The sequence below is a fragment of the Ambystoma mexicanum genome, chromosome 13, assembly GCF_040938575.1.
Source record: "Ambystoma mexicanum isolate Mex_15411 chromosome 13, UKY_AmexF1_1, whole genome shotgun sequence".
Taxonomy (NCBI): Eukaryota; Metazoa; Chordata; class Amphibia; order Caudata; family Ambystomatidae; genus Ambystoma; species Ambystoma mexicanum.
In genome coordinates this window covers 623,432,138-623,504,226 of record NC_090938.1, presented here as the reverse complement: position 1 = coordinate 623,504,226, position 72,089 = coordinate 623,432,138, and the positions used below count along the sequence as shown (strand labels likewise).

At 45.1% G+C, this 72,089-nt stretch overlaps 1 protein-coding gene across 2 annotated transcripts; it reads right to left on the bottom strand.

Annotated features, from left to right (window-relative positions):
- Positions 1-34,723: 34,723 nt before the first annotated feature.
- LOC138521583 (keratin, type I cytoskeletal 13-like) lies at positions 34,724-64,799 on the bottom strand. Of its 2 annotated transcripts, none has more exons than XM_069634525.1 (8): positions 64,194-64,799; positions 56,430-56,506; positions 52,179-52,335; positions 48,620-48,781; positions 48,384-48,509; positions 43,691-43,911; positions 39,626-39,675; positions 34,724-35,614 (listed from the first exon to the last, which is right to left on the bottom strand). In XM_069634525.1, exons 1-8 carry the CDS (start codon positions 64,704-64,706, stop codon positions 35,499-35,501), a joined length of 1,422 nt encoding a protein of 473 aa, XP_069490626.1. In that variant the 5' UTR covers positions 64,707-64,799; the 3' UTR covers positions 34,724-35,498. The 2 variants fall into 2 exon arrangements, with proteins under 2 accessions (XP_069490626.1, XP_069490627.1); XM_069634526.1 differs by having other exon boundaries at positions 39,641-39,675; positions 64,194-64,798.
- Between the last annotated feature and the right edge of the window lie 7,290 nt (positions 64,800-72,089).

The following is a 72,089-nucleotide window of genomic DNA, read 5'->3' as shown; positions in this document are numbered from 1 at the left end:
CTGCCGTGAGTATTTTACTTCCTGATTGAGCATGGACAAGGGTCTATAGGACCTGCACTCCATGGCTGGCTTGCCTGGTTTCAGAAGTGGGATGATCACTGCCTCACGGAGGGACGGTGGCAATTCCCCCTGCTCGTAGGCTTCATTAGACATGGCAAGCATCGGCTGGAGTAGCTTCTGCTTGTATGTCTTGTAAAACTCGCTAGGCAACCAGATGTTGGATCACCACTTGCAGCTCGTCCGAGGTAACAGGGGCATCCAGATCTGCACGTTCTAGGTCATCCAGGGTGGGCAGCCCTATATCATCTATCGTTCCCAGTATGTCTTGGTTCATATCCTCCCCTGTGTCCTCATATAGTTGTCTATAATACTTGAGGAATTCCTCGTTTACCCCCTCCTGGGTGTTACGGGTTCGGCCTTCCGCATCCCTGATCTCTCTAACCACTGAGCGGGGGGTCTCGCTCTCATACAGCCAGGCCAGCAATCTACCTGGCTTATCCCCCCTGCATGTAGTCTCTCTGTGTATTTCTTGTATTTTAATTTGCATAATCTATCCCAGAGTCCACTGCAGGTTAACTGTAAGTCTTTTATCTTGGCACTGTTCTCCCGGGTTGTCTCCTCATTTTGCAGGAGACCCTCCAGCTCTCTTTCCGATTCCTGAAGTTCCCGTTCAATGCCCCCTTGGAACTCTTTAGATTTCGATATAGCGACCCCCTGCACCACCACTTTAAATGCCTCCCATACTGTACCCACAGAGCGTACACTGCCCGTGTTAGTTAAAATATATTCCTCGATGGCCTCCCTCAGGTCCTCTCGAAACCCTGCGTCTTGTAACGCCTCAGTTCTGAGTCTCCATGTCAGGATGCATGCCCTGGGGGGTTTATATCGCCACTCTACGACCAGAGGCGAGTGATCAAATAATACCAGAGCCTTATATTCCGCTCCCATCATTTCTGCCAATATCTCGGATGCTAAAAACACATAGTCTAGCCTCATGTGCAAGTCATGTGGTGCTACGTAGTGCGAGTATTGTCTATCCAATGGATGCAGCTTCCTCCAGACATCCACTAGGCCTAGGTCTTCCAACATTGTCCCCAGCGCTTTAGCCGCTAGCGCTGGCTTCCCTGACTTGTCATCTGACCTGTCTATTCTAGGATTCAGGGTACAATTAAAGTCCCCTCCCCACACTATCGCGCCACCCGCCAGGGAGCTAATCTTACTGTATAGGGACCTAAAGTAGGCCGCTGTATCATGGTTAGGGGCGTACAAATTGATGATGTGCACCTCTCTGTTCTCCAGGAGTCCCCTTACCACCACCATTCTGCCCTCTGGGTCTATTGTTAAACTGAGCACCTGGAACGGCACGTGTGGTGCCACCCATGTGACCACCCCTCTTGCATATGTCGAATACGTGGCCCCCATAACACTACCCCTCCATTTTCTCCTGACCACCCCCAGCTTCTCCTCAGTGAGGTGGGTCTCTTGTTGCAAGGCTATATCAATACGCATCCATTTTAGATACAGCATCACTTTGTTGCATTTTAAATAACTGTTTAGGCCCCGCACATTCCATGTCACCACTCTAAGATTACCCGATGCCATCTAATCGGTGTGCTCCCAGTCCACTCCTCCCTCCGATGCTTCCCGTGATGGCCTGTTTACCGACTCTTACCCTTCCCAGCCCCAACAATCCCCCCCCTGTACCCCAACTCCACCCCAATGCACACAACCCAACCCCTCCTCCCACCCTACCCTACCCCAACAAATGCCCAGCTCCATCCCTGGATCTCAGGCCCACCCGTGTCTGGTGCTATCTGGCATCCAAGGACTAGGACCCCGCAGGGTATCACCGATCTAACAGTGACCTAACTAGGTATACTACTTATGGGTTCAAGGGATGCCTCATAGGTGCTCCCACTTATCTGTTTAGGGTTGTTGCGCCCAGCGAATCCCACCAGTTAATCTTGCCGCACACTCCCCACAAGCTTAATTGAACTCTATATTCAAGTCCCAATGTCCTAGCCATGTCCCAGAGGAGGACACAGCTACGTGCGACTTATCTCCTGCAGCCCCCATCTGGATATCCGGTTCCTGAGGGCGGCCTTGCATATCCAGCCATTCCATCTCATCTTTCGATGTCTCGAAGAACAGGGATTTGTTCTTGTAGAAAACTTTCAACTTGGCTGGGTAAAGTAACATATAACGATGGCCTGCTTCTTTTAATCTTCTTTTCACCGACCCAAATGCTGTGATTTTTGACGACCCCTTTTCGATCGTTGCTCCCTTCCGAAAAAATCTGAGTATCTTCTCCCGGTCTCGATAGTTCCGAATTTTTGCGATCAGCGGTCGCGGGGGTTTCCCGGGGGCGGTCTTCTTGTCAAGGCCCTGTGCTCCCTTTCAACCGCGAACCCCTGAGTCAGCACCCCACCAGTTATCTCCTGCAGGAGCATGGTTTCCACATATTCTGTTGGGTTGGGCCCCTCCATTCCTTCCGGCAAACCGACTATTCGTATATTGTTACGTCTGGCCCGCCCTTCCACCTCCTCCGCTCTGTCCTCCAGGTTGCCCACCCGCTGCACAAGGGCATGTAGCTCCGACCCATGTGCGGCGCACGCCACAGTATTCGGGGCCATCTCCTTCGCCAAGTTCCCGGTGCGCTCCGCGATCATTCGCAAGTCCAGTCTCAGCAGGTTCACTTCCTCTTGGACTGCACCGATCTTGAGGTCCAGGCCCACCTTCAATTCGTCCATTGCCTGGCCCAGTTTAGTCTCCGAGGCCACTTTCAAGTCTGCAATTGCTGCTAGCACTTCCTGGATCGTGCCAGGTGCCTCCGCCTCTGCCGTGGGGGTCTCCTTGTGTGATTAGGTATGTCTAATTTCTATCCCTCTATTGTGGGAGATGAGGAAGCGGTTCGCTATTCCCTTGTCATCTATTGTGAGATTGGTCTGTGAGAAAAACAGTGAGAAAAAAGAATCCCTCGGGAATCAAGGGTTAAGATCTGTAGAGCAAGACAAAGTGCAGGGTGCAGGACAGGTAATGTTGACACTTGTATACCGAAACTCTATGGCGTGATGTCCAAGGAATGATGATAAGAACGCATTTAATTTCTTCTGCCAAAAAGAGAAGCTAGGTATTTTGTCAGTATGTGGGGGGCTGCCACAAGCTTTTAAGTGACATTGGTGTTTCGTCTTCTAGCTTCCAGAGAAAGGGCGACCAGACGTCCAGGTTTTGCCGGGACCGTCCTCGTGTTGTGCCATTGGTCTTGGTGTCCAGAGACTTTTTAAAGTTTTGAAACCCTGTCCCGGGATTTGGGGATGGCTGACATTTGTCCCGGTTTTTACCAGTAACGTTCGAACAAATGTCGAAATCATGTCGAAATCATGCCAGGCACCTTCATGCTTGGGTTTCGCTAGTGTTTCATGCATTCCTCCTTCCTGAATGGCTTTTCACCTCCAATGAGAGCTGTTAGGTTTCAATAAACACGTACTTGTGCGGAAAAGGCCCAGGACATATAAGTAGGGCTACCGTTTCATTGGCGTCTTATGTTTGTTGTAGTCCTGCTTTTGTGTTTATGTCGGTCGAAACTATAGTCCTACTTCTATGTCGGAGGCCCGTCCTGTTTTTTTAGTTTTAAAATCATGTTACCCTAACAGAGACTGTCATATGGAGCACATACACATACACAAACATTGATATTGTACCCAAGCTCTCAGTTTCTCGATAGACTTGTAGAAGTGGCTGTAGGCCCGTTGAGTGATGGTGCCGGCTCCAGATGCCAGATTCTTGTCGGACCACGTGTGGATCTTGAGCTCCAGCTTGGTGTTGGACTCCTCCAGGGACTGCACCTTGTCTAGATAGGCTTTGCAAGGTCTGCTTTTCTCCTCTGCCAAGCATAGAGGACTGCTTATCAGTTCCCTCACAGAAACGACCACCAAACCCTCCACAAAAGCCACCCACATAGTAGCTCACATTGGAGGAGGTCCCTAAACTAACCACGTAGCTGCTAGAAAATTCATCATATCTTTTATGAGGAATTGCGATACGTTCCTGTACAGACACCAGAAATGAAGGGTATCCCGGGCCTGGAGAAGGTAAAATTCATGCTAACAATAAGAAAAGATTAACAGTGAAAGTACATGCGCTGAGAGAGCTTGTTTGAGAAACGTAGAGTGCAGCTTTCATTGTCTAGAAAAGCCTCTTTTATGCCCTTAGCATGGGTGTTGCCAGTGGAAAATGTTGTACCCTGTGGCAGCCCTTCCGCACTGTCGATGAAGAGGACGTCGAAACACGTCCTTCATTATCCTTCCAGTAATTTCCTGGAAATCCATGACATTTGCTGTGGGCTACTGTTATGACACTTAGCTCAGCTTTCACTTGTCTGCACCTTAGAATAGATCAGAACATGCCACACCTCCTCTCACTCTTGCTCTTTAACTGTAGAACTGTGTGCGCCTGAGTAGCCCTGAACAAACGTATTTCCTAAACACTTGACTCACCTGAAGTTGTAGTGCTTCCACGTGGTTGGACTTCTGAAAAACGGTTTAAGAAGTTCAGCTGAGGTTGAACTCATGAGCTATAAATGGACACTCGGGGCATCATTACCAGTTTGCCGGTAACCCACCAGTAGTACTAGTGGGTTACTGGCAAACTTGTCTTACCGTTACTGGCACCCGATATACTGGTATTATGAGGATATTACTGGTGCTGGCCATAGCGGTACATTCCCATTCCTTGGAGTCCTATAGGACTCCATGGAATGGGTTTGTCCTTATCACTGGCACTGCTAGTACCATTGCTGGTGATAGGGGCAATTCTTTGCCGGTAGGGACCTGAACTCCCTGCAGGTCAGGCCTGCCAGTAGTTCACTGCCCCTACCAGCAAACTTGGAGTCTGCCGGTCTGGTAAAAATGGCGTATCCAGTATTACCAGTATTTGTTTCAGCATTTGTACTGGACCGGCACCCTCTTAATGAGGACCTAGCTGTAAGATCTTGTTTTCAGTCTTAGGTAGCTTCCAAGAGGCAGGAGTCTCTTCTGGAGTCAGGCTTAGGCAACTTGAGGAAAGGTTACTAAACGAGTGTGAAGAAGTATAGGAGAGGTAGTGATTGACTTGGGAGAGGGAATTAAAGAGAGTAACAGCAGGTTGGGTAACCGTGAGAAACACAAATGCATGTGACTTCGATTTTGAGTGACACTTATAGAAATATGGAGAAAATACCATTGAGGTTGGAGGCAGGAGGAGGTACCAGGGACACACATATCACGAGAAAAAAATGGTGTGACCAGCTTGTCCTTCCCACTTTGGTTAGGAGGAGCAGAGAATCCCTGATGACAACTTTCGCAAAACTCACACTCACATTTTTTAGGAGGGCACAAGTAGCAGAGATGCAGAAAGTGGGAGATTGCACCAGTCAGTATCAATCTCTTGAAGTGAGTGAGCAAGGCATGTGCTATTGGGTGGCACTTGAGAGGAGGAGTAGGAGTAGCAGAGAATTACTAAGTGTAGAATATGTGAGACTCACACAAATGTCATTTTTGAGGGAAGCAAGTACCATAGGTCTGGGTAGGTAGACGAACCATCAGTTATTGTCCATAAATTGAAGTGAGTAAACAAGACCCATGCCATAAGGTGGTACTTCGGGGGAGGAGCATAGAATCTCTGAGGGCAGCGTAGGAGAGACTCACGCTCACTTGAATTTTGAGGGAGAAAGTCTCAGCGATTGAGGGAGGCAGAGATTCACCAGTAAGTGTTGATCTTTTGAAATGAGTGAATGAGACACATGTCATTGGTTGACACTAGGGAGGAGCAATAGGTGGAGTAGAGATTCCCTGAGGTCAGCTTGTGGAAGACTTTAATTGGTGTAATTTCTGGGGGAGTAAGTAGCAGTGAGCCAGGGAGGCAGGAGAAACACCAATGTGTGTCTGTTTCTTGAGGTAAGCAGAGGAGTCATGTGCCATGAAGCAACACTTGGTAGAAGCAGTAGAAGGAACAGAGTATTCCTGAGGGCTGAGGGCGACTTGTGCAAGACTCATGCTAGTGTAATCTTTGATGAAGAAAGCAGCAGAGATTCAGGGAGGCGAGATATACACCAGTTGGTGTCTGGCTCTTGTAATGAGCAAATGTGTTGTGCGCGCTCAGAAGACGCTTGGCAGTAGAAGGAGGAGTAGAAGGAGGAGCCGAGAATTCCTGTGGGCAGCTTGTGCGGAACGCATGTTCGTGTGAGTTTTGAGGGAGAAAGTATCTGAGATTCAAGAGGAGGGAGATACCATGAAGTGAGTGACTCCACATTTGACCACACTACTGGAGCACACTAAACACGCAGAGACAGAGGCAATGTGCTATTCGTGGTACATTCAAATCTGTAGCATCACTTGATATGAGCACTGGTAATGCCATAATTGCACCTGGTCAATTAAAAGTGTCATCACAGCCACGTTTCACACCCCTGCCAGCGTTCATTCTGAAATACATGCACCAGTACAAGGACATGCATGGGTATTGTACCATGGTGATGATTGTCGACCAGCTCATCCTCTATACCAGGGTGTGAAGGATTGTCATCTGGCAAGGGTGTAGAAGCCCTGGATTTTATTTCGTACAATGAAGCAGGTAACCCATCTCAGAAGGGTGGTCTACTGATCATACCGCCATTTCAGAAAGCTCTGTGAGAAAAGCTTATCTATGCCCTGCTGAATCAGTCTCAATGAATTCCAGCTCCTGCTCTGCTGTGGCACAGAGCAGTTTGATAGGTTGCAAGTGCACTGTTTGACAGCTGCTGTGACAGAAAAGTCATTGCAGACAGACGTTGCATTTAAATCTACATCTTTTAAGCCAAAACCAATAACTATTAGACTGGTGGTGGGGTATTCTCTAACAAGAGCCATACCTGGGTTTTGGTATGGTGGCTGATAGTGCACCAAAAAAGTGATGGGTGGAAGGTTTTGAATTAATCTGAACCACTGGCATTCCTCTGGGCAATCTTCCACACCACAGTTTTCTAGCCCATCTCCGCCAATGCAAAAGGGGTCCAGCCATATGTAAATCAGTCAGGTACTGCCACTAATGGGAGCAGCCCTGCCCAAACTGCTAAGCCAGGTTCCCTCTGCACAGAAACACAAGCAACCCCAGAAATGTTTCGGTCTTCTTGGGCCTCCTCAGTGAGGCGAAACTTGGTTACCTATGGCACAGTGAGCAAGGGTCCCGTGTCTGGACACACCCTCTCTCACATAGGGAGATAAACTGAAACCAAAAAAGTGATGGGTGGAAAGTTTTGAATTAATCTGAACCACTGGCATTGCTCTGGGCAACTTTCCACACCACTGTTTTTTAGCCCGTCTGCATCATTACAAAAGGGGGCCAGCCATATGCAAATAAGTCAGGTACTGCCACTAATGGGTGCAGCCCTGCCCGAACTGCTAGGCCAGGTCCCCTCTGCATGGAAACACAAGCAAACCCAGACATGTTTCTGCCTTGTTGGGTCTCCTAAGTGTAGTGCAACTTGGTTCCCTATGGCGCAGCGAGCAAGGGACCCACATCTGGGCACACTTTCTCTCACATAGGGAGACAAACTGAATCCAAAAAAGTAATGGGTGGAACGTTTTGAATTAATCTGAACCACTGGCATTGCTCTGGGCAACCTTCCACACCACCGAGTTTTAGCCCATCTGCGCCATTGCAAAAGGGGTCCAGCCATATGCAAATCAGTCAGTTATTGCCACTTATGTGAGCAGCCCTGCCCGAACTGGTAGGCCAGGTCCCCTCTGCATGGAAACACAAGCAACCCCAGACATAGGGAGACAAACTGTAAACAAAACAGTGATGGTGAGATAAAGACTCTGGTTGAGACTCAAACCCAGCATATAGGCTGGTAGAGAGAAACTCCCCAAACCCCCCTTACTTATGCATATTAAGTAGCTTTGGGATTTTACCCAAAGCTACTTGAGCAAGGGTGGAACTCTTGCTCACTGTTCTTAGAGAGGCACAGCTTCACTTCACTGACGAGGCCCAACCAGGCTGAAACACGTGTCTGGGGTTGCTGTTGGTGCTATTGTTCAGAAGAGAATTGCCTGGCATTTCGGTGCTGGACTGCCCTTGGGCAGGACAAACAGACCCAGGGGCAATCTAATTACCCCTACCAGTACTTCCACAATATGATGGTTGGTACTGGTTCTGTTCATAATTTAAGACTAGTAAAGTCAATGGTGACTTTACATGCCCTGGGAGACAGTAGTCAGTCCCAGGGTATGGAGTCTATGTTTGGGGGTCACTATGACACCCCTGTGTTACTGCACTGAGGGTGCTGTGTAACACACTTACCAAAGAACACATGAAACCCTATGGAGTAAAAGACCCCATAGCCCATAAAACACATTACAAAGTCAAAGGATATCTCAAATCATGTCTAAGAGTGGGAGAAAAAGAGTCTCACTCTTAGCAGGAGAAAAAAATAAACCCCAAAATTCCAGCAAAGCTGCGGGGGGACTCACTAGGTTTGGGAAATCAGCCTTAACAGAGAATTCTCCCTAACAGGCAGGAAAAAGACTGATATGTAGTGGACATTTCTCTTCTGTGAATGAATGGTCAGCTAAAGACTCTGGTTGAGACTCAAACCCGGGACATAGGCCGGTAGAGAGAAACTACCAGAACCCCCCTTACTTATGCATACTAAGTAGCTTTGGGTTTTCACCCTACATTACTAGGGTATTCCAGACGTGGAACCCTTGCTCACTGTTCTTAGAGAGGCACAGCTCCACCTCACTGACGAGGCCCAACCAGGCTGAAACACTTGTCTGGGGTTGCTGATGGTGCTATTGTCCAGAAGAGAAGTGCCTGGCATTTCGGTGCTGGACTGCTGCGGGGCAGGACAAAGATTGATATCTAGTGGAAATGTCTCTTCTGTGAAAGGATGGTGAGCTAAAGACTCTGGTTCAGACTCAAACCCAGGCTATAGGCTGGTAGAGATAAACTTTCAGAACCACCCTTACTTAGGCTGATAGTTCACACAATGATTAAAGCCACATCTGATTTGTATCATAGACATGTCAACCCTTCAAGCCCAGGCCAGCTATGGGCAGTCTTTGTAGATTCTAGTCAGACTGCCTGCCTCTGCTCAGCCAGCACGACAATGGGCAGGAAGATTGTTTCTCATCTGATCTTTTGTGAGTTTGAGTAACACCTTTTCAGCCCAGGAAACTCCCAACGGCAGCTCTGCTGTGAACCAGACTTCAAAGAACACACCCACAACAAAAGGGCCATGCCCACATTAGTGTGTTGGATCCTTTGCAGGCTTACAAATGGGGCAGAGTAAAGACAGGTAGAACAAGAGCGCTGGAGGAAGGGTTCTTCCATCTAGGATTTCTGTGCGCCTCTCTTTCCTTCCTGCTTCCTACACTTCCTGCAGAGCAAAGCACTTTGGGTCTGATGCAAGAACGCGTGTCACTTATTACCTTAAGCAGGCCTGCTTTTACCAATCTGGGTTGCCCTTTTGCCTTGAGAAGGAAGAGGTTTCCCACTCCTTCGATGATTCATTTTGGACTTTCAAGAAGAATACAATAAAGACTGTGGAACCCTCTGTGATAGCAGTCCTTTCCAAAGCACTCTGCTGGAGGTGAATACAGGTGTTCCAAAGCAAGTGAAAGCTCTTTTCCCTATCCATCCCCAGGGAACATTGGGGTGCTCTGCTGTCTGATCAGGATCTGCACTTGCTTCCAGCTGCACTGCTACCCAGACTACTCACTGGAGGTGAAGTACTCCTGCAGGTGCCAGCTGGCCTCCCAAGACTGGGAGTGAAGACGAAAAGGACCTAGCTTGTCTCAGTGAGCCTGGATTATGACTCTCAGTATCCAGAGTCATAGAGCAGCTATCATCCTGTTTGCACAGCTTCAAACTGCATTAGAGCGGCATGCAATGCTCCTCCCTCAGACCAACGCAGCAGCCCTGTTCACACACTTTTGTATTGCATTCAAACCACATTCGATACCCTTCACACCGATACAGGGCCCTGTTCGCACATCTTTGAACAGCATTCGAATTTCTGTTGACACCCTTCAAAGTGACACAGGACCCGGAGTGCTGCTTCAGTACTCAGCTTGCATATTTGTACGCTTTCCCTACCTGTTATCCGTACCCAAAATATCGCCATACATATGGTCGTCAGTCTCGTCATAGGCGATATATTTGGGGGGGATCATTTGTGGGAGCGGGGTTGGGAGTGTGTCCCCCGCACAATTACAAATTATGCAAGGGTTGCAAGGGTGTCCGCCGCAGGGTCCATGGCTCAATATCACTGCAAAAATATGCGAATATATTTGTATCGCAATATTTGTGAGGGGATATTAACACATGGAACCATTTGAACTGCTGCTTGCAAGCTTCAAAGCGGTTCCAACTGAAAGGACAGAACATAGCAGCTTGGTTTAACGCTGCTGAACCACCCAAGAACCAGAATAAGATACTGTCGAGAAGCCCTGTGCCAGTTGTCCACTTTTGGGGCCCCAGTTACTGATAAGTCACCCATTTGCCACTTTTCCTACCAAGACATAACCTTTAAAGTGAAATAGTTGCAATTTCTTACATTGCATCCCTGCTACAGGAACTAGTAGGTTTGTTACATCTGCATTAATCATTTTCTGTGTTCTCTCCACAGGGGGGTGTTTTTATTTTTAGCATTTTTCGAGTACAGTTGTATTACATATTGGTGTGTCTACTTAAAGCATGTATCGTTGTTTAGTATCTTGAATAGACATTCCTTGATTTGGGACTGTTGTTTTATTGTTGTTTGTGTTGCTTCTGTTATCACATCCACACCTTTCTTAAGAGCATAGCATGCTCTTAGCGCACGTTACCACACATGGGGAAGGTGGTATATCTCTTGAATGTGCCTGTTTCACCTTTATGATTGGGCTCACTGATTGTTTGTAGTAGTGTGGGCCAAGTAGGTGGTTTACTCACTACTCACCCTTGTAGTCCTGCAGAGCAATAGTCAGTTCCTCACAGATAGCTCACTTCAAGGTGTTGAATTGTAGTGATTTTCACTGTATGGTGTTAGTCTAATGTAAAACAACGATGGATACCAGTTATTGAACTGAACATACCTAACGTACTAAATTTCGATGTGTACCCAGTGGAGAAATTGGGTCAGATTTCCCCTGATCCAGACTCATGCAAACATTGTCTTCCAGATCTGGTGAATACAAATTACAATGACCAAGCTGCCATGAAAAACTGCATCTGCAGTAACCAAACGTTCCCAGTGCTCAGAGACTAACTTCATATCTCTGAGACCTCTACTCCTTTTTATATTTAAGGTAATTAAAGTATGATTTATTGTAGACGTCGGTTATGAGTCTGTGAATATTGGGCAAATGGGAAGGGTGCATACATTTACATGCTGTATAAAATAATGACTACAAGCACGTGATCATATCATTCATTTTCTTTCACTGTGTTTCTTTAGGTCTTGATTGTACAGCTGTAAAACCTTGAACTTGAGAAGACTGTTTTAGATTCACATTACTTTGAATACCTGTAATTGTAGGCTTTCATTCAGGAATACGAGCTCAAAGTTTCAATCATTCTCATTTCAATCAGCTTATATATTGCACGCTTGGTTGCTCATGTGATTTGGAAATAATTCAAGCCATCTTGCTAAAACAAAGTGTGACTATTACACTGTGTTTTTGTACACTTCTGACAAGCCTATCACTTCCCTGCCATGAATCTACTGCTGGCGCCACCCACTTTTCCCGGCATTTTCCCTCACCCCCTCAGAGAAAGCGGGCAAACAGAACACTTTTTATTATGTCCTGCACCTTCTGGTTCAAATATAGCCAAGAACCACCAACAAACACCTGGTTTTTCAGACAAACTACACATTCGAAAAAAGGCTATATCAATTATGAACATTACTTTTCACAAACCTATACCAACACTTCAACTAATATAAAGTTAAACTGCACAGTTTATATTGTAATAAACATGTCAATTATATGATGCCCATGTACAGCATTTTAATGCACTGGTTTTCTTCAACAGCCTGATTTGCCTTGCATCTTCTCGTCTCTGCTACCTTTACTGGTTATAGGACGTGGATCACGAAAATAAACTCTGTTTTCCATGCTCAGCTGACTTATTGCACACAAATGGTGTGGGTGTTATAAACGATGACACAATTCGATAATTCCAAATAAGGTTGCTGAGCGAAGACATTAGGTTATGAATGTAGACATGTCCATGTGTTCGGCCTTTGTCAGAGCTGCCGGGTGCTGTGGAATGGACACTGGAGTCCAGATTCACCAAATCAAGTCCCAAAAAAAGTGCAGAGGATGCGCCTTTTGTATTTGCACTTGTTTGAGAAATGCGCAGGTTTCCCTATTCTCAGAGATGGTGCGCGCATTGCCGTGCAGATAAACAGCAGTGCAAAAGGTGCATTGTCCAACCACCTGGCATACATTAGTGGTGGGAGCGTGCTCTTGACGATAATGCAGTGCAGCCCAGAACCCACGTTCTGCCACAGTGCAATGTTAAGGAGAAAAAAAGGCTATTGCTGCTCAGGGAATAGACATCTGTTCCAATCCGGTGCAGGGTGATGCCTTTGTTTACAGGGCACCTTAAAGAGCATCCTGATTTGGATACGGGACTCAGTTTAAAGAGCGCAGAAGCACACAGCGCAGAAGCACACACGGGGAAGAAGTGGCATTTGAATGCACGCATCCATGATGTGCATATTACCATGGCCTTTGTATGCCTGGCACATCTATTTTTTGCGTGTAATTGATGAGATGTGCAAGCCCATCCAGGGGTGGCATCAGGACTTTAAATATTTTGCAGGTGAAATGGGCCCGAGCCTCAGAGGATCCACCAAATAAATGTCCCCATGCTGGCAGTCCTGGTACATGATTAGGGCTTCCTAGACTAAACATTAGGTTTAATCTGAAACTGGCTAGAGAATAAGGACTATGCTACCAAGATCCAATTTGTAAACTCGTTAACAATTGAATTTTTCCAAACGTGTTTGTTTTCTGCGCTTTCTCTCTCTTTCCTTCTCTTTGAATCAAGCATAAAGAACCAATCATGACCGTATTTAAATATGTTATGTTATATTGAATGCATGTATTAACTCTTTTGCATTGACATGTCTGCAAGATTATTGATTTAGTTAGAAGATGTGTTTTCACTTTTTGTAAAATAAATTATGATGCCTGATTAATTCAGGCTTTCTATAAAAAAGCAAACTAACTTGTGAGTTGCATATGATTTTGTGAACTAATCAGTTCAACTTTGGAGTCTGTCTATCCCCTACTCTGATTGGTGTATCCGGCAGAAGGGTGTCATTAAATGCACCAGCCATCACCAAACCAAAAAAAAACAAAAAAAAACAATAAGAATCTGTTTCTTTACTTCAATCTTTCCTGTGGGGGCACCCTTTCTTTGTATTTTCCCATGTTAGCAGTCAGCAGTCCTCCTTTGCTGGCACCATCAGGATGTCACCTCCCTCTGGCCTCTGTGATATCCAGCAGCGTTGGTATCACCTTGTGGACTTTTACCCCGGTTTCGTCTGCATTAGCTTCCTGCTGACAAAGAGTGATTAGTAGCTTTTCAGAGGACATTTAATGATTCAGATACCAGCTTGCTGCCTGTCCCATGAAAATCTGTGGCTATTAACCCCACTGCTGTATTTCTTTGTCGCTATAATAATTTGTGCATTCCATTGATGCCTCATACTGTTTTTCCCCTGATCTAGGCAACGGGGCCTCCAACATCTTGTTGCAATGGGGAAATGTGTGCAGGCCAAAGATATTGGCAGCAAAGCTGTCTGAGACCTCCCCAATCACTCTTGTTTCACAGAACATCATGAGCTGCTCGGGTCCCTGTAGGCGACCCGTCTGGGACAGCTGCTTTTGGTGACGCCTTCTGTTGGACAGATAGCGTGTCGGACACTGGTAAGTAGATGGGAGAAATCATGATATCAATCTCGGCCTCTCTCCATCTCCATAGTGCTATGGGAGCCAGTAGGGGAGTTTCATCAGCGTGGATCCTTGCTGAGATCCAGCACTTTAAGTGGGCCTGGGCTTGCTGGGCCGAGCCCTGGCAGGCTCAGAAGTATGGTTTTGAGGAGGTACCCTGCCAGGGCTTACTAATGTCCCCTGGCACTCCCAGCCGCTAGAGGACAAGGCTTTTTTCTAAAGCCTGAATCTCTCGCTCATGTGTGAGAGCTTCAGGTTTCAGAAAAAATGCTTAATGGTGGCGACAGCACCTGCAAAGCATCCCTTTAATCAAGAAATCCCTGTGGGCTTGTGACACCATGATAGAAGAAAAGGTAAGGCTGCTGAAAGTCAAGGCCTTTTTTGTTTGAAAGCCTGAAGCTCCAGGTCATTCATGGGAGCTTCCGGCTTTAGGAAAACAAGCAGTGGTTCCCAGCGGCCTCACCTTTTAAGCCTTAATGGTACTGATGCCCCTTGCCAGACATCCCTGTAGCTAAAAGATGCAACGATCAGCCGAGGGTGAGTGCTGCATCTGCGCCAGGCATCTCTTTAGGGAATAAATGAGGGTGCTGATCTCTATAAAGGGCTGCCTGGCTTGGGTGCCAGTAGCCCATTAAGCTGGGGCTCATCAAGGTGGTGTGCGAGCCGGCAGACGAACCCCTGCCATTAGGCTACGCCCCCTTGATGAGCACAGCTCATTTTCCCATGCCACTCAAGGCACTGGTGAGACGCCAGCGTTTGGTGGCCTTTGGTGTCACATTTCAAGGATGAATGCATTCTGGACCCCTGGTCTGGTGGCAACAATTGAGCACCAAGGACATTTCGGTGGCGTCTGCCCGGAAGTGGATTGTTCTAACAGGCTAACCCTGGTGCACCCGACCCCTTACCATGAGGCAACCACCCTACAGGCGGAACCACATCAGTTCCATTCCAGCGAGAAGCCCGGCAGACTTCTCTGTACCACCCATGCCCACATTACGTCGTTTCTTTAAACCGTAAGGTTTGGAAGAGTGACCCTTTCAAACTCGAGATAAACAAAGACCTTAAGAACTGAAACAAATCTGCTATGGTTTAAGAAAAAACTGAAAACCCTGTTATTCAAATAATGCACTACTAAATCCAACACTTGAACCACACACACATACTTGTTGTCCAGTCACTATGTCCCTGTCTATATGGAACGCGCTCTGATGCCTGCGGGCTGCAGCACTATACAAATAAATAAATAAATAAATAGCTAGATAAATAAATAAATAAAGAGTTAAATGGATTCGATGTTCAGTAGGAATAATGATATGATAGGTTATTTAAAATGTGCTTAACACCCGGAGGTTTCTAAGCACGGACCGGGGATCGGACCAGTGTCGTTTTGCTTCTAAGGCGAGCACGTTGCCCCTGAGCTATCCTACCGAGATAAAACAATATATTTAACCTAGGACTCATAACCCGCACTACCCCTCCTATAGCCGCACATGTTGAAGGTACTATAGCTTGGATCTGAAACTGTGCCAAGAGCCTTAGTCACCTTTCTAGGTGAGTTTTGCAAGTGAAGAAATGTATTATGGAAGTCAAAAAGCTCCAATGCTAAAGCGTTTGGCAATAAATGACGGCTGTGATCAAAGCGCTAGCGGTCACTCGTAAAGTGAGAAAGCAGGAGGAATTAATTGCCTTCCGTTTCCTGTATAAGATCAACAACAAAGACTTGGTGAGTTTGTTGATGAGCGAAAAATATGCAATATTTGGAAATACTGCGTGTTCTATCTAGCGCGCCACCACATTCCTAGTTCCACATCTGCAACTCTGCAATGTCGCCTGCTTTCGTGTGGAGGTGGACATTTCCACAGGAAAGCATTCATGGGTGCGATATTAGTGGTCGCGGTCATCTATGGCAGTCCAGAATAGGGAGTAACTGAGGGGGCTTCATGCCTACCGCAGGCAGCAACAGTAATTCCATTATGTGGGGGGAAATGCTGCCACATGCGTGGTAAAGCCCAGAGACGCAAATTCCCTGGATTGCTGCTGTGTTTAAAACATGATTATCAGGTCTGGAGGCTCTGAAGCATTGCGAAACATTCTGAGGGTATTGTTGCTTTCCTTGAGAGTCTCACAGCGTCCCTCCCTCCAGTGGAAGGCCCCCACTCTCTTTTCGTAAGATTATTGCCTTTTTCTGGACTCTAAAACGTTAAAAAAATCATTTTATGAAAACCCTCTGTATAGCATTAACATTTGTTCATATACGCGTGTCCATCACATAGGTTACACACCTTGCCAGGTGCACAGGCTCTGACCAGTCTTGCTCATGTCAAAGTAATGGATGTTTCAAAATTGTGGGTCAAAGGTCAAGAGATGAACTGCAAATACAGCATACCACCCTGAGGGGACTTCAGAATCCTCCAGGGGCCTATTAACAGGGGAATGGTGGCAAGTTTAGACTACTACTACTCCCCCTGAGCCGCATCAGCTCCCAAGAGAAGCATCAGCAGAGGCAGCCCAGACAAGCACGTGCAGGTACCTGGACAGCAGGCCTTAGGGTGATGGAGCAGTGACGGGAAAGGCTGGTCTCCCTGCCCCGGCACTCTGAACAAACTGGCTTCTAATTGGATGACCATTATCTTCTGCATCGACTACAGATGCCACAAAACTCTGCCGCCAGAGATGCCGCTTTGACTCCTTTACTTGCTCATATAGCGAGCGGAATTTAAGGCACTCTGCATTGTACACACCGTGCTTTGCACGGCGTTGGCCCGGAGTACCTGCAAGAACAAATCTGTCATTAGATTCCATCTCGCTCGCTTCCTTAGTCTGAGACATTTTTAATCCACGTCCCTCAGTTTAACCGGACTAGACTTGGTGGCTGCAGTCCAAAACACGAGAAGATGTGATTGATCATCAGAGCAGCTGCTGTTTCTGCCTTGCAATTTGGGTCTGGGAGCCATTCCACCCATTCCACCCAAGGCTGTACCTTCTCTGTGGCGGCTGCCAGGCTATGGAATAATCTACCTATGCCCTTGCGTGCTGGTGAGCACCATCTATCTTTTTGGTGGGTGCTGAAAAGTTTGTTGTTCTAGTCTGTTTTGTTCTCGGGTGTCTTGACCTTTTCTCCTTTTTCAGTTTACCGCCAAGATGCCCTTGTTGGTGGTAGTTGTTCTGTATAAATAGACCTAAAAAAATAACATGCATGGTTACACTAAGACGATTTATGTTATGGTACTAGGTTTTCCCCTGCCATTTGCACATCCTCTTAGCGCTTTGAATCCACAAGAAAGAAGGGCGGTGGTGTGCGTGGATTAAAGGGAGCAGGGTAAAGTTGCCATTCGATGTGTTGTGCATGGCAGTTAGGGAGGTGACATTGCACACAGGCAGGTGAACGAGCGCTGTTTACAGGGTTTGGGCGCACGTTTTTGTTCCCTATGTAAAAGCTGGGATCAGGGATAATGCATGCCCATTGGCCTGATGCCACACGCAGAGCTCACGCAATCGGGATCCCTGAGCAGGTTCGGACTGGCCTATAGGGCAACAGGGCAATGGCCGAACCAAAAATGCAAATTGCTACTGTGGGCCAGTTTGATGAGATACTTCACTATGAGGCTAGTAGTTTTGCCCAATAAATATTCCTTAAATTGCACAATTGCATCTAATGTTATCAAAAAACACTCCCTTGGGTACTATTCAAACTGTCACAAAAGGAATGAATTGCCCTTTGCAACTGTGGTCCACTTTTTCATTGATGTCCGAGACAATTTTACGCCCCGGTCCGACACTGACCCTGAGATGTTCCAAAGGCTTGTGCATGGTGTTGTTGGCAGAAATCTCAGACGCTTCCCACCACAGTTTGCTGGATGCAATGCTCGTGTGTTCCATCACTCGTGGCAGGCTGCCTAGTCGAAAGGCACTGACTGTCTCTTGCTAAGGACGAGTATGCTCATCCTGTTTGCATAGACTTCATTAAAGCTCAGCAGTTAAGGGGTGAAAATGGCACCTAGGAATCCAAATGGGAGAGTTGCTGGACCCACCCAATCCAACAGTCCACACTGGAACTATGTCCATGCTTAGTAATCGACCCTACCCCCGCATACAGAAGGAGGGCAACACTGCAGTTCTGCCCCTTAGATTACAGCCAGGAACACATTGGGCTTCATTCCGAGTACGGCGCTAACCAATGGCGCTATTAACGCCTTGGTTGACGCCGTACCCGGACCGGCAGCGCCTTGGTGGATGGCGGAATTACCGCCCCATTCCAAGGTTGGCGGGGCGGTAATTCCCCATTCACCAAGGCTTTTCCCCATTCCCAAATGAGCCCCCATAGGGCTCAATGGGAATGGGGAAGATGCAAATAACGGTGACCGTTCATTATGGTCACCGTTATTGGCTTGGAGGCCCCTTTGCGCCCTCGACTTTAACACCTGCTCAAAGCAGGCGTTAAGGGCGAGTGCGCAGAGGGAACTCGGAGTATGGCGGTAAGGGAATACCGCCACTGGTCTCGTTACCGGTGGCCGCTATCCCTTACCGCCATACTCGGAATGAGGCCCATTGTGCTGTAGCTTTCAGCAAAAATATAGGAGTCTGGGATGTGACATCACTTAACACCTGACCTTTCAGTGACATCACAGGAAGTGAAATTGCCTGATTTCTGTGTAGATGATAGGCCAGGATATGTTGTGTTAAAAATATATATATACGTGTGGCTACGGCATGTTTACAAAGAAGGATTGAAAGCAGCCAACCACGCCTAGCTATAAAAACAAAAGGCCTAGGTTTGAAAATAGTGGCATGTAAGAATACTAGACGTTTTACCACTTTCCCAAATTTCGGGTTTCAGATGGTAAATCCACCTCCACAAAAAGATGACATGTTGCGGTGATCTCAGTCTTTAATGACCACATGCAGTAATATGCAATCCTCCCTCCCCAGCCCTATGAGACTCCAAAAGGGCTTGCAAAGTAGCCCATCTGCGTTGCAAGCAGCAAGGTTTCTCCTGCTCTATGTGAGATGGCATTCTGCCTTTCCCTACTTCAAGGCGATGGAACCGCATGTACTGCTTTAAGGAGCAATCTAGCAATGATGCCAGAATGTCTGCCTAGTGGGACCTTGCCCTTAAATCTGCCCTAGTAGGGATAAGGCTAGCCTGTATCCTGATGGTTTTTCAGGATATCACTCATTAATATTAATGAGGACACATTTGCATACATTTAGAATCAGTGTCTGCAAATGTATCTCATGAATATTAATGTGGGGTATCCAGAAAACCCTGGCCTAGGCAGACCCAGTGGCTGGATCATTGGTAGATTTAGTTACGTAAACAGGAGCTGGCTCTTTACCCACTGTTTCACGGATTAGATCAATTGGCAGGCCTACTATTCATTTACTTGTAGATGTATTTTATTGTAGAAGTTTTGTAAAGTGCTGCATGGCACCTTGCGGTCACTTCAGGGCACCAGATGATTCAAGGAAAGAAGACTGCTTATACTTAGTTAGATTCAACCTGAATGTGGTGAATGTGGGGGCGGCCCACTCTCCAGTATTGCTCACGTGATGACCTGTGTTGAGGATTTTAGTGGAAGGCCAGTGTAAACATTTCAGTTTTTAGACGTTTCCTGAACCTCAGATAATCGCTTCAGCCATTAGTGGGGCATTGAGGGCTTTGGAGGGTCCAGGCCCTTGAACTCCCAAGGATCCGCTTACCTGTGTGATTGACTTGATAGTTTGTCGATGAATCCTCCTTCCCTTCCACTTTCCCTAGAGGTTGTTGTTATGACCCCTATCCTTCCTCTATCTATTTATGCATCCCTACCACCTATTCGCAGTAGTTGTCCCTCTCCATGTCCTTTTCTTCTTCTCTCGATAGATGTTTCTCCTGCACCCCGACTCCTCCCTTTGTTTCCTTGTCTCTTCTCTGTCTCTTTTCCTTACCGTGTCCTTAGTTGTTTCATCGTCTCCTCGGTCTGTATAATTCTCCTCCCCTTCCACATTTTCTCCTTCGCTCTGGCCTCTCCCTATGCTCTCCTATGCCACTCTCTCCACTCATATCACTTCATTTTCTCCAGCAGTCTCCTAATCCTTTCACTCTCATTCCAGCCAGCTCTCCTTTTGCACTCTGCTTGGGAATGTGACGGATCCCAGTGTGCCCCTGATCGGCAGAGGCTTGGCAGCTGTGCACATATCAGGAGTGCACCTTCTGATTGGCCAGCCCTGAACACATGACAACTTCCCTATGTGTATACACTTGTGTAGCTGCCTGTGTTGCAGCTCCATTGACCAAGAGGATGTAATGGCTACACTCCCTCTTGGAGTCAACCTTCCCTCACTTCATGGCCGCTTAACTCCAGGCTGGCGCCACCCATGTATACCACTGGTGAATTCCTCTCTACATCTTCTCCCTTGCTTTAAGAGCAAGGCAAGTAGTTCCCCTATAGCAGCCTGATTTTCACTGCAGATGCATCTCACCAACTGAGTCTGAAATTACTGCGCATTTAGCTTGTGAACATATATAAGGCCTGTAATGCCGAGCATGGGGACTGGGGTTTACGGGGGTGTCCCCCGCTGCCCTTGTTCGGCATTATGAGCTCCGGCGGTTGCATGGTTGTCCCGGCCTTCATGCCATTAGAAGTGAAGACAAAAAAGAAAAAAGGGACCCTGCGGGGTCAGCTCCGACCCACGTTAGTGGGAGGGAACTGATATCGCAGGGGTACAGGATAATGATAATGATTATGATGTTATTTATATAGCGCCTTTATCCAAAGCGCGTCTTCATCCAAAGCGTGCCAGCGGCACACATAGCAGTGTGTGCCACCCAAAAAGGTAGGTGGGGGATAGTAGGGGAATGCGGGATGGCAGAAAGCGATCTACGCGATCACTGTACAACGGGATTTTGCAATTCGATCTTTTCAGATTCGCAATTTCCCGATGCGCAGTGATCACGTAGAGGCCTTCCTTCAGGATACTCTCCAAAGACACCTTGGGGTCTTGTGTGGCCCAGGTTTCCACTGAAGTCGCTGGCCCTGCACATAAATAAACACCCACAGGTTATTTAAAGGAACCTGATGCATATGAAGCCATGCTTGTGAGGAGAGAGAGAAATGTTGGGAGAGTCTTCAGCAACAGCAGGATTGGGAGAGTCCGCTGAGAGATAATTACCAGAAAACAGTGCTATGTGAAGGGAGTGGAACATGAACAGCAGTGAGATGTTGGATCTCTGTACTGTCCAAAGTATCCCAAACCTTGAATAGAAGCAATTCTTATCCTGTGTCTTGATTACTCTCAACAAAGCTTCCTTGGCCAGTTTAGGTCATATAGGGGTTACTGCAATCGTCTCTTTCTCTTTCTCTGTCTTGGCTTCAAGGTTTACCACCATCACATTCTGCTCTTCCCCCACACACTTTCTCTCTCTGCGAGTCACAGGATTAGTGGCTTCTCCTGCATTTCTTTCTCTGCCAGTCTTGGGCTTAGGGTATCCCATGCCCCTCTTTCATCTCCCATACTTAGATATGAGTTTCCTGTGCCCTTTTTTTCTCTTCATGGTTTGTGCTTGAGCTTCTGATCCAGAAATTGGTTCACAGGTATTCTCACAGGCTGCGGGCTGTCACCTTTGAACTTCATGGTATCCGGAGCTTCCTCCCCAGGAGTGTTAATAGAATTGAGGAGCCACAACAGACCTTCCCCTTCCCAGAGCCCTGCAAATGCTTCTCTGGTCATCAATATTCTGATGGTCTCCTCTCCTGGACGCCTCTCTATTCAAGTACTGGCCTTCCTCATTGCTTGGCCATATTTTCCTCCTCTCATCTTGGGTCCTCCCCTTCACATCAGTGGTTTTTCCTATTCCCTTGGGTATGCCATGTTAGCCTCTTTGAACATTCCTCTGATGTCTGTCTCCTATGTCTTCCTGTTCCTCTCTAACCTCCTCTTTGTCTCCCTTTACCACCTCCTGTTGTTCCCTACCCACCGCCTTAGCTCCTTTTACCACCATCTCCTAATCATCACCGACCTGCTTCTCAGTTCTTTCTGCCACTTCTATCTTTTTTTGTTTTTTAATAACTTTTGTGTACAGCAAGTACTATAAGCAATATAATAACGGTGCACACAACTAATAGGTCCTCATTATGAGGTTGCCGGTAGGCTGCTGGGCCTCAGCTTACCGTTTTCACTGCTCGAAATCCCGGTAATACCGGGATATTACGGGTGGCGGCTGAACAGTAAGTTCACATTCCCACGGAGTCCAATAGGATTCCATGAGAATGGGAACACTGAAGCATCAGCACCATTGTTAGTGGTGCCGGTGCTTCCGTGATTATTTGCTGGTAGGGAGCAAGAACTACCGGCAAGTCCAGCCTGCCGGTAGATCACAAACAAATCAAATTGCCACATCATACTCATAAACCAAACATCACATAACTCAGAACAAACCGAGGCTAACCATACAGTTCATTGAATGCTGACCATATTTCATCATATAAGTGAGAATTCTCCCTCTTCCTGTACATGACTTTCTCATAGTTAGAAAGGACAAGCATGTCATTCAGCCAGGTATCTAACAGAGGTTTTTTCCTTGTTTTCCAAAGTCTCAAGATTTGCTTGTGAGTTAAAACAAGAGCTCTTACAATCCAAAATTTAGTACCAAAAGTAACCCCCAAGTCATGTCCCACTAAAGGTATCATAGAACATCCAGTATGTCTTGGAATAGTAATGTTACCCATTAGGTCCGCTCTAGTTGCTAGGTCTGGAAAAGACCCGGGGCTAAGCTGATGTCGGAACTGTTGGGACTGGGGGCTAGCTAGTCTTTTGGTTGTAGCTCCTGAGATTCTATCCGGGGATACAAACAAAAGATCGGGGGCTATAGCCCCCTTTGCCCCCCCTAGCAACGCCCCTGAGCACACCCATCCAAAAATCTTCAACGCTTGAAAAGTCCCATTTCATATGTGTTAGTGCCCCCCTCTCCTTCCCACATCCCAGCAGCGATCATTGTCTAGGGGGCCCAAAGAACGCATCTTTTCAGGCATCCAGTACAACCTTGCTGGAATGTTTTGCCATAAAAGGCATAGATTAAGATCCTGTTTTGCTGAAACAGCAAGTTTAATCGCCTCAACCCATTTGCCCTGGGACAAATCATCACCCAATTCAATGGGTCATTCTTGTCACAGTTTGTGCCAACCATCGGTTATTTCAATCCCAGTTGGCATAAGCCTAAAAAATGTGGACACCTTTCAGGACGGAGTATCAAACATCACACACAACCCTAGTCTGCCATCAAGGGATCCTCTGTTAAAGCAATTCCCTCCGAAAATAACTTGCATATGTATTAGAAACCTTGCATGCAAATTGTATTTATCACATAAAACAATAATACAACTCAAACAATAATCTTTTAACAGGTAATTTATCTCTAGAATACCCTTCCTTATGCACCTTTTCCAACATAACGTCTTCTTATGTATTTGAAGAGCTGGATTGTTCCACAAGGAGGCATTCTTATGCAACCATGCATAATTGATCATTCCCATTCAACCAATATCTTACATGCGAGTTAGATAGTCGGATGTAATTTAATAGTATGCATTGGTTTAAACATACAGCCTCATCACAAGTTTGGCGGTAACCCTTAAATGCGGCAGTGATGCTATTACTGCTGCATTTAAGGGTGCATCAAATCATGGGTTTGGCTACATTTACCCAAGCTCTGAGGTGGGGGTAAATGCGCCGGGAGCTTGCCGATTTTCCACACAATCACTGCGTGGTAATACTAATGACGGTAGTTGTGGCAAAAATTCCCCATTGGGCCCAATAGCGCCAGGGGTGTGGTGGTAATGCTATTAGCCCTGGCAGTATCCTAAGGTTGTCATACCCATATCTTTGACTAATGAACCACATCTGTGATGCATGTATCACATCTGTAATGCACAAACTCAATCTATTCTCATAACCTTTTGCCAACATTTTCATACCCACATTCCGTGTTGAGATTGCACAATCATTTTCACATTTGCAGTGCTCACTACCAGGATTGTGGATAAGAGTAACAATAGTTTCATTCATCGTAGCACACAATTCCCCTCTGTTCAAAAGGCAACTATACAGATCACATAGGATCTGTGACAGGCACTCGGAAAAGGTCTGATAGAACTCAACAGGCAATACATCTAAACCGGGAGATTTACCTGCTTGCCACTGATTAATTGCAGATGATACCTCATGAACAGAAATCTTTCCCTCCAACAATAAACTATTGCATTCTGACAATTTTGGTAACTCAATTCTATTAAAGAATCTTTCCAGATCACTTTACGTTGGATTCAAATATTCAGCATATAAAGACTCATGACAGACATTAAAGCAATCACACATTTCCTTATTAGTTATAACTGATGATCCATCATCTTTAACTATATGAATGACCACAGAATGAGTTGTATAACCCCTAAGCATTCTAGTAAGTAACTTCCCCCACTTCTCCACTCTGCCAGAAAGATTGCTTGTTAAAGAACATGCCTTTCTCTGTCTGTTGCTCCAATTTACACTCAAGAGACCCCTTCAGTCTAACAGATTCCAATCTATCACTCTAACTCTGCGAAGTAGCATATTATTTTTGTGCCATCAACAATTATTTTTCCAAGGCTAAATTCTCTGCCGAGCCTAGTTTCTTAAAGTGTGAGATCAGACTAATAAACTCACCCCCTGATGGTGGCTTTTAAAGTGTCCCGAATAATACAGGTATCAGCAGTACCAGAACTATCAAGAGCAAAACACTCAATAAATTCCCCTAGCCGTTTAGAGACAGTTTCATCTTTCAAGGCATATGCATTCAAAAGCCACCTCCTGTGTTTGTGATTAAGGACTTTGTTGGTTAGTCTCAGCATAATGCTTGCATGATCTGAGATACTTCTGTCCTGAACGTCTACTGCAAGAACATCATGAAGCAGTGAGCGTGAGAGGAGGAAAATATCCAATCGTGTATCGAAATCATATACTGGCAAATAGAATGTGTATTCTCTCACCCCTGGAGATTTGACTCTCTGGATATCTGCTAAATTAAGAGTTTCAATCAGTCCTTTAAACTCTCTTGTGGAATTACCACGAAAGTATCTACAAGAATCAGATCTATCTAATGCAGGGTCATAACGCAAGTCATGTCTGCTCCAAGGGTTATATAACTTCTCCCCAATTTCTGTAGTTGTAATGCCAGTTCCTTGAAGAAAGAACCAGGAGTCGAGAACGGACCATAAACTGAACACATTATAATACTGACACTATCTATGACTATATTTTCCAGGATAGACCTCCCATCAGTGTCTTTCAACACAGCTCCAATACTAGCATTAAGGCCCTCACAAAAAAAAATGTTATACACCGCTATATTTGTTTATAAAGCAGGTTGATATTGCTAGTGCAGAAATTGTCAGGCAAATGGATGTCTACCAACTGGCTAAAACTCAACGGAGAAAAAACAGAAGTACTGGTTTATGGCCCCCAAACAGATAGCAGCTCCTGGAGTGTTCTGTTCTGGCCCGACTCTCTTGGTCTCTGCCCTACGCCAAGCATATCTGTAAAAAGTCTCAGATTGAGGCTCCTGGCTAGCGACTTGCGCGAAGCATAGATTTCAGCAGTCTGTAGTGCCGGCTTTGGCAAACTTAAAGTATTGAGAAAGATTTAAAATCTGCTACCACCGGACAGCCGAAGCATGATGGTTACTTCAACCATATGTGATCTCTGGATTACTACAACTTAATCTATCTGGGGCAACCTAAGTACCATATACAACGGTTGCAGGTACTCCAGAACTCTGCAGCTAGACTGGCTTCAAATGCTCCTTGACTGGCCCCTTCTGCCGCAATGCTACATCAGCTGCACTGGCTTCTGGTCATGGCAGATTGAGTTTAAGACTGTATGGGCATCATTACGAGGCGGGCGGAAACCCGCTGTGCCATCGGCGGGTTACCGCCAACCCTGTATCACTGAATCTGGTGCCTGACTTCTTGGTGACACTGGGACATTACAAGTCCCGGCGGTGCGGGAAGTCAGGCGCCAGATTTTGTAAGTCCCCATTCCCATGGAGTGCCATAGGACTCCATGGGTGTTGGAAGACGGAAACATGGCACCGTAGCTAATTGTGCCGGTGCTTCCATGACAAATCTGCCTACTGGGGCCGCTGCGCCCGACAAGGTCAGACCTGTCGGGTGTAATGGCACCGACAGGCAGACTCGTAGTGTGGCGGTCCAAAAACAAGGGTGCCAGTGAGCTTACCAGCACCCTTGTTTCCAGACCGCCAAACTTGTAATGAGGCACACTGTGTCACTCATCGGGCTCTTCATTATGCGGGTAACAGTTACCTAAAAAAGAAATAGACCGCTACCATCCCACTAGACACTTACATTCCTCTTCTCATGCCGTTCTTAGAGTACCTGGTTATCAGCGGGCCCGGTCAGGGGGGCGCCCCTTTTCAGTGTTGTTCCTTTCTTTATGGAATATGCTCCCGCTATCGTTTAGCGTCACGGAGGAACATCTTTCCATTCGTAGGACTCTTACTGGTTTGTGTTTGTGCATTGCAAGTGCAATACCCGTTTCCCATTTATACCTAGCACCTAGACGCCTGTGGACCTTAGTTGCACTTTATACGTCTTTAAATAAATAAAAAGTGTGTACCTAGAATTTAGTAAAGTTCTGTGGTCCGTCTCCCCAGAAGTGTTATGTAGAATTGAGGAGCCTCGACTGACTTTCCCCTTCCAAGTGCCCTACAAACGTCATAAAGCACCTCTATGTCAAAAGTCCAAAGTACAGTTTCTGTATAATGTCCCAAACTTTCTCCAGGCTGAACGAATTAAGGCTGCTCCCACAAACCCAGGCAAAAAGTACTGTAGATGTTATGGTTGTACGTTCAAATGCCCGGTGAAGTGATGTCGAGAAGGTGGTATAAATATGCTTGACAAGGGGCTGCGAATCCGGGAGTGGGGGGGGGGGGGCACATATACTGCCCAGTGACATTGTTTTACCAAGTCACCCCAGCAGAAACCACGGTCTTCATCTTATCAAAGATGGACAACAGAGCTTCTTCACTGCAGCAATATTTCAAGTCTGCATTCAGACTTTGCACCCCAGTATGGAACGCCTCCACCTCACCAATTCAACATGAGCTGCTTCCTGTGCACTGCTGCCTCTACACTGCACTCGTGATAGCAGTGAACATGTAGCAGTGTTCATTCCTCTAATTCACTTCAAGAGCATCTCAGTTCGGTAGAACGAACCTAAGCCGGCGCAGCCCAAGAACCTTGCCTGTCTGTTTCCATTTCCTTCCCACCCTCCCCCTCCCTTCCTTATGTCTTAGCTCTGGCACTATCTGAAATGTCGTCAGGCCTAGTACGGTAGTCGCCTTTCTGTTTCCATTTCCTTCCCACTCTCCCCCTCCCTTCCTTATCTATGGGCCTCATTCCGACTCAGGCGTTAAGGGGTTTACGGCGCCGTAAACGGTGCCGACCCTTAACGCCTGATTACAAGGTTCCCTTTGCAGGATGGCTCTTTAACGCCTGCTTTTTGCAGGCGTTAAAAGCCATGCCTCAAAGGGACCTTGGCGATAATTACGGCACCGTAATTTACGGTGCCCTAATTATCGCCTTTCCCCATTCCCATTATGCCCTTTGGGGCAAAAATGGGAATGGGGAAGGGGCCATTGGTGAATGGGGAATTACCGTCCCACTCACCTTGGAATGGGGCGGTAATTCCGCCATCCACCAAGGCGGAATTGCAACCTTAGCGGCATGGACCATGGTGCTAATAGCACCATGGTCCTCCGCCAAGGTTGTAATGAGGCCGTATGTCTTAGCTCTGGCACTATCTGAAATGTCGTCAGGCCTAGTACAGTAGTCGCCTGTCTGTTTCCATTTCCTTCCCACTCTCCCCCTCCCTTCCTTATCTATGTCTTAGCTCTGGCACTATGTGAAAAGTCGTCTGGCCTAGTACGGTAGTCGCCTGTCTGTTTCCATTTCCTTCCCACTCTCCCCCTCCCTTCCTTATCTATGTCTTAGCTCTGGCACTATCTGAAAAGTTGTCAGGCCTAGTACGGTAGTCGCCTGTCTGTTTCCATTTCCTTCCCACTCTCCCCTCCCTTCCTTATCTATGTCTTAGCTCTGGCACTATCTGAAAAGTCGTCAGGCCTAGTACGGTAGTCGCCTGTCTGTTTCCATTTCCTTCCCACTCTCCCCCTCTCTTCCTTATCTATGTCTTAGCTCTGGCACTATCTGAAAAGTCGTCAGGCCTAGTACGGTAGTCGCCTGTCTGTTTCCATTTCCTTCCCACTCTCCCCCTCCCTTCCTTATCTATGTCTTAGCTCTGGCACTATCTGAAATGTCGTCAGGCCGAGTACGATAGTTAATTTCACATCCTTACTCTTCATGGACTGTAAGAATGTAATTGTATTTTCCCTTGGTCCCACCCTTGCCTTGAAGCGCTTTGAAACTCTTTGTGTATAGGCGCTTTATAAATAAACTATCATATTATATCACCTCACGCCATAGCAGATGATCACGAGTGGATCATTGAAGTATTAATGAACATGTTTTGCTTCTATGTTAAAAATAAATGAACAGATCTAAATTAAATAGTAAAACACAATTCACTAACTTGCCAACTAAGCACTCATGACGAGACACAGGATCTGTTTCTTCTCACAGGTTTTGTATAAGAGGCTGAAGCTGCTTCCATAGGTTCTGGCTCGTGCTCAGCAAGACCAGAAAGAAATGCTTCTGCCCTGAGATGATCACCAAAACAGTGAATTTGTCCATTCAAAATCACCCAGATCGTCGCTGGGTACATAATGTAATACTTGAGGTTCTTTAGTGTGGCCTTTTCCTTTGCCATCTGAAACAATCTCATATTCTCTCCAACATCCTTGCACAGATCCCCAAATATCATGACCTTGTGCCACCCCAAGAGTAATCACCCATTTCTCTTGCACGCTTTAAAATCATCTCTTTGATAGGACATTTCAAACATTTTACAATTAAGTGATGATCTCTCGGGCCCATTAAGGGTTTTGGACCTAAGGATCTGTGCACACTTTCAATATCCATGAAGTGTCTGGAGTCCAGGTTCAAAATCTTTGACCAGGTCTTTTGTAAGACGTCAATGGGATTTCTATGCTCCGCATTTTCTGGAATACCATCTACTCAAATGTTATTTCTCCTTGAATGATTCTCCTGCTCAGATAGCTCGAGGCGGAGTTTCTCATGCTGAGGCTGCAGTTCTCTAATTGAGTCCACCATCTTCTCATTCTTCTCATCCATGTTATTTGTCTGTGTTCACAAAGTGTCCATTTCAATAGCCATCTCTTGACATTTTACCTCAGACGTAAACAGCTTTGTCTTTATTTCCGCAATGTCAACAGTCATTTATGTAAGCATTTCCAGTATCTTGGCATTCCTGACTTCTTTGAGTGAGTTCTCTCCATTTTCGTCCCCTTTCTGTGGCTTAGTAGGTTGTGAAGGCTCAGGGATCAGTGTTTCAGCCAGAGTAGATGAAGTCAGTTACAGGCGAGGCAGGAGCTCTGCTTTCAAGCTGACAATCCTGAATCTGACAGTTCTAGAATCCCTGCCACTTCTGTCTAATGTTTGCCAACATCCTCATCTTCCTCTCTCATCTACCCTGACACTCCCCATCCTCCTCAGTTCTTTCATCCACCCACCTCTGCCTAATAAATCTACTCTTTATACTCCTCTCCCACCTCTCCCTGATACTCAGAAGCCTCCTTAGATCCTTCTTTCACTAACCTCCTCCTTATCTTCACCTCTCAACTCCTTTTGATGTTTTTAACAACCTCCTCAAGCTCCTCCTCCAACTTCTCCTGATGTTTACCAATGTCCTCCTTACATAACTGTCCCATCTCTTGAGGACATTCACCAACCTCCTCCTCAGTTCCTCCTCCTTTTACCGCCTCCTGTTTTTTACCACTCTCCCCCTTATCTTCCTTGCTCACCTCCTCCACATATTTAACAGGGTAGTCTGTTATTCCCACTAACACCTCCTTCTACCTGTCTAGTTCCAAGCTTCCTAGGCTTCTCCTTTCTCCCAACCTCCTCCTACTTTACAGACTCTTCTCCTCCTACTCATCCTCTCCAGGCTACTCTCTCCTTTCAGATTCCTTGCTCTCCAGCCAGTTTCAAACTCTCGTCAACAGCTCCATCTCTAAACACCTGCGCCATATGACTAAGCATTTTGGTTTTCATAGCCCTGTAACCACTCTACTAGGTTGGACTCAGGTGGGGGTCTGCATCTCTGATGGCAGATTGGTGAGGAGCTGGGATTGGCTAGGCTCAATAGGTTCACTTCGGCTCACCAGTGGATTGGGTAGGCAGACTGAGTCTTTAAATGGTTACTACGCCATCTTGAAATTAAGGTAGTCTTTGTTGTCTTCTACAGGGAACAGTGGTATCTGTGGCAGGCCGCTACGCCAAGGCCATTATTTAAGAATGTTAGTAAGCAGTCTTGGGAAAACCCGTTCGGTGGGCTGCACAGACGTTTTCCACAAACTCCTGATGCCTGCCGTTGACCATGAGTGTGCCTGCACAAGAATACCCAAAGGGGTCCTGATATTTGAATGGGCTGCAGCGCTGGATAGTGATTCCTAACACAGTAGATTTTTCGATTTTCTGTGTCCTCTTGGCATTCAGGTTTATGAAAAGGGATAGAGTCCGTAATATGGGATTTCATAAAAGTGATGAAGAGCTTGGAAATATTGTTTCAGTGTTGTTTGTAGGGTGCATGTTGCTGACCTTTCTTAAGCCAGGGTGCCTTTTGTCTTCATTCTTAAAATGGCATTGTCGGTGTTGCTATTCCTTTAACTGTCCCTTGCCTTATCAATGAGTGAGGTACAGTGAGGGGGGGTTGCCAGGGGATTCTACCCATGCCTCCTGCAGGCCCATCATCCTCTAGTTTGGTTCGGTATTCCAGTCCTTTGTTGACTCGACTAGATGTTACCATAACCAGGCAGGGGACTTTGACACAGTAGATCAAAGAAAAAGATGACATAGCCACTGCTGAGATGTGTCCAGAACAGATTCTCGTGTATGCAAGGATCGCTTGAATTCAGGTATGCTTCTCTTGTGGAGGGGTATACTTTCACAACACTGAGAAGAACACACACACAACTAAATGTCTGCAGAAATGATTGCTTTTATTATTATAGCAATGAAATTATTTATATGTGTTGTCCAAGCACGCATCTCTGCAGTATCTAACAACTCAGCTGCACTTTTCAAAATCTGCAAGGAGCTGGCCAATCCTGCTGCAGACTCTACATCTCTTGTTCCCTCCCAGGCCATCTGCACCGACTTGGCCTCTCATTTCACTACTAAAACTCAGGACATCCTGTCCACCCTCTCTTTCTCTACCTCCTCTTTCTCCTCCTCTACCACTCCTGGCCTATCTAAGGCCGTTTATCCTCCTCCTTTCTCCTCCTTTCTCCTGTTCACCCCTCACAATGTTTCTAGACAAGTCTGATCTATGAAAGTCTCATAGAAGCAGATTCTCCCCTGCTCATGCAGAACCATCAAGGACCACATGGACACCCTTGCTCCAGCCTTGGCCGATTTCTGCAATCACTCCTTTGCCACTAGAACGTTCCCCTCCCCCTTGAGCATTCTGTTGTGCACCCACTTCTAAAGAAGCCATCGGCCGACCCTTCCTCTTAGGCTAACTATCGCCCGATCTCCATCACTCCTTTCCTGGGCAAAATCTAGGAAAAGATGGCCATCTCCCAGCTTAATCTACATACTGTATCTGTTGGTTGCCTCCATGACCACCAGTCTGGCTTCAGAGCTACCAGAAGCACGGAATCTGCGCTCCTGAACACCCATGAAGACCTGCCCTCCAATCTTGAGTCTAATCTCCCTTCTGTCCTAATTCTCCTTGATCTATCCTCTGCTTTTGACACAGTCAACCATGCTATCGGGCTCAATTGCCTCCGCGACAACGTTGGTATTACTGATCAGGTCCTGGCCTGGTTGACCTCCTTTCTCACCGACTGACTCTCCAGGTCCAAGTGGGGTCTTTCCTCTCTTCTATCTCTCTTCTTGCGGTGTTCACCAGGGGTCTAACCTCTCTCCCTGGCTCGTCAACCACGACCTGGCACCTCTCGCCCACTGCATCACTACTTTGTACTTCAATTTCCAATGTTACTCTCTTTCAGGATCCCCTCAGCCACCTCTGCTTCTTCTCTCATACCAGACTGGCAGCAATTCAGGAATGGTGTGCCACCAACGGTCTCTAACTTAATGCCAGTAAGACTGAGATCTTCCTCATTGGGACACCCACTCTGGGCCCTCTTCCTGCTCCTTCTTGTGAGGCTAAGACCCTTGGTGTCATCTTCGACTCCACCCTCTCCTTCTCTCTTCACATCTCTGACATCTCTAAGAAGCCTAACTATCAGCTACACCTCCTCAGAGGTATTCTTCCTTTTCTCACTTTCCCCAAGAAGCTCACTGTCTCCAAAGCTCTGTTCCTCTCTAGGCTGGACTATTGCAACAGCCTCTTTCTAAATCTTCCTGCCTCTACTCTTCAACCTTTTCAACTTATCCAGAATGGGACTGCGAGACGTGTCCTTGGCCTCAAGCCCAGGGATCGTATCTCTCGAGCTCTGAAATCTCGCTGGCTCCCCATGCCTGCAAGGATCAAGTTCAAGACCCTCTGCATCGCCTGGGACCGCTCTACCTCTTACATTCTCTTCCAAAATATCTCCCATCCCAAGCTCTCTGCTCATCCACCTCCAACTCCCTGAGGGTCAGATACTTCTCCAAGCCGAGAGCTGTGGACAGATCTATCTCCTCTGCTGGGACCTCCCTCAGGAACAGCCACCCTGCCTCTTTCAGACTTGAGCAGAACCACCTCCAGTTCCGGATGCAAACTCAACACCTTCCTTTACGCTTTCGCTTTCTCTCTTGCTCTCCCCTGCTGATGCACTTGACTGCTCCATGCACTGGTCACCTGGTCAGCCTCTGAACTCAGGCCCAGGCTCCTGCATTTCCAGTGCCCTCTCACTGCCTCGGACTGTCCAGAATTTAAGGGTCTATATCTACTGTCCCGTCTCTCTGCACTTATGAGCCATCCGCTGGCTGCACTTGTGAGTTAACTGCACTTCCCCCTCCCCTGACCCCTGGCACTTCTCTTCTTCCCTCTTCCATCCACTTGCAAGATCTGAATGACACAAGGCCTAGTAAGATCGTTATTTTGTCCTCCCTTTGTTTTCCCCTCCTTGTCTTGTTGCGCCTGTACAGGTGCGTTATAAATACCACATTATATATCATATCAGATCATTTTTGTGATTGTATTGTATATGAAAACTAACATACTATGTGCATTGTTTACTTATGACATATTATTAAAATCAATGCATAGCTTATTGCATCGTTTCATCAGATATTTTACTATCTTTTTTTATGGTCAACAAGTTAATCCTACAGGGAGACGTGCAGTGGAATTCCTGATCCCGTGGGTTACTTGATCTGACATTGGCAACCTTTTGATTCCCAATAGTACCTTTCGGCAATGGCCTAAATTTAAACAACCACAGAAAAATGTAATGGCATTATGGTTGACCTAATAGTAATAACTAAGTAATAATAATGATAGTTTGATTTAATGGACCTCAAGTTTTGTTCCTCATATCGGGGCCTGTCCTTCTATGACCACATTGTTGTTTCGCCGATTTCAGGCAACCATCTCAGGTGTAAAGGTGCTAAAATCCGGGGAAAGGGGTAGGGTGTCCAAATGTTATGTAGCTAGTAATTTCCAGAGGGTAAAACTATGCAAAATGTGGTGAGGATTGGTAAAACGGTGTGGAATAGTATAAGGAACAACACTTTGCCAAGGCACAAACCCATATACACATTTTGACTTATGCTGAAATCCAGGGAAAGGGGTGGGGTGTCCAAATGTCATGGTGCCAGTATGGTCTAGGCGGGCCTAACAGGTCGCTATGCTCAATTTGGTGCAGATTGGTAAAATGGTGTGGAATTATATAAGGAATGCTTCGCCACAAACAAACAAACAAATGTTGACTTTTGCTGAAATCCGGGAAAAGGGCGGGGTGTTCAAATGTCATGTAGCCAGTAATATCCATAGGGTCCTAACAGGCAACTATACAACATGTGGTGCAGATAGTTGAAACAGTGTGGAATTGTATAAGGAACAACGTTTTGCCATAAATCCTGCCACAAACAAACAAATACATTTGCACTTGTATATGTATAGATAGATATGTAGAAGGAGAAAATGTGAATAGAATACTTTTTATATCTCTGGCACCATGATCATACATTAAGAAGCTAAAACCTTGATACGCTATTTAAGCATTATTCGGTTGGCACATCAGAAATTATTCTGGTTTGACATGTTTCAGATGGTGTCAATTGCCACACAAAAAGTGTTTCTGAAGCGGTAAGATGGCTCCTACTTCCGAAACCTTACTTCTGCCCGTAGTGCACATGTTGAAATCTGACATAATGGACTGAGTGACCATCCCTTCCAATGTGGCCAGACAGTGATCCTTCGTAAGTATGTAATTATTAGTCTTATAGTTAAAGTGCTTAGAAGTGTGATGAAACCAGCAAGATGATCTATGTAAAATGTGATATTATTAGAATGCAAGTTAGATAGATATTTAGCTAAACTTGTTTGCAGTGAGTCAGGCAGTCAATTGACATGAATACTGAAGAGTCTGAAAACTTATATTATCTGAATTGTTCAAAGTAATCCAGACCAAGATGAGATTGGCACAATCCCGTAAAGAATCTTTATTAGACAGAGCAGATTGAAAGAAGGCAATCCTCAAATTGACAGAAATGTGCTCACTCAACACTATGAAATATTTTCAAGAAACATCTCCTATTGTAAGGACAAGTCATTAAATAAAGCATATAAACTGGCCCATTGCTGTAACACACACCAAATCCAAATTGCATGCAGCAAGGATACAATCTATATAAAGGTTTTTATTTCTGAAGAAGATTGAAGTTTTGTCTACTTTTATTTAGGAATCCGTTGGTTATCCCTTAGGAAGCACTCTTTTCAATTACATCTCAAACTATTTCTAGCCCACGTCCACTTCCCACAAAGACCCATAGTAGATCTAATCTAAAGACATCATGCATTGGTATCCCAATTAATTGTTGATCAACTTATTTTAGTAATATTTTATTAACCCAAGTAAGTAGCTTGCTCTTCAACCAACGTCATATTTAAGTGGTGTAGATGCCAAAATGTCATTTGACTGGGTCAGTTGGGCAACGGTCTATCACCTGCTTCTGAATTACCATCTGATATATCGAACCAAAATCTGCAGGTGACACAATGTCACTTGCAGATTTTGGTTCGATATATCAGAAGGCATTTCAGAAGCATGTGTGTTGAATTTAATAATAAGCCCATTTAAGCATCTGAACTTAACATTGTTTCCCTAATGCAAAGGTTACAAAATATCACTTCTATTCCATTGTGCTTCTAGTTTGATTGTTCATTGGGACTAGGCATTGTGTTGGAATGTGCTTAGTATCTTCTTAGTTGTGAGGAAACTACTTTGCCATCAACCTCCTCGATGGTGCGGATTTGAGTGGTTGATGTGATGGTTTTGCTTGTAGAGGAGCTGGAAGAGGAACTGGATCCTGAGACAAATAGAAAACCATTAGAATAAGTATAATTGTTTGCAACAAGAAATTAATCATTTATTTTTTGCTTGTTGATATCTCCCCATTAAAATGTAGATAAACTATATAATAGCTACCATACCCTCACTCATTTCCTTAATAATTTAAGTATGTGGCATGACCCCATAACCAATATATGTCTACATCTGCTAATGTGCCATGTCTTTTGTCAGATACATGGTTGAAGGAAATGTTCAAAGCAGGAGCTGCAGGACAGCTAGAAATAAAGTATCAGTGCTACTGTCCTTTGCCTCATCAACATTTCATGTTTACTAAATTTTATTTGACATCCTAGCAAGGTGAGGAGACCATCTGCATTACAGCATCAACTATCAAATTGAGTCAGTGTTAGAATGGATTTCTTTTTTTAAAAAACTTTTATCTATTGCTGGCAACAGGTACAGGACAGGAGGGATACATTCTGCATTTTAATGTTCAGTACATTAAATTCACATGATTGCATATACAAGGCAGCACAAGAAGCACAGATACTAAACTCTGCTCTGGTGAACTGATTGTCAGGGGTCCACCCTTGTTAGTGAAACAGGGAACACTTCTGCAAAGTTAGCCAGGCCAATTCAAGATAGCTTGGAGAGCAGTCAAGGCTAAGTCTCAGGAGTAGTGGGGGTGATCTGAGGTCTTGGATAAGCACACACATTGGGACGACACAAATTACCCTTAGACAGTAGTATATCAAAAATACACAATGCATTAGTCCCAGAACAAACACAAGTGAATAATGAAGAACACAGTAATATCACTACTTAAACACAGACTATATCAAATATTTGTACAGTCACTTTTCAGTCAAAGTGGTAAAGTGCAGATTCCCGCCAAATCCTGTGTGGAAGGAAAGCAACCACACTTTATAACAATGGCCAAATCCAGCAATGGATATCCCTAACTTTATAAGTCCAGCCGTATAAAGACTGGAGCCTTGTACTAAGTGTCAAGTTATTGCGTAAAAGCTTTCAGTGATGCGTAAAGCTACAAAACACAATATTCGATGGGGGGAAGGGCGGTTAGAAGATGACACTGGAGTGTGGAAAATCTGGTTACGAGAGTCAGAGGGGGAACTGCTGTGGAGCAGAAAGCTTCCCCAACTTTCAAACAGCTTTAGGGAGCAGAGGCCACCCAAGCCAAGGCAAGGACTAGAGCAGAGGCCACCTAAGCCAAGGCAAGGACTACAAGGGATCCTTGGTGCGTAAAAATGGATTAGATGAACTAGGGGCCACCGGGAAGTGGTATGATTACTCACTGCCCTTAGCTCACTCTGGGGTCAAAGGTGGCAGGTTTGAAGAAGGTCGTCTGGATTACAAAATCCCCTCCTTGGTTAAGCTTCAAAGTGCACAGGCGCTGCGGGTACTGATGTGGGTCCGGTTTACAACTGGAGCTGGATCCATGTCACAAATACAGGACAAAGAAAGCACTGATGCAGCTGATTTCAGGACAAGAAAGGTGGGAAAGTCGTCAGCAGTGACCACCACTGTCACACAGTGATGCAGGGGCTCCCAAGTCTCAGAGACTGACTTATGCTTCTCTCTCGTGGCCCAAAGCAGTAGGGGTGATGAGATTTGGCAAGAAGAGGCTTTGCAGTGTGACCTTGGATTCACCCAGAGCTCAAGCCAAGCTTGATGAAGCAATGCTCCAGCGTGGGTGCGAAGGGACAAGCTGTTCAGTCCAGTAGAGGGCTCAGGGACATTTCAGAGAAGGCTTGTTTGCAGGGCTTAAAGGAGGTGTTGTACATGATTGAGCCCACCAAACCAAGGGGTTGGAGAACCTTTCCAGGTCTTCAGAGATCAAGCGCAAAGCAGGGCTCTACCGGGACAACAACAGACTCAGGCTGCCAAACCTTCTCTGCGTGGTTCCGGATAGTCCTTGGTTCTGCATCGCTTCACTGGATACTTGGCTCCATGTATAGGTCGATTTAGACCTATGGGTGATCTGTGAGTCTGCTCTCAAGACTCCTCCTCATATCCTAAAGTCCAGGGGTGTGCTCGCACACAGCTGGTCAATGAGGAAATCTGCCCCACTTATGCCCGCCAGCAGTGGTCCAAACAGGCACCCCTGCGGCTCTCAGGCTTTCATGCACACTAGACATCCTGGCATCAGTAGTGTGGATTAGGACCAGACAGTTCCAGGCCACTTTCTGGCTATCCACTCATGTGACATGCCTGAGCCAGAGAAAAGCGCTGGCTTTAGTGGGTGAATGCAGGCCCAAATATGGACTCCCCAGACCATAAAGAGCAGAGGGAAGGCCAATGGACAAAATGGCCAAAGGAGAAGACAAAAAACCTTGTAGCACGGCCATGACAGACACTAGCCACAGTCATGTGCCAAACGCGGTAAGTGCGGTATGGCTCAGTACAGGTTAATAAAAATACATGCAAAAGCTTCTCCTGCCACCAGTCTACTCCTAGGCACATTGTCCAGTTACCAAAAAATCCTTAGTGGATGGCTATGGCCCAAAAACGCAAAGACCCTAGTGCGCAGTACAGTAACATACTTTGCTCACTGAAATACAGATGCCAACAGCGGCAAGAAAGTCATAAGACTAAAGGAAACAAAGTTAACCCAGTACTGACTGTCAGACGGACGAGACCAATGAGCGAAAGTGCAGAGGAGCGGAGCTGAAGGCTGTGCTTGACAGAAAGTCAGAACAGGAGGCTGAGACAAAAGCAAAAGGTTGGGGGTCCACAAATATAGAGGTAAAATAGCAGTAAGTGAAATCTGACTGATGCTTCCGTCAAGTAAAAACATTACAAAATCTTGTCTTTCCTGGCCAATATAGTCTGTGTTGATAAACATATTATTGCCCGAGTGGGCTATGCCAATATCTCACTGAAGTCTCACTGTCTATCAACACAAGAGACTCCAGGAATTTCAGAATGCAGCCATTAAACTCATTACTTGTCTATGAAAACACCACCGCCCACCCCAGCGTGGCTGAGTTAACTTCACATGTTGCCAGTCAAGGACCGGATCACCGTCACACTGACCTGATCTAGCTAGTTATTAAAGGTCAACTGGGCCCTGCTCTTAGATATCTACAATCTAAGGTCCAGCACTACCACCCAAAACTGGAAACCTAGGCTCCATCAACCAACTCCTGTTTGAAGTCCCCAAATCAAGGGATGCAGGGCATGGAGACAGTAGAGTCTCTGTCATCAACTACACAGCACGGATCCAACTTTTTCTCCGCGTCTGCTAAGCCACCTCTACATTTAGTGACTGGCTGTGCCAGTGGACACGCTCCCCCACATCCTGTATATTCCCCCATTGATCTGTCCCACCACATGGTGCAAGATATGCTTATCCTCCTATTGTATCTGCTGATGCGCACAGTAGCAATTTGTTTTGTTGTGTGCACTGCGAATGAAATCAAATAAAAAGAATAATCATCGAATGCCAGCTGCAGGTCACAATGTTCGGCACCAAGGACACTTACGCCCTCTTTATGAGGTTCGTAGATATTTGGTCCTGATTAGCAGAAGCCAAACATGCAGATGTTAAGAAATATTTTGAGCAAAAATTTCAAAAATCCTTGTTTTGAGGATTAAAATGCACATGCTACAATTATGGGTATACACTACTGTACCATGTGCAATAATGCACAGAAGGACGATAATTGACCCTTCTCTGCCCTGCACTGCAAAAAGGGCACTAAGCTGGGCATCTGAAAAGCACTCTTTTGGGGTCCACAAGCAAAGTTGTGTCCTCTTCCCCTTTAACTTGAAGGGATGCATTAGATCATCTCTTCACATGAAGGATACAAATATGTTTTATGGTTTGGGGAGGTTAGTGGGGGGTCTATATTCGACCTCTACCTTTTTGAACAGCCAGTAGGGCTGGAGTAGAGTCATTCACATGTCAGACAGCACTCATATGAGACTGAAGCTTTCACAACCTCAGCAATCTTTCAGGTGAATTAACACAAACTTCTCTATTGAGCCATGCACTACTGCCCACCCTTAAGCTGTTCACCTTGCTTAACAGATTCAGACGTCCAACCGGCAGACCTGCGAAGGAAAGAATACTTTGTTAATGTCACAGAAGACAAATAATCTTTCATGCAATACAGAAATATTGATTGCACAAGATCAAGAATGGGGTCATCAATTAGCCTTGCGCATTTAAAGAACCCCAAGAATGTGATTGGTTAGCAGATTAATTCCATTTCTGTGCTCGACCCATGACAGGGATTCCGAGTTTTGTAATGAAGGTTCAGACAGACAGCTAGCTGTTCAATGAAGATACAGCAACAAGAATATGAAACATCAAAATAAAATAGTAGAGTTGATTTGGAAAATTGCTAAAACTTTTTCAAACATCACAGAAAATGCCACACAGTCTTCCAATAGACTAAAACTCATGCTAGCAACAGAAAATATTGGGTTTATAGTGTTTTATTCGACAGTCGTAGTTTCGAAATACGAAGGTTTCGACACAAAAGCATTGAAAAAAAGTTTCAAATGCGTTTAAAAAAAAATGTTTAATGGGGGGGACTCCTCCCAACCCCCAGTTTTCTTTTTAAAACAAACTTTTTTTTCTATACGAAACGAAAATAAAACCAGAAACATGAAAATAAATGCAATTGAAAAATGTTTTTTCAAAACTTTGTATTCAAAACTTTTGTCATTCAAAACTAAGTTTTCGAAAGAATGACTGGATAGGAAATATTGCACCATATGTAATAGTGATACATGCTCTGAGATGCAGGCATTCACATAATTTGCTATCACACACAATTAGGAATATGAGTGCACAATTTCAAACAGGTTCTCTGCATTTGATATATTCCTAATGTGCGAAGTAGCACTGGATGTACCTTTCATTTACAAATGACTTAGACCGTGTCTAGATTTGTTTCTGCCCTCTTCAGGGCATCTTGCTTATTGTTATTCATTTAGTGATCATGTCCCCACTTTCCTGCAATCAGGCATTCTACGTTGGACAAATTTGTTTGCTAAAGTGTACCCTTACAGATGGTATGAGTTAGCTTCCTGGGCAGGGCATGATAAGCAATTGTTTGGATGCATTAAATATATTATCTACATCTAAAAGGCTAATTCTGTCCAACTACAGTTCATTACTAACTTCAGACATTATTTTTGTTCCATCGAAGGATCAAACATTTTTAACAGATGTTTCATTTCCACTTTTCAAATAAACTGCATGTCATCAATAAAGTTGATCCAGAGAGGTGCTTTCCTATATATTATTGAAATGCTGCTTTTGAAGCAAAACGGGCACTGTGATGAGGGCTCCCCCTTGCACCTAGAAATGCAAACGTATTAACAGGCATGCTGGAAAGTTTGCTTCAAAAGCAGCATTTCAATAATATATAGGAAAGCACATCTCTGGATCAACTTTATTGATGACATGCAGTTTATTTGAAAAGTGGAAATGAAACATCTGTTAAAAATGTTTGATCCTTCGATGGAACATAAATAATGTCTGAAGTTAGTAATGAACTGTAGTTGGACCGAATTAGCCTTTTTAGATGTAGATAATATATTTAATGCATCCAAACAATTGCTTATCATGCCCTGCCCAGGAAGCTAACTCATACCATCTGTAAGGGTACACTTTAGCAAACAAATGTGCCCAACGTAGAATGCCTGATTGCAGGAAAGTGGGCACATGATCACTAGATGAATAACAACAGGCAAGATGCCCTGAAGAGGGCAGAAACAAATCTAGACACGGTCTAAGTCATTTGTAAATGAAAGGTACATCCAGTGCTACTCCGCACATTAGGAATATATCAAATGCAGAGAACCTGTTTGAAATTGTGCACTCATATTCCTAATTGTGTGTGATAGCAGCATGCCTGTTAATACGTTTGCATATCTAGGTGCAAGGGGGAGCACTCATCACAGTGCCCGTTTTGCTTCAAAAAAGGGTCTTATTAAACAGATGAAAACAACCTCTAATACGCATTCAGCCAAATCTAGGCGCATGTTTATGTGCCCATATACCTTTGCAAATCTTTTTTGTAAGAACTATTCTTAAGGTTGCATTACTTTCTTGAAATCAATCGGAATATCCATTAAGGAACCTATCCAGAAAGGAGCTAGGGCATTGTTTCACGACCAGATGATTTGGCAGGAATGTTACATTGATTAATATTGTAATGTGTATTTTCATTATTGGCATATGGTAAATACCTACAGTTGGAAGATACTATCTTAATGATTACTCTTGCTGTGGCTGCATTATATACTATATATCTATTTGTCATTTCACTGCCGGAACTTCATTTCTCCCATATGGAATTTCAGATGTATATAAACATCCTAAGAGCAGTCAAAGGGTTAAACATGAGGTTATCTATCAACTAATGTTGTTTATATCACCTTTCAATAGGGCTCTTTTAATAACCTTACATTGCAATGGATAACTTTCATCGACTACTCAAGTGATGATTTGCTGATTAAAATGATTAAATGCGGAACCAAATTAATGGTAATTGTGCAATTCTCACCAATACGATCTGATTGGGAATAGCACATGGCGGGAAACCTTCCATTTAAGCATGTCTATGTGCTCTGTTGTGAAGATCCAATTATGTTTTTTGGAGAGTTGCTACCATATTTTCAGTGCTTCAGTCCTTTTATAGAAGAATCATCACCAACTTCCAGAGAGGGAGCCACAACCATGTAAACTTTAAAGCAATGCATCATTTTACAGTAACAAACAAAGTGAATGTTTACAGTTATGTAACCCTACCTGTAACAACACCTTGTTTACCTTGGGCTTAGTGCACTTAACAAATAAATATACGCCTCTCTTTGCACACTATATAAATAACAATAGGGTAGGCAGATATTAAATAGGACAGCAAGGAATATTGGCATAGTTCCTTAGGGTTCATTACCAACAATACAAACAATGCTGAAATTATTTTATGTGCCTACAAACTATAGCACTAATACTACAAGACATGCACGTCAACATGGTTCATATGTGTCTGCTGATTCAGAGAAAGCTCAATCCTTTTGGAATTATCCACCAGCTTGGGTGCTTGGGCCAAACACCAAACAATAATTTCCATTATATTCTTGTCAATCACCTGCCAGCATGATATCTTCCACCAATAGGTGAAGTCCCCACACAGCCCGACCCATCCCAAGTGACATCACCTAGTCATCCCAAGGCTACTACATAAACAAGACCTTTCCAAAGTGACATCACCCGGTCAACCCATGGATACTATGTGGACAAGACCCTTCCAAAGTGACATCACCTAGTCACCCCAGGGCTACTATGTGGACAAGACCATTTCCAAAGAGATATCACCTTGTCACGCTAGGCCTACTGTGTGGACAAGACCTTTCCAAAGTGACATCTCCTAGTCACCCCAGGGCTACTATGTAGACAAAACCTTTTCAAAGTGACATCTTCCAGTCACCCCATGGATACTATGTGGACAAGACCCTTCCAAAGTGACATCACCTAGTCATCCCAGGGCTACTATGTGGACAAGACCTTTTCTAAAGGGATATCACCTTGTCACGCCGGTGCTACTATGTAGACAAGACCTTTCCAAAGTAACATCTCCTAGTCACTACTGCAGATAAGACGTTTCCGAAGGGACATCACTTGGTCACCCGATGGCTACTATGTGGACAAAACCTTTCAAAAGTGACATTTCCTAGTCACCCTAGAGCTACTATGTAGACAAGGCCTTACCAAAGTGACATCTCCTAGTCACCCCATGGATACTATGCAGACAAGACCTTTCCAAAGTGACATCACCTAGTCACCCTGCTATAGAAAACACAATTAACAAAAGAAGAGACTATATAAATATGAAAACCTGTCAAAGGTGTGGCAATTATTATTACTCTGAAACTATACAAGCATTTTAGGGCCAAGTCCACAGCCCCAGTGCATGAAAATACACACTAAATATCATCATATATTGTGTCCGGACATACTATGGCAATACAACTGAATACTCTACCGGAAACTGTGCCATTTGGTGCTGCCTTTAAAGGTGAAGTGTTAGGAAGCAATGAAATCACTTACTTGGCATCCTGGCCCTCTAACAACTGTCGGTACATGTTGATTTCCATCTCCAATTGGTTCTTTGCATCCAGGAGCGTCTTGTACTCGAGGCTCTGCTGCTCCATGTCGGACCGCAGGTTTATGAGCTGTGCTTCATAACCACTGATGACGGACTGGATCTGGAGAAGCTGTGCTCCATAGCGAGCTTCTGTGTCGGACAGGGAGGCTTCCAGGCCAACTTTCTGATGGTTCAGAAGAAAAGGATTATGTCTATAAGAAAGTTGGTCTCACATAACATCACCCAGTGGAAAAGGGAAAGACCCACATTTGTTTGTTTTTTTTATTCTGTAGAGGATCAAAAATAATTGTAATATCAAAAGAATGGTTGGTGTCACTAACAGAAGCACACGAAGATATAGTGACACAAAGAGCATTAATTGACTGCAGTGGTCTACAAACTTTAGTTTTTCATATCCTATGAACTACAACTCCCATAAAAAAGAGGCCTGGGTGCCCCTCTGAGAGAACGAACAGTGAGCAAAAACGTGGCTCCGGTCTCTCGAGTAGATGCCTTCTCAAAGAACAAGTCAATTGACCGTGTTTGCTCTCACAGAGGGGCGCACAGACCTCTCTGTTGCTTGTTTAGGGACATTTTAAGTTACCCAGGGTTATCCAGACATGTATCCCTTGCTCACTGTGCTTAAAGAGGCTCACCTCACTGAGGAGGCCCGACTAGGCCGAAACACGTGTCTGGGGTTGCTGTTGGTACCCTTGTTCATAGGAGATTTGGCTAGCATTTCAGTGCTGGACTGCCCAAGTGGGCATTTCTCCTCTCAGAAAGGTACAGTGAGCTGAAGTGTGGCTGCAGACTCTCGAGTGGCTACCTTCCCAAAGAACAGGTCAATGGGCCATGTTCATTCTCGCAGCGGGTGCCCAGACCTCTTTTTTACAACTCCCACCAACCATAGCCAGCATAGTCAAGGGTGAGGGATCATGAGATGTGTAATCCGGAACATCTGGAAAGCTAACGGTTGCAGAACCTGCTCTGAGCCAAACACATTTGCTTACTAATGGCTTCTAGGCACATACAATAGGATGCATAGTTTCCAAAACTTCCTGCAAATAGAGAATTGTGTCACCAAAGAGAAATGCCAGACATCTAATTGCAGTTTCTATTGATAGTCATTGCCCGGCAATTGTTTCAATGGGCCTCATTACGACCCTGGCGCTAATGGGTTAACGGCTCCGTAAAAGGCTGCAGCGCTGTTAACCCATTAGCGCCTTACTACGAGGTCCCTTTGCGGGACCCGACCTGAACGGCTGGTCTAGTAGGGACCCGCAAAGGGACCTTGGTGCTATGTACGGTACCACAATTTGCGGTACCGTACTTAGCGCCTATGCCAGTCCCATTGACCCCTATGGGGCAAAAATGGGAATGGGGAAGGGCCAATGTTCAATGGGGAATTACCGCCCCGCCAGTGCTATTAGCGCCATGGTTTAGCGCCAGTATCGTAATGAGGGCCAATGTGTCAAATGACATTCAAGTTATTGCATTACACATAGCAGAAAGCCAGGACCAAAAAATGAGAGCAAAGTGTTAAGAATGGCATGAAAGGGACAATCTCCCATAGGCCCTTGATGTACCTATGTAGCTTTCCCAGGAGGATGAAGAAAGTTGGAGTTGAACATCATTGGGAGCTTCGGGCATGGGGGGCGTATAGTTGCAGGTTGCCCGAGTTCAAGGTTCATGATGAAAATTGAATCAGGGTAGATGCACAGGTGCGTTGGACCAAACATTTACAAGTCAATCATGCAGCCAGCTGGTGACAATGAAAGTTGGCCACCGGTTCTGGGGGAAATTTGGGGACCATTCCTTGGAAAGGGCAGTGAAATGTGCTGAGGATCTTCCTGAAAGCGGGGAGGGTTGGGTTGGTGTGATGTTCAGCGTGTGATGCAGGACACCCTGTGTGATCACCAACCTCCTTTCAGCTCCCTGAAGACTAAAATGTTCTGGGTGTAGACTGAAATCCAGTCCCGTGAGAAGCAAACCCAGAAACAGTCAAATACACCAGCCTCATACAAAAACAGAACTAGTATGCAAAGCCCAACACTATTTGCCAAAATGCCAAGGATGCACAAATGGTTTTCAAATGAAGTCGCACTCCTTGGCAATTAGGATAGGCTTCACACACAGGACAGCAAACATTAGGAGCAGAGATCAAAACGACTCTAGGAGGCGTCTCGAGAGCATCAGAATACATTATGTTCAGGCATGGGCCATGACTGGGACACAGAGACGCTATAAGCAACGCAAAGTTGCTCTTCTGCCTCAGGGATATGCTCCCCTACATCTGTGCCCCATCCCACACCACCCCCTCCCCCGACTCCCCAGGGGGGGAGCACAGGACACGGGTGGCGTGTGCATCATGGTGCTGATGCTGTTGGACAGACAGGGTCATGTAGGTCACCTCAGAAACTGGCTAAGACAGTAAACGCGTGGCTTCCATCTTCTCAACCGGCCTCCATTTTGTCACCTTGCTTGTGGCGGCTAGGGCAGATCTGTAGTGACCATGGGAACTACGATCATGACAATACGCATATTGAAAAGCCACTTGTCAGAGAAGACTGTCCTGGGCAGATATGAACATGGGAAAGACAGTGACCCACTGACAAAGTCATTCACAGTGAAGTAGGAGGCAAAGCTTCTGCAAATACCATGACTTGTCCTCAAATGTTTGACCCACATTTTCCGCCAAATCACACATACCACTGCCATTACAACTCACACCCTTGCAGCCTTTTACCTCGTGGCATTAAAGTAGAATTGCCATTTCTTCACTTTCCAGAGCCAGTAGGTTTGTTTGCCTTTTTTAGTTTTGGCTATTAAGTGATTGTTTAGCACCATCTATAAGCCAGAACTATTGCATTAAAGTACAGCTATGGAGAAATGGCATATGGGAGGGTTAGAAGCTTGGCGGTGTTGCTTGTTTATCTATTCACCCATTGACCTCCCATGGCCATGTTAATCTCTATGGCCATTCCCACCCACTTCGACACCTCCCGCCCAAAACGTATCCTCCTAGATATATTTGAGATAGATGTATCAAGCCTTATGATCAAACTTTGAGTTTGTAGAGCCTGCCAGGAATTTTTTAAAGCAGCCTTCTGAAAGTAGGCCTTATTATAAGTTGGGCGGTGTGGGTAAAATGTGCTGATATTACTGTATACCACCAGATTACCGCACTGCCCAACTATACATTTTGTGGAAAGTTGGAGGGTTCACCTCCCGCTATGAGCGAGAGGTAAATCTGCTCACTTTCTGCCAAATTTCAGCAGAATTACCGCAGGCGGAATTACTGTTGAAGTATTTCCCCCAGAATCCCCCATTGAGTCCTATGGACTCAAAGTAAATGGGGACTTACACCATTTACCGTCACTTGTAATCTGGCGGTACAATTGCCAGACGAAGTGGCAGTAACCGTAATACAGTTTGGTGATATCTTGGCTGATTTACCGCTTGATACCACCAAATTTATAATGAGCCCCAAATTGGAGCTGTAAAAGTGCTACTGGTGGGATCAAAAAGTCTTAACCAAGTGCTTAACTCAATTTATAAGCACTATGCATGCCCTTCACTGAAGTCCTGTTAAAACGAGCATTGACACGCAAAATCTCACTCTTCTTCCTTCCTACCACTGGAAAACACAAGAGGGTGACTGGATTACCAGAGCACACCCTCTACTCAGGCACCCTACTGGCCACTAGGCTATGCCCCATCTGGCAGGGACACACAGATACAGCCACCCAGCTAGAGGAAGGTAATGGTTGTGACTGGAAAATAATGTATTAAGTCGCAGCAACCATATTTGTGCCATGACACAAATGTTGATTATTCCGATCACTGAGAGATTTTGAAGAAAGTGTCTGTGCACCTTCAATGCTTTTATAGGACAGTGTGTGTGGGAACATCTACTAGGTGGCATGCAGAGGGAAGATGTATGTTTGGTGCGTGCTCTGGGACTTGCCCAGTCACGTAACTGTAGTTGGGGCAGAGCATTTGTGAATGTATTCTGGCCCTCAATGCGAGCCAAAGATTGTTGATAGGAGTGAAACTGATGTAGTCTCTCTTTTTCAACCACAAGTCTGACCACTGTGTTTTGGACTCAGTGATGTGAGGACATAATGGGACTTACTTGAGGCAATTAGAATAGCAGTACCAAAAACGACCAACAATGTTTCAGAAGGCTTGTGTCGGGCAAAAAGGGCTGCTCTAAGTGCCTGGTACTTGAGAGTAAATAGAAAGACTAAGAAGGGGCCCTACTCTTATGAAGACAGAGTGGTTTATTACCATTGTCCTCCTCTACAAGAGTATACCCTCCTCTTCCAACCATGAACAAGTGTTATCCGTACATCGTGCCCCTTTGAGGGCCAAGGAGCGCTTGCGCGCACCCACACACACACATACATTCACTCTCCATCACACAAACACACACACACACACACACACTCACTCAACAGCACTCAAACACACACGCACATTCACTAACCAGCACTCAAACAGATAAGGCAAGTAAATATTGATCCTGATCTTCCAAAATCGAAACCAGTTAGTCGCATCAAAGATTAGAATTAGCTTCAACTTGTAACTGATTGGCCACATATACAGTGTTGATTTACAAAGTTTAAAATGACAAGAGCTAAAGTGGCGACGTACCATGCTGTACTGTGACTGTAGCTCGATTTCTGAGCCTTGCATGCCCCGTCTAATTTCGGTGATCTCGCCCTTCCCGGACTGTACCTGTTCAACATTAGCCAGAACCTCCTTCTGTAACTGTTCACTCTGTAAATGAAAGCAGACAGGAAGATGTTTAGTCATTTAGGCAGGCAGCTATTGGTATGTCCTCTGTGCCTTGAGAGCACAGTATTTAGAAATCGACTTCCATAACTTACGCTGGCGATGAATGTGGCTTCAGCCTCCCTGCGGTTTTTGTCCGCCATGAACTCATATTGTTCCCTCATTTCGGTGAGGACCTTGGTCAGGTCTAGCCCTGGAGCAGCGTCCATTTCCACACTGACTTGGCCTGTCATCTTCGTGCGCATTTCACCCACTTCCTGTACAAATGAGCACAAAAATATTCTGATCAAGGAAGGCCACGTTCTTGATAAATCAGTTACATGGTTGCATCAAATGCCTCAGAAGTTCTGTGGTTCACTTCTGTGTGGAGTGTGTCATTCTAACCTTTTATCTTGAAATGTATGATAGTGCTTATATGATCATGAAATTAATCAGGCTGTTTTTCAGTATGATTGTCCAATGTAGAATGTTTGAAGAAGGCGTTTCTTAACAGAATTTGTATCTTTTACAAAAGCGAATAAACATTTTTCTGGAGTTATCCCTTCAGCCGCAGCCAGCGTAGTTACTGGCGGGGGATCATGGGAGTGGAAGCCCAAACATCTGAAGAAACACAGGGTGCAGATCCCAATCCCCTTATTTGGCTGAAGGCAGCCACCACCACCAAGGCATCATTTAGGGCCTTAACAATCAAAGCAAAACAAAGACCAATTCTCCACCGCACTCCAGCTTCATCATTAGCACCTTAGGCCATGCAGATTAAGCAGAGGATATGGGAATGGTGTGCTAACTCCTATATCCAGACACTTACATTCTGTCATCCTTACACAAGCATTTTCCATCAGTCGAGGGTATGGTCACACAACATTGGTCACCCACGTGGATAAATGTAGTGATTTCAGGTACTTGTCCTATTATTCATTGTTGGGGAAATAAAACACATGTGTTTCTATATGTTTAGAGAATGATGGACATTGGGCCTCATTAGGAGTGTTGCTGTAAGGCAACATAGGCGCCGGTAGTGCTACCGGCGCCGTTGTTACTTCGCTGCAACATTCCGAGTTTGCTCGCGGGTGCCGCTTTGGACACCTGGTCAGACCAGGCGTGCAGAGCGGTACCCGCGAGCAGACCAGGATGGTAGCTGCGGTACCGTTAGTAACGGTACTGCTGCTATCATCCTCATCCTCCCCATTCTCATTGAGCTCTATGGGGGCTCAAATGGGAATAGGGACGTACCAGGTCCGGGTCCCGCAAATGGGAATTACCGGGCCCTCCAAGGTCAGAATGGCCCAGTAAGTCACCTTTTGCGGGACTCGGACCTAGACCCGAATTTGGGGATAGCCAGGCCCTTATTAAGGGCATGGCTACCTCCAAACTAGTAATGAGGCCCAGTATGTCAAATCACCATTATACATAATATCCTAGAACCAAAGCTCTTATGCGTCAGCATAAAATTTTAGTGAGCAATCCCGTAAGTAGCAGATATTGGGATCTCGCTTTGAGGTATTCATGAAAGCCAGAGCAGTTCAAGCCACAAATGGGCAAGACAGTCTTTGACTCGTGGAATTTTATTTGGCACTACTGAGTTTGCTGAACTATTGATATAGGGCTTGCGCGTCTTTTCAAAGATCCTTCTGGGAGTCAAATGTTTCTAAATATTTGATTTCAATGAACTTGAGAAAGCTTTGGATGGCCGTCTAGAAATTCAAAAATCCATGACAATGTGGGGAAAGGGCTTCTAATGGCAGATATATTAACAATAACTACACAATGGGCCTCATTACACGGATGGCGGTAAGGATTTACCGGTACCGGTAAAATACCGGTACCGGTAAATCCTTACCGCCTTACTACGAGGTCCCTTTGCGGGTTGGGGGATTTAACGCCTGCTTTTTGCAGGCATTAAAAACCAACCCGCAAAGGGACCCAGGGAGCTAATTACGGTACTGCAATTTGCGGTACCGTACTTAGCGCCTTCTCCATTCCCATTGAGCCCTATGGGGCAAAAATGGGAATGGGGAAGGGCAATGGTGGAAGGGGGAATTACCGCCCCGCCAACCTTGGAATGGGGCGGTAATTCCCCTTTCCGCAAAGGCGGTGCCGGCTAATAGCGCCATGGTTCTCCGCCATCCGTGTAATGAGGCCCAATTACATTGGGAACTCAATGAAACAACTTTGAGTGGCATATGTATTGATGATGTGTAGGGAATCATTGACTTTGAGAATCAGATGGAAGGAATCCCAGTGCCAGATATATGGATGACATCTGTGCCCAGTGACCTCAAAAACCTGGCAAAAAATGATATTGATGAAGACTATTCAATCAGCAGTCGTGTGAACGGGCGGAAGGGGGTGCAGATTTCCAGTGACGGATACATTAATGATATCTATGTGGTCTGTGATGTAGGAACAAGAAATAACTGTTTCCAGTGAACAAATATACTGATAATACGGTTGGGAAGACTGAGATTGGGAATCAGGGAGAAGGACTTCCAGTGCCAGGTACCCTGATGATGCTTTTGCAATTAGCGACCTTTGGGAATAAGTAAGAAGGACTTTTAATACCAGGTTTTTATTGATAATATCTGTCATAAGTCATCTTGGGAGCAAGGAGAAAAGCTTCTAGTGACGGATATGTTGATGATATTTATGTGATCAAAGAGCTTGGATAAAAGATCAAAGACCTTTTAGTGACCAAATGTATTAATGAGATTAATGCGATTATTGACCTTGGAAAAGAGTGGGAAATATTTCCAATATACAAAGATAGTGATGGCATCCTTAAGATCGGAAACAGGAATGAGTGGAAAGGGTAATATTGAAAGAATCAGATGTTAACTACAGATCCTAAAACGCCTTCCAAAAATATTGAACTCATGCAATATTTGAAAGTATAAGAGACAATGGGCCTCATTACAAATCAGGCGGTCCGGAAATAACGGTGGCGGTAAACCCGCCGCCACAGTTGTTTCCGGACCGCCTGATCCCGACTCCTGCAGGCAGGAGGTGATGTTCCCGCCAGGTTTGACCTGGCGGGTTTAACACCACCCGCCTGCAAGCGGGCGAGTAAACACCGGCAGCATTACGAGATGCTGCCGGTGTTTCCATGATCCCCATTCCCATCGAGCCCCATAGGACTCAATGAGAATGGGGATTAACACCATTCGGCCTCCATGATTCCCGGAAAACCGGGTTTGTAATGCCCCGGTAATTCCGGGAATCACGGAGGCGGAATGGTAATACGAGTCCGGCGGTAACCAGGCAGTTTTACCACCTCGGTTACCGCTGGACTCGTAATGAGGCCCAATACCTTTGTTCTTCTGCAAATTGTAAAAGGGCACTAACACACCTTGACATGAGGTAGCACCCCACAATACAAGGAAATGACTGAATCAGGATACCCTTGCTACGGGCCAACAATAGGTAAACGCAAGCCGTCAATACAGGCTTGACACAAACATCCAATGGCTATCAAAGCAGTGAAGATAATGCATGAGACCCAAAAAGGAGACACTCTAAATATAGTCATGTGTTTGGGAAATATTGGCAAGTTTGTGGGATTGATCACCAGACGCAGTCACTGACCGCTGCCCCACCACTTTGTCAGAAAGCATATTCCCCCCGCTAACTATCATGCAGGCATATTGTGCAGATTACCTCCTCATGGCTCTTTGTGATGTAAGCCAACTCCTCCTTCTGGCTTTCGATCTGCATCTCCAGGTCAGATCTGGACATGGTCAGCTCATCCAGGACTCTGCGTAGACCATTGATGTCAGCCTCCACACTCTGGCGCATGGCCAGTTCATTCTCGTACCTTTCGGAAGAAAAGGTGATCTTCATAAAAGGACAGAATGTTTTATCATTAGAAATTTCTACATCTCTGCCCTTTTAGGTTGTGTTTCAGGTGCGGTCATCTGCTTCTCATTATCCCTTGCTCTTTGGGTATTCATTTGCTGGTCTTCAGCACTTGCATTTCAGCACCAATATACAGTCACATGCTTAGTATCGAAAGTTAATTTATCCAATAGAAGGCCTAGCAAAAGTATTATTCAAGGCGATGATCTGGATGTCATGGGCTTCAAGAGATGATCACATAATCATTCAATAAAACTTGCAGCCACATTAATACTATTTTGTGTACAGTACGTAAAAGGCACTTCTGTTATACTACTTCCCTACTCAATGCTATTTTCCTAGTGGTGGACAGCTCATAAGTTCAGTTCCAGCATCTCGCATGTGGCCAGCCTGGACCTTGCAAGTTTCAATTAAACAAAAAGAAAAACAGGGTACCAGGTATTTAAGAGCTCTGTGAACTGGTCAACAAACTACTATACTTTGGGAGTATAAATGGGGACTTCTGCAATCCAAAGGAACTGTAGGTAACCCCAACCTTCTCTTGAGAAACAAAACAAACTGATTGTTCCTTGGACATACGCTGTCACATGTGATTCATGAAGAGACAAGTACAAATTGAAATATACACTGCGTGTTTTAATCACAGTTATGATTCTAAATTTTTCCCAACTTTGCCAACATGTGTTTCAACCACCTTTGCTCTTTTTCAAGGCAAAACTTGTTACAATAACACTGTCTTCATCAGCCAATGGGTTTGTTATGCCGTTGGGAGGTATGTTATGCTTTGTATGGGAATATACCCTTGTGAGGAGCAACGATAGCTCGTGCTCTCGTCTTTTGCATGTAATAGGCCTTCTTGCAGGACTAATCTCAAAGTTCGAATGACAAAAAGAAGTCACGTTGACAAACAATTGCATCCTATTTGTATCGAAGTGCCACATGTGGCCCAAACCGCCATATTTCCTGAGACTCGTGGTCAGACAGTATTTATCGAATAGGAATCAGTTCCCTCAAACGTTCGTACATAAATGCTGTTAGGGATCGTCTCGAAATGTGATAGATGGGAATTACCATTCATCTGCTGTCATCGCCTCATAGGCGCCATGTCGCCACTATCATGTTTTGAATGCTCGCGCGTTTCCGCGTGTCCATTGAGAGGCAGAATAAAACGTTTTTTTTTTTTACAAGCAAGGAAACACGCTCCCTACTAGCCAAGTAAGAGAAGAACACATTGTTCATCTAAATCTCTCCATGGGTTTTAATCCTGTCCTGCCTTGTAACTGGCTTTGGAGCGTTGGGAGATAGGGAACATAAGTCCTCACCACAAGCTAGCTTGTGTCTAGCCAACCAACGGGATAGGGGGGGGTCCTTTCCTTGTTCCCCCACTGTAGCTGGAAACCTTACACTTTATCTCACTCTGAGATGTTCAGGTGTTTACATGCTGTTTTGAAAATGTTTAGTACTCAGAAGTGATGGTTAAATTATAAGTTATCCTGATCCATTCACAATTTTCTATTCATGAATTTCAATGTTTATGGAAATGAATGCACACCACACGGTTTATAGACATAATTTCGAAATCAAAAATTTCGAAAGTCAAAAAGTCGAAAAAAAAATGTCGAAAAAAATAATGTCGAATTTATTTTTTATGACGTTTTTTTTTCGAAATGGGGGGGTTCCCCCCAACCCGTTTTTTCTTTTTTTTTTTTTTTTTTTTACCTATTTTTTTATATAAACTAGAGCCCAAAAAAAAATATCAAAAAAAAAATAATTCGGCATTTTTTTTTTCGACATTTTTGATTCGACTTTTTTGACATTCGAAATTTTGTATTCGATATTATGACTGGACACCACACCACACATTAACATATCCATTTGTTGGATACCAAGTCAATTAGTATTAGTAGTTTTGTTTGAATTTATTTCTCACAGCTTTTGTATTTCCTTGTGAACACATATTTGAGACCCCCTCATTAGCTGTACCACATTTTGGGGCAATCCCCTTTTCATGTTCATACCACACATTAACATACACAACCCAACCCCTCCACCCCCACCTAAGCAGGAAATCAGATGCATACCCACCCTAATAAAACAGTAAAAACTGGAGATGTCACAGAGGGAGCATCACTAGTGCCAGGGTGCAGAGCTTAACTCACCCTTCCCAGCTTACACTCTTACCGCCATTTTGAATGTGCCAGAGAATCTGGCAGAAAGACCACAACCGTATCTGCGGTGGCACCTTTCTGCCAGGTTGTTCTCATTAACCATATGGAGCGGATGTCATTACAGGGCAGACGCCGAATTTCCACACCTAAATCTACACCCTGTGGGTACTGTGAATTAAGCTCCACCATGCGCGCATGCTTGCATGGCAGAGATCATTAATGGTGGCTGCCATGAACAAACATGGCTGCCGTCATTTTAACTTATCCCTGTGGACTCCAACTGCACATGGAAAAATGCAATCAAAGTCAGTAGGGCTCACTGTTTTTCCACCAGCATCAGCAAACTGTGCCAACAGCGATTCATTTGGATTCCCTCCAGGGACTTTAGATATACACAGATATATGTTCTTCGGTGGTTCCTGCTCCATGAAGAGAATCTTTCAAAAAATGCTGCAGAAGTGGGAAACCTGAGGTTTCTAAAGAAACCATCTCAAACACTAATAGTTGAAAAGAGCCGATAAATCAATTGAATCTGCTTGCTCATCACATCACGGCTCGCCTCATTACCGGCTCTTGGAAATGTAACCACCTCAAACCTGCCATGCATGAAATACATTGCCTGCCTATCCCAGCTTGGAGGATCTGGTTCAATGCAATATGCCTCAACCATTGGCGGTACAGCATCTTACGAGATGGATGAACTAAAAACCTTGTGCGGCCCACGCTCACCTCGAAGTAAGACCACCACGAGACTGGGAACTAGACTGACTTGCAATGAGAAAACTAAGAAACAGCCCTTCTCATGCCAGGCTCTGGCCATCTCATCTGGAACGCAAGTCCAGTGGCAATCCAGACTGCTTCAAGTCTCCCTTTTCTTGGGGAAAAACTGAAGTCATGGCTTTTTCAACACCACCTTGGAGCAACCTAGATTCCGCTATCTTGTGCACACCCTCTATTATTATTATGCTATTCATTGAGCACAGACCTAGCTTCGAGGTCCAACCGAGCGCTTTACAGAGGTATACAACAATAAATATGCATAACAGAATGCTTTATAGAGGTAACAACAGAACAAATATACAGTAGGGGGTAGGATAGAGCGGGGCACTGTGGAGGGGTACAACAGTACAGGGTGGTGGAGAGGAGATGGGTGGACGGCATCTAGCGAGTCAGGTGGCACCCTCATCCGGATATTGCACTGTGATAAATATTACTAATGTTTACTTGATGACCTCTTAAAATCCCATTACCAATGTGTTGCTCTATGACCTGTACAGTGCTCCGTTGCACCAGAGCTAGGTTTGTGCTATAAAAAATATATCATAATAATAGTCATAAGAATTCTCCTTCAAAGCGGGAAATATAGTTCTAGGCGCCTATTCACCAAGTGTATGACTGTATGTCTGTACTCTGAGGCAGTCGATTATGTAAAACACTGTCTATAAGGACACAATAACTCTGACAGCATCACATCCAGTGTATTACATGTAATCCTAGATTCATAATAATGTATTTGTACCCTACAAAAGAGTTATAGGGTATTCCTGGCTCAGAAGGGCCATGGCATAAGGGATAGGGAAGCAGTTAGTATCCCTAAGAAGCCTTTTTATGACCCTGAGACCCAAAGATTGGACCAAGATTTGTGAATCCCAGGGTCCCTTATGCTATATTCCTTGTCTCTGGTACTTAAAAGTGTTTAGTTGTTTTGCCATTGAGTAGTGGTAGACTTTGTGGATATAAATGCCCATTAAAAATTAATGTGATCATGCTCAAAATTACACCACATTTCAATCAACTCTAGATTTTGAGCATACATACAGGGAGGGGATTGACATGCTACATGTGTAATGGATGAACTAACTGATGAATAAGAACATGCACTCACTTCATCTTGAAGTCTTCAGCTGCCAGCCTGGCGTTGTCCACCTCCAGGATGGTTCTGGAAGTGGTGGATTGAAAGAGCTGCAAAATGAGAAGAAATGGAGAGTAAGTTGCAGGTGCTGCTGGTTAGCCTGTCTCTCTGCACTTCAACATGCACGGTTAGAAGAGTACTTGGTTTCTGATGACTTAACAGGCATCCCTTTCTTAGCTGTATTCATGTCATTTTCCATTTGCCTAGTGGTGAAACACATTTAGAGCCTGATGGGTCTAAACATGAATATTACAAGATGTTGGTATCTCTCGATTCCAACTCTCGAGCTGTTCTCATTCTACTCGATCTCTCATCTGCATTTGACACGGTCAACCACTCCATCCTCATAAAATGACTCCACAATACCCTAGGTATCTCAGGATCTTTTTCATCCCCCATCTCTATCTCCACCTGTGGTGTCCCCCAGGGCTCCAACCTTTCTCCATAACATCTAGCTTGCTCTGCTTGCACACCTACTCTTCACCTATACTCCTTACTTCCAGTGTTATGCAGATGACACACAACACTTCTTCAAACTTCCATCTGATCCTCTCCATACATTCTCCATCATTCCTGACTGCCTATCGGCCATCCAGTCCTGGTGTACCTGCAATGATCTCTGTCTCAATGCCAGGAAGACTGAGATCCTTCCATTGGAATTTCTGCTCATTCTTTCTCCCCCTCACTCTGGCCACCCTCTATGGGCTCGCCCCCCTCTCCTTCATCTCAAGCCAACAACCTTGGAGTCACCTTTGACTCCTCTCTTTCCTTCCTTCCTCACATTCAGGACCTTGCCAAGAAGGCCCACTTTCAACTTCACCTCCTCCAAGGAATCCATCCTTTCCTCACGTTCCCCCAAAAGCTCAATGTCTCTAAAGCTCTGGTTCTCTCTAGGCTAAACTACTGCAATAGCCTCTTCCTAAATCTAAGCTCTTCTTCTCTACGACCCCTTCAGCTAATCCAGAATAGGGCTGCGACACATATCCTTGGCATGAAGCCTAGGGACTGCATCTCTCCAGCTCTAAAATCTCTCCACTTGCTCCCAGTTGCTGCAAGGATCAAATTGAAATCCCTCTGCTTCAGCCATGAGGCTGTCTGGGGCTGGGGACCATGCTATGTACAACTGATCCTCACTAAATACTCTCCCTCCAGAACTTTACGTTCCTCTGGCACCAATTTTCTGTGTGTCAAGTATTTCGCTAAACAGCAAGCTGGTGATCAATCTCTTTCCTCAGCTGGCTCCCTCCTCTGGAACAGCCTCCCACCTCCACTTCGTTTTGAGCCAGAGCTCCTCAAATTCCAGAAGCTCCTCAAGACCTTCCTACCTCCTACCTCTTCTGCTAAATCCCACAGTTGCTGATATTGGTGACCAGGGCCCTTGTGAGTCCACCCAGGCCCTGGCCTCAAAAACCCAATTGTTTTCAGCCTTCGCCCGCTCCCTAGTACTTGCCTTGGCACCCACTGGCCTGTGCTACCACAGGCCTGCACTTACCTATGTATTGGCAGTTGACCACGCTCACCAAGTCACTTAACAGCTGCCTGCCCGCACTTCCCCCCGTGATACTCCCAACACTTACCCCCCTCCCTCATTCCTTCTTTCTCTCTGCACTTGCACGTTCTGAATGCTCACAAAGCCTGGTAGGACTGCCTCTTTCTTTCATTGTTATATTTGTATTTCACTCCTATGTTCCCTCCCTGTTGCCCTGTAGGCACCTTAAAACACAATGTATTTGATGTATAAGCATCTTACAAATGCACAATAAATAAATAAATAAATGTTATTGTATAACTAATTAATAAGTATCCTCACTGCCCAGCAGCCAGCCTCAGAAATTAAAGGGCCTTTGCCACTTTGGCGCCTCTGAAAGGGTGATAGGACATGTGGCTGACTGTTCCCACACCAAACCAGTTTTTCTGGTGCACTTCTGTTTGGGAATATTATCTTAACCCCATTGGTCAGTTTATCACGTGTTCAGCATCCTACAAAATATATACAATTATTCCCCCCATATTTTCGAATCATGGCCTGATTGAGACTACAGGGCTCATTATGGCTTTGGTGATACTTGCAAACTCGTGTAAACCTCCTGCTTTTATGTGGAGGAAATGACCTCCAGACCAAAGAGTTATGGCATGTGGTTTTACCTATGCTGCAGAACTTCATATCCTCAAACGAGACCAATGGGACTTCAAAATGGGGAATAACTGAACAGTCCATATGGGTCCATATGGGTGCCTCTGGAAGAACTGAGACTCATTTACTTCCCGCTACTAGATTCGGTAAACATGCAGTAACTGCAAGAGTCTGCATGATTTAGAGTCATGCAGAGCCCCACAGTTATTCCCCATTTCGGCGTACGATAGAACTCCATCTTGGAAAGGAAGTATTACTGTGTGCGTTAATATCACATGCAGTAACGCTTTTGTGTGGAGGTAATTTCCTCCATGCAAAAGTAAGACCTTTTCAAGAGTTTCAGGTACATAACTCGTAATTTTGGCAGAGAGAAAAAACATCCGGCATTCAGAAAAAAACAGATTTTTTACCACTACTACCAAACTTGTAATGAAGATGTGTATTGACCTTAGGCGAGAGTCGACAGTGTTTTTGTTGATTTACTTCGGCAGTTCAAGCTTGGGTCTCCTCTTGGCTCCTTTCACATTGCTAAATACATGCTTTCACCTGGTTCGTCTATGTGTGAGGGGGTACAGATTGGAGGAGGAACTCCACACACATGTTTCCAGGTGATTGTTGTATCACTTGGTCTATGGACCATTCTTGGCCTTTTACGGTGGCAGATGACTGGGATAGCTTCCTCGGCTCACAGGGTGATGTTGACAATCTCTCCCATACTCTAGCATTATGACCTAAGAGGGTGTGCCATATGTCAAAGAACATTTATACCAACAGCTGTGGTCAAAAGATGCCTATGGTTATTGACCATCGCTAGATATAACTTCCCTGGTCTGTCATTATATAGTCTACGTTGATGAGTTTCTCTTTGGAATTTGTGAAATGTTCTTATTTCAAGTAACTAACTAATGCACCAAGTATCCCCAACAATGTTACTTGTTCCTGGAGGAATTCAGGTTCATGACCCCAAGAAAAGGAAACTTCAACAGTGTTTCCAAAGTTTGCCCAGCTTTGTGATTCAGCTCCCGGCTTATATCCTTGCAGCCCAAAAGCCTTCAGTGAAGCCAATGGTAGACCATGCGCGGACGCGCCTCAGGCCCTGCAGCCACAGCCATGCCACAGAAGCCCCCTCTTTCACATAGGATTTATTGGAAGAGACAGGCTCTTGCATGCTTCGAGAGCGGAGGTCGAGGTGTAACACGAAATGTGGTAGTAATGGGCTGTGACCTCAGCACACATGGCCACAGGCCAAAGAAGCTCTCCCGGTGTCGATGGTGATCCTAGTCAGTCATTCAACTGGTGTATAGTCAACTCAGTAGCTTCAGTTTCTACGGATGGAGCATACACAGGCACCCGGAGAGCTAAGTAGCTCACCAGACCTGCAACCAAGAGTGTCCTCTAGGAACATCAATGACTCAAAGTTCAAAGACAGGCCCTTCACATTGAGAGTCAAGTCAAAGGCCAGAGTGTCTACAGCAGAGGTGGGAAGAGCAGCCTGGCAATGCCACAGTTTAAAATGTGTGGTATCACTAACCACTTAGCTGTTACAAGAGGAAGGGAATGATGGCGGAGATAAGGCCTCAATGAATGTGAAGCCTGCCAATGGCTTCAGTTGAGAGCACGGTCAGAGGCAAGTTGACCTATGTCCTACATCTCAGAAGCTGCTGTATACACACAGGTGGTCCTTAAAGGGGAGGTCGATGAGATGTGGAGGAGGATAGATGCGAGGAGGAGGAAGGGTTCCTCAAAGTGTCCCACCAACCAGTGTGCATCGTCCCTTAGCCTGCAGTTGGCACACCGACCACAGTAAGGCAAAGACGAAATGCTGACAGTGAAAGTAAGGGAGGGAATGGCTGCCACTGGAGCGGAACACACATTTTCACAATACTGAAATCTCAGATGTGTTGCATCTCTAGCACATTGGAAAACACAGCTGTACAGGACACGAATAAGCCCTGAACATTGCTCCAGCGTGAGTGGTTTCCTCACAAATGTGGGAGACAGCTTTGCGGGGTAGAGGTCAACCCCAAAGAATGGGAGGGCTGACAACCACTAGGAGTTGCAGAGCAAAGATTTAACACAGGAGGCAATGCCTACACTGTAATGCATGCATTTGGGGGGTTGAGTGAACGAATGCATGCGTGGGTGGGGTTGGGTGAACGAATGCATGCATGTGGGGGGTGGGGTGAGTGAATGAATGCATAAATGGATGAACCAATCAATGAATTAATTGATTCGAGGTTGGGTGTTGGCTTGAGTGAATGAGATGATGAATGCACGAATTAGTGGATGCATGGGGATGGGGGTTGACTAGGTGAATCACTGCCTGAGTGGGCAGATGGGATGGTTGAGTGAATGGATGAATGGATACATGCATGCATGGATGGATGGGAAGATGTATGTATGAATGGATCTATGGATTGATCGATGGTTGAATAATTATTTAATATAATTATATGCGAATGGGTGGGATTCAATGAAAATGATGATGAATGAATACATTAATGACTGAGGGAATAAGTGGAAGAATGTGTGTATGGTGGCTTGAGTGAATGGGCTGATGAATTGATGAATGAATAAACGAATGAACGAGTGAACGATCTAGAACAAATACATCACGTGACTCTCTGGGCAGAAATACAATGTTGGAAGATTTGAACACACTCCTCTAGGAAAAGGAGAAGAGATGCATTAAACGATGCCCCCCAACTTCTTAAAATATTTACTAGGATTCTTGGTCGCCTGGCAATGGATGTGACACAATCTGGTAGCAGTATGCGATCCATGTGTTTGCCTCTAGCTCCCATAGGCACTTATGGAGGTTCTACATCTGCACAAAACATACTTCTTGCACATGCTATCATACATGGGCCCTGAGCTCGTTGATGGTCTTGGAGAAGTGGCCGTAGTCCTGTTTATTGGTGGTGGCTCCAGGTACCAGTGCTTTTCATACCACTCAGGAAACTTTACCTCCATCTTGCTTTTGACTGCTTCAAGGTCCCGAACCTCATCTTGGTAGGTGATTCAGGTTTTGCATGGTGTGTTTTTGTTGCCACCAAGCACGAAGCAGGATGCACTGGCACCACCAATACCAGCACCGAACCCTGCCCCCATAACCACAGAGGAGCTGTTAAAGGCCAGTGTGTTCAGGGAGGTGTATCCCACTAGGAGGTAAACTACTTATGCTGCCGAAAAAATACCCCCTGGCGGATGTTGAAACGTGGCTTGACATCTCCAGAGCTAGAACCTCTGCTAGGAGGATCCAATGGGAAAAGGTTCAAATTCATCATGGCAACAGGAAAAATACCAGGCCCAGAGCAAATAAGGTCACAGAGGGAGCATGTCTGCTTCCACTGGCTCTGCATTAATACTCTGCCAAGTGGGAACTGCAAATAGTCAACTTAATGCATTTCTCACCTTGATAAAGAGGCCCATGCTGGCAAGAGCTGGCGAGCCTCCCGTATTTGGCTACTAGAAATTCCTGGGAAGCAGAAGGGGGCCCTCACCCACCTCTTAACCAAGTAGCAATTTGAGACATCCTCCAGGGTCATACTTTTGAACACTGCTCAGATTTTTTGCAGTTTGCCCCCAGGGAAAACCTGATTAGACATCTCCTCCCTCACTTATTCTTGCTCCAGACTCAGCTTTAGGCCTGCAAGTGAAACTGAGTGAGGCAAACAGCCTCATTCTGCATTACTGTCATTTCCAAATTCCTACTCCAACCATCCAATTCATTTGAAGCTTTGTTTCTTAACCATACAAGGCCAGGAGCTAAAATATGACTACATCAAAGATTAACACATTTAGATATGGCAACTCAGCTTAAATTCAAACTATTTAAAATATGTGTACAAACTAAAACAGAACCCATTATTTGGTGGGTTACACAAAAGTACCACCCCTGTTCTAGTAGTGCGTACTTGAGATCTTAACGAATTGACTTAAAAAGCGTCTCTGTGAGAGAGCACATGGCAAATGGAAATGACATGAACGAGATTTTGCACATTCACACAAGTGGCATAATCTATTCACTTTTTGGTGGCATCCTACGCTCCCTTAATCCATTTATGTTTGAAGATTACCCAATTTAAAATTTCAACATAATATCCGTGTTTCCCGGTGAAATAGATCATTTAAGTTATTGCCCCTGGATGTGTCTTGCTGACTAAATATGGTCCAGCCATTCATATCTTTGTCTTAAATCCCAGTTGCTACCTTTCAGTGGAACACACGGATGGGGAATTCAAGACTGCCAATTTGTTTGTGTTTTCCAATTATATATCTTGACAAATCGGTGGTGTCTCAAACTTGTGAACAGGGATTCCAGGCTTTTCCCTCAAATGCATGGCACAGGTGCCGCGCGCCCAACGTGATGGGTAAAGTGTTTCAAAATAACTGTGCTTGTAGTTCTTTTTTAATATTTGAAAATGTATTTACCATGTGTCTACCCTAGTATGTGTTATGTTTTAAACAATTATTTATGTCAGCAATAATTTTAAATTAAAAACAATGCAAGGAATCATTGTGAACGATAATTTCGACTAATTTCGAAATTGATCAACTATTTTCAGCACTTTAGTCAAATATTGTGTAACTGTAGTTAAATAAGTATGAAACCACTGCCAGACTGTTGCAAGGCTTCTAAATTGCAGTATAAAGAGAAAGGTAATGAATGAGTGGTTGAATGGGTGGCTGTGTGGGCTAGTGGGTGGGGGGTGGATTGGATAGATGCGTTAATGAGTGAAGGGGTGAATGATTGAGCAAATGAATGACGGAGTGGAGGATAAATGGATGGATATGTTGATGGGTGGGTGTATGGGTGGGTTTGTGTGGAGCTCGGTGAATTGGTGGGTGCATGCATGAATGAAAGAATGAACAAATGAGGACATGGCTGCATGACTCTATTTTTGCATCAACGATAAAGAATGAATACATGAACATGTGAATTAATGAATGACCAGGCAGGTGGATTGATGGATGGATAGATTTGTGGATGCGCGGAAGCAAGGTTGAGTGAATTAGTTATGTTATGTTAAAGGTACTTATATAGCGCACCGTCACCAACGGAATTGGTCCCCAGGCGCTCTGTTAGTGAATTAAAAAATGTATGAATTAATGATTGAGCGAACGAGCAAGCAAATGAACAAACAAACGAACAAAGTAACGACAGAAAAAAAGCATGACAAATACATTGACAAGTGAAATCCAACACTGGCAGATTAGAATGCATTCCTCATTTCTTCGCGCAGAGGAGAGGCATCTAAAACAAAGCATGGAAATCTTGAAACATCTACTAGAAAACCTGGCAATATGGCAACGGATATGACACAAACTTATAAGAGGATGCTTCTCGAAGTAATTCATGTTCTTGAGAGAGGCATAGACAGGGTAGGGCCTAAGCGGGCAAGGCCCACCCAAAATTTGTAAATGCCCACTCAGCAGCACTGTGTGGGTATTTATAGATGTTAATGCCACTACATTAGCTTCAGGCCCGACTTGTTAGCCGATCCTGGCTAAGCCTCTGGATCTAGAGACTAACTCCGATTGACTGTCTTACGGAGGTTCTACCTCTACCCAAACCATACTCCCTTCACGTGCTACTGTACCTGGGCCCTGAGCTCCTCAATTGTCTTGTAGAAGTGGGCGTAGTCCCGTTGTGTGACAGAGGCCCCAGACGCCCCTTGCTTCTCGTACCAGGCGCGGATCTTCCCCTCGAGCTCGGTGTTGGCAGCCTCCAGTTCATGCACCTTATTCAGGTAGGAGGCCAGACGTTCGTTCAGGTTTTGCATGGTGTGCTTTTCGTTGCCGCCAAGCATGGATGAGGATGCTCCAGCCCCGCCACCGAATCCACCTCCAAAGCCGCCACCGGATCCACCTCCGAACCCGCCACCGTATCCACCGCCGAACCCTCCACCATAGCCTCCGGAAGAGTAGCCCCCACCGGAGCCAGAGCCACCAAAGCCAGATGAGAAACCTCCAGACACAGAGATGGACTGTCGGCCATGGGAAATCAAGCTGTCACCATGCCCGCCCCCGCCGTGTATGCTGAGAGCCTTCCGGTGAACTCCAGAGCCCGGCATTGGGCCGGCCATATCCACTCTGGAAAAGTTAAAATTCATGATGGCAGCAAGAAGCAAAGAGACAGGCCCAGGGCAAAGAGAGTCACAAGGCAGCTTCTGCAAGAGGACCAGAGTGCAGCTTCCCCCAGCCACAGCCTCCCCATTTATAGTCTGCAAAGTGGGAGTTGCGACCCGTCACCTGGAAGCATTTCTCAAGCTTGACAAAGAAGCCAACGTGGACAAGAATTGACAAGCGTCCCGCACTGGCCTTCCAAACATTCCTGTCAGGCAGGTGCAGCAGTAGCTGACCCCCCTCCTATCAAATTAACAAAAGCTCGGGGCTGCAGTTTTGACACATAGCTCAGGTTACTGCAGTTTGCCCCCGGGAACATCGGACTCGTGAACACCTTCCTCAGCGAGCTTGCCCCATTGCTGGAGACCCAACGCGTGACCGAGGTAGCGCGCAGCTCCCTGCACTCGGACTGCAACCCTGCCTCAGCTTCACCTCAACTCCCAGGTTCTGCCTTTCAGAGGCACTGACACTTGGAGGGGCGCTGAAGACCGCCCTGTTATACGTGTCCTCTAGTTGTGACTCCTGGCATATCGCTTGCAAAACAAGCATTTGAAAAGTAATTGAAAGCAGGACCCTCGGATAAATTGGCAATTCGCCCGGTTCAAACGACGCAGTGGGGGGAGAGTTCTCAAAATATTCATGAATGCCATTCTGCTTTTTAACAATATATATATATATGTTTATTTGGGAAAAGGAGCGTCGATTGTACCAGCTATTTACTCGGGGTATTTGATGATAACGTTGATTATAAAACGAATCCCAAAAACGCGAATTATAACATGCCAATGCCTGCTTGTTTGCATTTTGTAATTCGAGTGTTTGGGAATTATTTTCACCCGCTGGCCATTTAATGTATGCGCGGGGCACCCTTGCAACCCTCGCAGCCCATAATACCGAACTAGGGGAGCGGGGGGACACCCCTGCAAACCCCGCTGCCCTTGTTAGGTATTATGGGCTTCAATTTTTTATATCAGGTCGAATGCACAGTAAATGTGCATTCGACCTTTCTTTTTCGAAATTTTGGTGTAAACCCGATAATTTTGAATCAATGAATTTAACCAGTACAGATTTTTAATGCAAATCATAGAATGGAATAATTTGTTAATATGTGTTAATTCTGGCTCTTAATTTCGTCATTCATTAAAAACAAGGATAATTAATTGTACGGCACATGGTCAACACGTTCCCCAGGAAAGGATTTTTCATTTAGAAAATGGTATTGACCGCAGCAGAAATGTGGACAACGGTGCACATTACTACTAGGAAACTATTGCAGTTCGAAATGTCCCTTTAAGAAACCGTGCTGCCCCCTATTGAGATTCAAATCTCTGACTGGAATGTTTTAGCCAGTCGTTGCAGTCAGCGCTCAACCCACCAAGCTATTTAAAAGGCTGGTTAAAAGAAAGCTATGAATTTGGTGATTTTGGTGAACAAGGTTTAAAAGGCCTGAAAGATGGCACGGCAAAGACTTCCTGCTCCATCACTCCCGTTCAGCACTACCTGCTTTATATGTGAATGTGGGTATACATGTATGCTCCTATGCATGCATGTATGACATGACAGACAGGCACATTTTGGACAATAAAGGGACACCTTTCTATTGACTCTTTTGTTGTCCATCTCAATGGCCAATTTTTTTCTGATGCATATGAAAACAGACTTGTGCCAACCTACATCTTTCCTTTCCTAAACCGAGTCTCATTGAAATTTTGGTTGTTGACCTTTGCCTGCAAAAGAAAGCTCATTGTGCCCCAAGAAATTGCTTTACTACACCCAAAATGTCTGCAACTACCAACCGCATACTCATGCACATATTTACGGGAGTCCACTTAATGAGCGAACAAAACCTAAATTAGCTTGTTCGGTGGAAGGATTTTGCAACCTGCAGCTTCTGAGATGTTTTGGACTACGCCTCCTATGATCCTTCACCTTCGAGAATGCTGGCTAGGGCTGATTGGAGTTGTAGTCCAAAACACATGGAGAGCCACAGTTTGCAGATCCCTGCTAATATGCTTTGTTTCCCACGCAAGAGGACCTTAATCCCGTTGTAGCTCTTAACATCATACCATAGAAGATGATCCATTGGCACATCAGTCTGATCCCGCCGATGTAGGTGTGGATTTCTGAAATCTAGCCTGGTGGACAGAGTTTAGGAGGCTACCCTAGTTATAGTGAACAGGGGACACTGGGAGCAGGGGACTCTGGGAGTTCAGCCAAACCCAATCAACATAAGCATGAATGAGTGGCCATGGATAAGTCTCAGGAGCGGTAAGTGGGGTCAGGGGTCCACACCAAGTCCACACAGTGAAATACACAATGATTGTACTTAGAAAGGTGAGTACAACAAGACTCTATTTATAGTAAGCCCAAAAACACTCTATAAAAATGAATCAAGCAGGTAATATTATCTCACAACACTCTAAATATAAAACATATAACCACTCACAGTTGGTTAAAACAATGCATACAACGAACTAATACAGCTGGAAGGTTCCATGTGTTAAAATTGTGTCAAAAATGGCTGTGGACACAAAATATTGCGGCAAAAAGGCAGTGGTTTTGCCGCCGCAATCCATGTAAAGGATGCGGGGGACACCCCAGCAACTCCTGGACCCATTATACCACCCCTGCTCCCCTTAAATGGTATAATGGGGTACACCTTTAACGGGTCAAACCTCAGCATTTGTGCCGCAATGTTTTGTACAGTCGACATTTTTGCTGCAATTTTATCACTGTATACCAGCTGAAAGGGAACGTAAGTAATTAGGCAATCGTACACCCAGTCCAAAGGAATAGAAGCCTAATTATTATGAGTGCAACCCTAAGTTGAAAGAGGCCTTGTGCCCAAAAGTTCATAAAGTACCTTTTGAAGATGGGACAATGTTAGGAAATGTTCCTGTGGATGTGAACATTGTTGCAGAAGTTTTTCAAAGGGATTTACAGAGCAGTTGTGTCAACAAACGTTTAAAAAACAATGGAATGGAATCTACATCAAAGTTCTTCACAATCTTTATAATGGAGGATATAGGGGCACCGGTGAGTATTGCACCTAATCAATGCCCTTACTCCAATTGGCCCAAACGACTTGGCAGGTCGAATGGGAGGGTCGTTGGAGGTAGTTTTCCCCCAATTGGATCCAGTAGAAGATGCTGAAGAGCTGCAGGTGCAAGGACTTTTCCGGTCAGGTCCAGGAGCTGAGTGCAACCGTTTCCAGCAAAGAAATACATCAGGCACTGATGCAGGACTCTTCAAGACACTCTACCAGACAAGGAAATGCCAGTTTCAGCGAAAGTTACCAAACATGGGCGACAGCAGGCGTCTCACCAGTCGCGAACAAAGGAAGTCTTCCAGAACAGGACCTGTCACTGCTGGGATGCTGAAACTTGACTGAAAGGCAACTTGTAGGACTAGCTGGAGATCACCAACGTTCTGGGCAAACACATAGAACAGTGACCCTTCTGTCACACTAGCCCAATATGGAGCTGGTCAGTCCACTGGGTGGTTCCAGGGACGCATCCAAAAAAAGCTCCAAGCTATAGGATGTCAGGAATCAAGGGAGGTCGATTCCGTCTCCATATTGTCAGAGACAGTATGGAGATTCCAGGGTACGAAGTACACACACGCGCTCACAGACGCCAAACACATAAAACCCCTTTTAGGGAGAAAGAAACATCTTGCGGACCCCGGCCAACACAAAAGTACACCTCTTTCTCTTCCCGGTGGAGGTTGCCATAGAAATTGAGTGCGAGACGCTGATGCATCTGACGTCAGATGCACGTTACGATCATGTGACCGTAACTTCATAAAACTCCTCCTCTCCTGACACTCATTGCTTCTATTTGGTCTCCTGAACCACCTATGGTAGGAAGTGTCTGTCCTGTTTTGCTTTTCCATCATGCTTTGGTCACTTGTGAGTATGTAGAAGTTTTTCCATTGTGTTTCCTCTTGTGCTTAGAATCAGAGTTCCAGGGCTCCCATTCTGTGATACTGTTTTCAAGTTTCTTCCCTTGGGGTCTTTGAGTATCTACATTAAGGTATTAGATTTATTTAGTTGTTACATTTTTTGCTTAGGAAAGAAGTAAGATTGTTGTTAACCAATCTTTTCCTTTCCGGTTTAGGGAGTCTTCTGCCACGCGTTTGGGTCCATTCTTCCAAACAATCGATCCCTGGTGTTGGTTTCATTGTAGTCACACACAGGGTTATATTGTAGGGTAGAATTCATCGCTACACTACGAGGGCAAGCCCGCACAGGCAATCCTGACAAAATCAGAAGCCTTATAATGGACCCAAACGATGCACTGGCGCAAATCATGCATCGGGTTACTGAGTTACATGCGGATATCACAGCTGCTCATACCGCCACTCAACAACGTATTAATGAAATACCAGCTAATCCTCCTGTTCCAAATCCAACGGCACCCTCTGGTGCAGGAGGGGCATTGGCAGGACAAGAAACGGGACCCATCTTTATGACAGCCCATTTCCCATTAGCTCAACCTGAACGGTTCTGCGGCGATCCCCGTACTTATCGCACCTTCCTAAATCAATGTCGCTTGCATTTTCTATGCAGACCATCTTCATTCCCTGACTCTAAAACAAAGGCGGCATTCTTATTGTCTCATCTCGGTGGCAGAGTCACCTCCTGGGCCAATCCTTTACTTGAACAACGTAGCCCCTTATTATTTGATTGTGATGCTCTGATTGAGCTATGAGTCGGGTCTTTGATATCCGTTATAAAACACAAGCCACAGATCTAGAATTGTTAAGTTTACATCAGGGTGAATCATCTTTGTTGGCCTATTTAGCTAGATTTAACCAGTTAGTCGCAGAGACCGGCTGGCCGGAAGATAAAAAAACCTCTATGTTTTATCATGGATTGTCAGATTCGCTTAAAGATACCTTGTAAACGGTCCCGATTGTACCAACCACGTTTTCCGAACTCTTAGATATGGTCCTCCAAATAGACTTCCGACGAGCAGAAAGGAGGGGTGAAAAAAGATCTTCCACACCTTTGGCCTTGGTCCCTCCAGCTACTGTATCGGGTGCTTCAGAACCAATGCAGATAGGTGCTGTCCGTGGTCCACTAACCCAGGAAGAAAGGGAATTGCGAAAAAGAAACAATCTATGTTTTTATTGTGGGTCATCAGAACATCTATTAAAAGCCTGTACTAAGAAACCTAAATGTCAGGGAAATGCAAAAGCTCGACAGTAGAAGAAGTCAGACTGCCGAGCTAATCTTTTCTTGACTCCCTGATTTCGAGGCCTTTTTCCATTCCTACCCGTTGTTCCTGCTCTCCAGATCATGAGTGGTTCATCGATGCTGTACTAGATTCAGGAGCGACAGGGGATTATATTGATAATGGTTTTGCCAATAGGTTGGGTAGTCTAAGGGTACAAAAAACCCAACCAGAGATGGTCAATTCTGTGGACGGTACAACGTTGCTTTCCTGGTTAGTCACGGAACAAACGGTTGATTTAATGCTAACCATAAATCAAGGTCATGTTGAAAACATCAGCTTTGATATTACAGCAGCACCACAACTCCGTTTGATATTTGGCCTGCCTTGGTTAAAACTCCACAATCCTATGGTGGATTGGAATACTGGGGAACTGGAATTTATGTCCCCTCATTGTGAGTCTTCTTGTTTCACTTCGACTCCAGAACCCAGTAATCCATGTCGACCGTTGTTACACGGTGTTTCCTCCATTGGAGCGGTCATTGGCCACAGTCTTCCAAAGGAATATATGTCCTTTAGAGATGTATTTGATGCTAAAGGAGCCGAATCTCTTCCACCTCATAGGCCGTATGATTGTCCTATTGACTTGATCCCTGGGGCAAAGATACCTACCAGACGTATCTACTCTCTTACGCAGAAAGAAGACATAATTCTTAAAGATTATATTGACAAATCATTGAAGTCTGGGTTCATTTGTCATTCACGTTCACCCTATGTTCTTCGTACCCAGGAAGGAAGGGGACCTAAGACCTTGTATAGATTATTGGGACTTGAATGCCATTACCATCAGAAATCAATACCCGATTCCTTTGATATCGGTCTTACCTGACCAGCTTGGGTCCTCGAAAATCTTTACCAAACTGGATCTACGCGGCGCTTACAATCTAGTTAGAATCCGGAGAGGGGAACGAGTGGAAAACGGCATTCAAGACCAAGTATGGCCTTTTCGAGTATTGTGTAATGCCTTTCAGCTTGTCCAATTCCCCAGCGACCTTCCAACATTTCGTCAATGACATTTTCCGGGATATGACGGATCGATTTCTCGTCATTTAACAAGACGATATTCTGATCTATTCTGATTCTTATGAAAGTCACGTACACCATGTCGGTTTAGTTCTACAACGATTAAGAGAACATTCACTGTACGCCAAGATGGAGAAATGTGTTTTTCATGTATCGTCCGTGGAGTTTCTGGGGTATGAAATCACGGATCAGGGGATACAAATGAGTACAGCTAAGGTCAGGGCCATCTTGGATTGGCCGACTCCGAAGGATTTGAAATCATTACAATCCTTCCTGGGTTTTGCCAATTTTTATAGACGTTTTGTGTGTTCTTTTTCTCAGATAGTAGCTCCATTGACCACCTTGACCAGTAGCAAGAAGTCATTTTTATGGGATACAGCTGCCCAACAAGTTTTCGATTCACTCAAGTTAGCCTTTACCACGGCCTCTGTTCTTCTACACCCAAATCCAGAAATGCCTTTTGTGGTCGAAGCAGATGCTTCAGACAATGCAGCAGTTGCAGTGTTGTCCCAGGCTTGTCGTGATTCGAATGCCCTTCATCCTGTAGCTTATCATTCCAGGAAACTTACCATTCATGAACTGAATTATACCATTACTGAAAGAGAACTGTTAGCCGTCAGAGACGCATTCATGGTTTGGAGGCATCATTTACTGGGTACGAATGAACCTGTTCAGGTATACACTGATCATCGCAATTTGGTCTCCCTCCAATCACTGAAATGCACTGCAGCTAGGTTGGCCCAGTGGCATGAATTCTTCTCCGCTTTTAACTTCACGATCACATATCGTCCTAGTTCATGTAACTCTAAGGCAGACGCTCTCTCACGCATTCCTGGAACCACGATATCGGAACCTGCTCCTACCTCTGTTTTGCTTCCTCAACAGGTGGTATGTGGCTGCAATGTAGATGCTTCTTTAAGATCTCTCCTGATGGCTTGGTTGGAGCAGAATCCACAGACCATCAAAGAAGAAGGTATTCAGGTTGTGCACTCATTAACCTATGTTCATGAGAAAATCTTTCTTCCTACCAATGCAACTCGTTCTCTGGCATTTCAGTGGTGTCATGATTCTAAAATCTCAGCACACCATGGTACCAGAAAGACTTTAGAA

What these genes read in the sequence shown, in the direction of transcription:
- LOC138521583 (XM_069634525.1), bottom strand. Translation starts at nt 64,706, where the DNA reads ATGAATTTTAACTTTTCCAGAGTGGATATGGCCGGCCCAATGCCGGGC. An exon ending in TTAGAGGGCCAGGATGCCAA is followed by an intron (nt 39,676 to 43,690) that starts GTAAGTGATTTC and finishes TTTCCTTCGCAG; the next exon opens with GTCTGCCGGTTGGACGTCTG. An exon ending in GCAAGGTGAACAGCTTAAGG is followed by an intron (nt 35,615 to 39,625) that starts GTGGGCAGTAGT and finishes TATTTGTCTCAG; the next exon opens with GATCCAGTTCCTCTTCCAGC.